We start from the raw sequence: 72,089 nt of genomic DNA, 5'->3' as shown, positions 1-72,089 counted from the left end.
TATATTGCAAAAGCATTTAAAAGGGGAGTAATGAAACTCACGCATATAAATATTGTAAAACAGTTAATAAAGCATTTGCATGTATTCTCAGCCCAAAAACGTAAAGAGTAAAAAGGGCAAATGAAACTCACCATTCAATATTTTGTAGTAAAAATATTCATACGACGATTTTGAACAATGCATGGTTGGCCTCGGATTCACGAACCTATATTATATATATATATATATATATATATATATATATATATATATATATATATATATATATATATATATATATATATATATATATATATATATATATATATATATATATATATATTAATACATATGATTGTAATTGAACGAATTTATATTATTAGTAATATACTTGTTATTTTAATAAATAATATGTTCTATGTTTTAAATATAGTGTTATGTACTAATTGTTATTTGGTAAAATAATACTAATACTAATAATTAAAAAGTTGTAGTTTTTTTTATAATGGTAATAATAATGATATCAATAATGTCAATTCAAATAAAAATATTAATGATAGTTATAATAATAAAAATGATAATTTTTATAAAAAAATGATATGATAATCATAATAATGATAATAATCATGACAATATTAGTTTTAATCATACTACTAATAATAATAATACTAATAATAATAAATATAATAATAATAATAATAATAATAATAATAATAATAATAATAATAATAATAATAATAATAATAATAGTAATACAAATAATAAATAGGATACAACCTTTGAAGAACAAGTTTTCTAAAAAGAATGCCGTAGACCTGGCTCAAACCCGCGACCTCCGGTTCATAAACATTCGCTCTAACCAATGAACTATTTAGCCTTGTTCTGATTATAACCCAATTTAATTGTCTATAACCCTTTTTATCCTATAACTTGGCCCAAGAATCAATTACTCAATCCCATGACCAGCCTTGAATAATTAATTCTTGCTGTAAAAAAAAAAAAATGACTGCACCAAGTGGGAATCGAACTCAGGACCCCTCGTTTAACACACTACACACTCAACCATTACGCTGTTATCATTTTTCTGATTATAATCAGATACCAATTTTATTTAAACTTAAATTTCCTGTTTCCCATTTTCTTCATCTCAATTAACTTGGTATCATCCCTAACGTTACCTTTTATCACCATCATCCTCACACATCATGATAAACATCATCATCAAAGAATCATGATCACGATTAAGATCATACGCGTATCATTTCTATAACTTAATCATCATCATTATCGACCTACCATTCTAATCAATACACGATCATCATCATCAATATAACTCATCATCTACTCCTTGTTCCCCTCATCTTCTTAATCCTCCTCTCATCCTTTATAATTCGTATGCAACAGAAAAACCATAACGAGGTATACAGTAACCAAAACAGATTACACTTGCACATGTATTGGGCTTATTTATGTTGGGTCTTGACCCGATAACTCAAAATATATACGGCCCAAAAGAAAAGAATATGGTGGTCCAACAGAAACACAGAGGTCCAACATTACAATTAAGTATACGAAACAAATTAAAAGACTTGATGGAACCTTATCAGTCGAATTTTTAAATCACAGAAGGGTTTTTCCTTGTCGGCCACAAAGGAAAAGGAGAAGCAGAAACAACAAACACGTCGACTTCAACTCAGCCCGTAATCATCTCATCTTCATAGAATCGTATTCCATCATTTATAATCGTCTTCATCGCCACATAATCATTATCATCTTTACTTCCTTTGTTCACAAAAATATAAGACACGGATACTGCAGTAGCGTCAAATAGATGGGTTGCAGCTGTATAACGAAACAAGGAGAGACAGAAACTATATAGTAGCAGCAACAGGTTTATGTAGTAGCAGAAACGAGTAGAAATTTTATGGTTGTGGGTTTTGTTCGAATGAAATGAAGGTGAGTTGAAAGTGGTGATGACCGAAACAAACAGGAACAGGAAACAGAAATAGTTAGTTTCGATAGTGGGTTTGATCAAAGAATGAGTAGAAAAAATATAGGAAGATGATGATGATTTAGTTGTGATGGTGATGGAATGATGGTTCCCGGTTGTGGTTTGGTTTCAACAGAGGTGACGGATGGTGAGGTGGTGTTTGTTGTCCTTCAAACAAAAACAGAAAATAGTAACGAACAATATGAATTAAGTAGGGTTTGGTGATGGGTTTTCCATTCGTACAAAACAGAAAACAAAAATAGTAAAATGGGATTCGATGGTGTTCATTGTGATGATGTTTGGTTGATCTCGATTAGACAAATAGAAGCGGTAAGCAAACGGTTTTTGGTTTGTTTTATGTTGTCGTGGAGATTCATGATGGTGGATCGAAGTTGTTTTGGAGAAGGAGGTGGTAGGTTGTTCAAGTTATAAGAATATTTATATACTCTATAATATGAATAGATGAAGATATATATAAAGATGATAAAGATACATAATAGGTTTAGATATGTAGCAAGTGATGAAGTTTGTTTGTTGTCTTCGTCCACAACAGAGTAAGGGCAAGTTGTTAGTTGCATGGATTCACAAACAAGGAAGCAGAAGAAAGAAGTTTGTGGAAAGAAATTGTTTTCCACTCTCAAAACCATTGTATCCATATGTAATTAGAAGAATAAGTTAGTGGAAGAATAAAACAAGGAAAAATAGTAATTAAGATGGATTGATTGGAACATAAAGTGATATCAATATCACGGATGAATTGATGAATTTACAAGTAGGTTCCTCAATCATGTATTATCTCTCTAATAGTATATATATTTAAAACCATGCAATTGATAATTTATAGAGAAAAGAAACTAACACTCAATCAAGTACAGTGGGTTAATAGAATAGCCATCATTCTTTTTAAATTTTGTACCGACAGTTTTACACAAAGTGTTACATCGTTTTCCGTTGATAATCAGTGGCGGATAAAAGGTTTCGGAAAAAAAAATTCCCAAATTTTAATATTAACTATAATTATTTATTCTAATACTTATGGTATATTATCAGTCATTAGTTATTTAAAATTTATTAAATAAAAATTACATCAATTGTTCCTCTCAATTTTTGGGTAAAATATAAAAAGTGTTAAAATTTAATAACTAGATCCTAAATACATTTTTAGTAAGCCTAAAATTTATAGAACTCATTTTCGGATCACCATTTATTTTAAAATCATATACGTTCAAATTAAACTTGTTTAATATCCGTCGAATGGTAATTGAGTGTTACTGTCGTTTACTAAATAGCTTCAGAATCATAAAATATATATTTAATATACTTCATTTATATATAAGATTTGTTTTAAATAATAATTATCATAATATCATATTTTTATTTTATTTTACATAAATAAATTTTAATAGAAACAACATATAATATTTCACATTATATTTACAATTACCATTTATATATAAATACACACATAGCTATTTAAAATTAATTGTTCGTGAATCGTCAAGAGGAGTCGATGGTCAGTTGAATATATGAACATAGTTTCAAAATTTTCGAGACTCAACATTACAGACTTTGCTTAACATGTCGGAAACATATAAGGATTAAGTTTAAATTTGGTCGGAAATTTCTGGGTCACTACAGTACCTACCCGTTAAAGAAATTTCGTCCCGAAATTTGATAGAGGTCGTCATGGCTAACAGGTAGAATGTTATTATGACGAATATAAGCTAATACATAGAGTTTTATCATGATTAAGAGATACGGATAAAATAATTCGATTTCTCGAAGCGTATGAGTGAAGCTATCGTAAAGAGCGAAATGAGTAAATGTAGAATCGTTTTAACTGTTGACGTAGTTATGATTGATTTTTCGGAATTTAAGGGATTTAGAGAAAATCTTCATAATAAGATTTGGTTCTTCGGCGATTAAGAAAATCAAGATCTCCTTTGATTTAATGTGATAATCTGTTTCGAGTGTTATGTCGGATATTTCATTATAAATCCACCCCCGTTCGTTTCCTTACAACTCACACTTTCTATTCTTTCCCCCTCAATTCATATTTTAAAACATTCGTCAATATGCTCCATCCCATCCTGATCCTTGATATACTTCTAACTTTCATATCTGTCATTCTTCTCTTTCATCTGCCGCCAGAAGAATCTATTCACTTCTATTATTTCCTTGGGATTATGATGTTTTTAATTCTCCCGTGTCTTTACGTTGCAATACGTATTGATATACACGGTTTTTAATTTCTGGGTTGTTGTCGAGTTTTATATTTTCTTTTGTATTCAAGGATTCCATACTTTTGTCTCCTCTTCCCGACTTCAAATCAAACGAATAATGGTACGGAATTCATAGGTATGAATTTTGAAATGAACATAGTTAATGTTCTAAGGAGGAAATCGAAATGGCACGATCTTGATTTGGTAAATTACCATAATATCCGAAAAGATATAACTATCAAGAAGATAGGTTCTTAATATGTTTGGAGATTGAGTAGAATGTAAGACTCGTGTAAATGGCACCTGATGATGGTACTGTGAATCATCACTTTCCATTAGAAACTCAGCATGAATTACTATAATATAATCACGTTGATCAAGTGTCATTATATTATACTAACTCATGCATCAATTCCCAACATTACTTCAATAACATTCATATTTTAAGCTCAAAAGTTTACAGAATATAGAAACTAACAGTTTCTATATGATGTAATACTGATAGCACGAAGAGATTAATGATTTCAGATGAAATTTGTTATGAAAATATATTCAGAAATATCGAAGATATTTATAATGAAAGATACGATAATATCTCGGAATATCTAAGATCAGAGGATGATGGAAACTATTGTCCCCAAGGGTTTAGAGTAAAGTGCAAGATATTCACTAAAGACTTTAGCAGGCATTGAATCATTTGGATTCTTTGAAGTCAAACTTATTCTTTGTGATTTGTCCACGACTTCCTTCATAGTTTCGCATAATCTGCTTTTCGGTACTAAATTTTCTATTGAATGTTTCCAATATAATGATACACAGGAAGCACGAAGAGGTATATAATTTTGGACGAGAATATTTATGAAAATATCCTCAGAAATATCGAAGATATTGATGATGATATTTTGGAATTTCTAAGTTCGATGGTTGATGGAGAAAGATTTTCCGCAAGATTTTAACATGACTTCGGAGCAAGATATTCTCTAAAGATTTCAACGGATCCAGAATTACCTGAATTCTTTGAATATAGGGTTTGGTCCTTGTATTTGTTCTTGGTCTCCTTCATGGGTAGCTCAATCTATTTTTCAATACCCAATTTTCTATCGAGTGTTCCTAACACCCCTATCTTTATCATCAAACTCTTGATCGTTTAGACCATCAACCATTTTTCTGTTTCCTCTGCATTTAATGCTATGATATCTGAATCATCAGTTATTAATCCGAGGTGGTTTCAGGAAAATTGTGTTTTTAGATGATTAAACGCTGATGGTAATATGGTGGAATATGAAAGGTTCCCTGGTAACAATAAAAGAGCACGCGTATATATCAACGTTATAATAAAGTTGTTTTCGTACGAAAAGTCGAAGTTGTCTTGCTGGAGCTGTGACAAAATTTGCTACTTTGAAAGGAATTACCAAGTTATTTTGGGTAATAATAACACTAAAGGAATTTGTACAGCTACGCGTTAAACGTTTACTTATTTTCCGAGAGTTTTTCAGGTGCAATTCTATATGCATAAATCTTTCCTTCCGTAGATGAAGTGCGGTTGGTTCATCTTCTCGATTGAGGTATTTTCAAGAATCATGAAAGGTTTGAACGCGGATTGTAATCGTCAAAATACAAATGAGGTTTAAGATGAAATCAAGTGGCAAACTTGAGGAAATACTTAATTGTAGTAGATGTAATTTATTTACGATCTTTTAAGTCAAAATGTGTTGTATTTACTATTTCCTACTCTTTTAATACTTTTTAATTGTCCATGATAGTAGTCCAATAGTTCAATAGTTCCACCAAAGCTAGTATATTTTAAGGAAATAGTCATATAGAAACAGTTAGCTAGGAACAGTTAGCTAGGATTTGGTTAATATAGTTTTAAAGTTTTACGTAGTTAATTAATTGGTTACTAATCAATTTTATTTTGTTCATTATTTTCTTCATTATGCCACTTGTCAAATCTTGACTCGGATTCTGATCGGTCAAAATCCGAATATGAAATTGAACTTGGATGAAAATAGTTGTTCTTTGATGAACGGATGCGTATATGTGTGAATTTGAGCAGTATTGTTAATGACTGTTGAATCTGAATTGAAGAATGTACGGTGTAACTTATTAATGTGACAACTAAATATTCCTCGGGTATTACCTACCCGTTAAAATATTTTAACCATTAACAGTTTGTACAAAGGAATTTTTAATCATAATCTTTATGAAAATATATATACATATATATTTTCTTCAGATGTTATTATGGATTTAATGAGTCAATATATTATAAGACTCATTTGATTTTCGGTTTGAGCTAGAATAAGTAATCTCTAAAACTATTGGGATTCACTTATTCTTCGCAGAATATTAATGAAGTTATGGATCAATATTTCATTGTTAATTATTAGGATCCACATATTCTTCACAGAATATTAATGAAGTTATGGTTCAATACTTCATTGTTAATTGCTGTTGGTACTCCTTGGTATTCATGGTGCGTATGATATTGATGTTCGTGGAACAGATTGTGATGCTGAGGTGTGGGATGCGGATGTTACTGTTGGTGATGGTGGTACTGTTGATGTTGATGTTGCTGAAGCTGGTACATTTTGCACCATATTTTTCAAGACTACACTCGGGTGCGAAGCTCGTTGACTTATTACTCCGGGATGATTATCGGTAGGAACGAGCGGATGAATATGGTTCAGAATTGTGGATAGAATATAATCTTGTCGAGTTACCCTGGAAATGAGACTGAAAATGGTGTCTCGAACAGGTTCGTCGGTAAACGCTTCAGGTTCATTGTCAAGAGGTGAATTCGGTTGGTGGAAGGGATTGCCTTCTGCGCGTTTCCATTAATTAAGTCGACTACGAACCCATCAGATGAATTGATAATGGTTGATTGGTTGATTCATGCCGATGACGCTGTTTTCGGAGCTTAGGTGAACATCTATGTCGGAATAGCTGTCGGAATAACTATCGGAATAGCTATCGGAATCTGAGGGACTCGAACTGGTTGCAGGATTCATCTCGTACGATCAGATGAAGGATTTTCGATAAGAAATAGATTATAGGATGTAGATTAGTACCCTGCAATACTTAATTTACATATGCATATATAATACTAAAATCCCATAAGTTACGGAGGAATCTACGGAAGTTGTCAGGCAAAGTTACAGTAACAGATACGCTAAGATATAAAGTAGTAGATACGCTAAGATAAGAATTTTGTCTATACAATATTCATGCAGTCAATGCAGTAAAACGTGTCTAGACTAAGAATGATAAGCAAGTGATTCCCTAAGAATGATAAGCAGGAAATTTTCGACACGAAATGATAAGCAAAACTTTTGACATGCAGACACGGTCGGAGTCCAGACTCACTAATGCATCCTAACGACTTATCAGTTAGACACACTAATGCAGACCTGGTTCGCTAAGACCACCGCTCTGATACCAACTGTGAGGACCCGTCCTAATCCATCCGGACGAAGTCCATATCGATTACAAACGATTCACAACAGTTGATTACATCGCGAGGTAATTGACCTCTATATGATAAATTTTACAAACATTGCATTCGTTTTTAAAAGACAAACTTTCGTTACATCGACAGTTGACAGGCATGTAAAGCATTTCATAATATATCCAAATATAATTGACTTAATAATACTCTTGATGAACTCAACGACTCGAATGCAACATCTTTTGAAATATGTCATGAATGACTCCAAGTAATATCTCTAATATGAGCAAATGCACAGCGGAAGATTTCTTTCGTACCTGAGAATAAACATGCTTTAAAGTGTCAACCAAAAGGTTGGTGAGTTTATTAGTTTAACATAAATAATCATTTCATAATTTTAATAGACCACAAGATTTCATATTTCCATTTCTCATAAACATACGTCCCATGCATAGAGACAAAAATATCATTCATATGGATTGAACACCTGGTAACCGACATTCATAATATGCATATAAGAATATCCCCATCATTCCGGGATCCTCCTTCGGACATGATATAAATTTCGAAGTACTAAAGCATCCGGTACTTTGGATGGGGCTTGTTGGGCCCGATAGATCTATCTTTAGAGTTCGCGTCAATTAGGGTGTCTGTTCCCTAATTCTTAGATTACCAGACTTAATAAAAAGGGGCATATTCGGTTTAATAATTCAACCATAGAATGTAGTTTCAAGTACTTGTGTCTATTTCGTAAAACAGTTATAAAAGCAGCGCATGTATTCTCAGTCCCAAAAATATATATTGCAAAAGCATTTAAAAAGGAAGTAATGAAACTCACGCATATAAATATTGTAAAACAGTTAATAAAGCATTTGCATGTATTCTCAGCCCAAAAACGTAAAGAGTAAAAAGGGCAAATGAAACTCACCATTCAATATTTTGTAGTAAAAATATTCATACGACGATTTTGAACAATGCATGGTTGGCCTCGGATTCACGAACCTATATTATATATATATATATATATATATATATATATATATATATATATATATATATATATATATATATATATATATATATATATATATATATATATATATATATATATATATATATATATATATATATTAATACATATGATTGTAATTGAACGAATTTATATTATTAGTAATATACTTGTTATTTTAATAAATAATATGTTCTATGTTTTAAATATAGTGTTATGTACTAATTGTTATTTGGTAAAATAATACTAATACTAATAATTAAAAAGTTGTAGTTTTTTTTATAATGGTAATAATAATGATATCAATAATGTCAATTCAAATAAAAATATTAATGATAGTTATAATAATAAAAATGATAATTTTTATAAAAAAAATGATATGATAATCATAATAATGATAATAATCATGACAATATTAGTTTTAATCATACTACTAATAATAATAATACTAATAATAATAAATATAATAATAATAACAATAATAATAATAATAATAATAATAATAATAATAATAATAATAATAATAATAATAATAATAATAATAATAATAATAATAATAATAATAATAATAATAATAATACAAATAATAAATAGGATACAACCTTTGAAGAACAAGTTTTCTAAAAAGAATGTCGTAGACCTGGCTCAAACCCGCGACCTCCGGTTCACAAACATTCGCTCTAACCAATGAACTATTTAGCCTTGTTCTGATTATAACCCAATTTAATTGTCTATAACCCTTTTTATCCTATAACTTGGCCCAAGAATCAATTACTCAATCCCATGACCAGCCTTGAATAATTAATTCTTGCTGTAAAAAAAATAATGACTGCACCAAGTAGGAATCGAACTCAGGACCCCTCGTTTAACACACTACACACTCAACCATTACGCTGTTATCATTTTTCTGATTATAATCAGATACCAATTTTATTTAAACTGAAATTTCCTGTTTCCCATTTTCTTCATCTCAATTAACTTGGTATCATCCCTAACGTTACCTTTTATCACCATCATCCTCACACATCATGATAAACATCATCATCAAAGAATCATGATCACGATTAAGATCATACGCGTATCATTTCTATAACTTAATCATCATCATTATCGACCTACCATTCTAGTCAATACATGATCATCATCATCAATATAACTCATCATCTACTCCTTGTTCCCATCATCTTCTTAATCCTCCTCTCATCCTTTATAATTCGTATGCAACAGAAAAACCATAACGAGGTATACAGTAACCGAAACAGATTACACTTGCACATGTATTGGGCTTATTTATGTTGGGTCTTGACCCGATAACTCAAAATATATACGGCCCAAAAGAAAAGAATATGGTGGTCCAACAGAAACACAGAGGTCCAACATTACAATTAAGTATATGAAACAAATTAAAAGACTTGATGGAACCTTATCTGTCGAATTTTTAAATCACAGAAGGGTATTTCCTTGTCGGCCACAAAGGAAAAGGAGAAGCAGAAACAACAAACACGTCGACTTCAACTCAGCCCGTAATCATCTCATCTTCATAGAATCGTATTCCATCATTTATAATCGTCTTCATCGCCACATAATCATTATCATCTTTACTTCCTTTGTTCACAAAAATATAAGACACAGATACTGCAGTAGCGTCAAACAGATGGGTTGCAGCTGTATAACGAAACAAGGAGAGACAGAAACTATATAGTAGCAACAACATGTTTATGTAGTAGCAGAAACGAGTAGAAATTTTATGGTTGTGGGTTTTGTTCGAATGAAATGAAGGTGAGTTGAAAGTGGTGATGACCGAAACAAACAGGAACAGGAAACAGAAATAGTTAGTTTCGATAGTGGGTTTGATCAAAGAATGAGTAGAAAAAATATAGGAAGATGATGATGATTTAGTTGTGATGGTGATGGAATGATGGTTCCCGGTTGTGGTTTGGTTTCAACAGAGGTGACGGATGGTGAGGTGGTGTTTGTTGTCCTTCAAACAGAAACAGAAAATAGTAACGAATAATATGAATCAAGTAGGGTTTGGTGATGGGTTTTCCATTCGTACAAAACAGAAAACAAAAATAGTAAAATGGGATTCGATGGTGTTCATTGTGATGATGTTCGGTTGATCTCGATTAGACAAATAGAAGCGGTAAGCAAACGGTTTTTGGTTTGTTTTATGTTGTCGTGGAGATTCATGATGGTGGATCGAAGTTGTTTTGGAGAAGGAGGTGGTAGGTTGTTCAAGTTATAAGAATATTTATATACTCTATAATATGAATAGATGAAGATATATATAAAGATGATAAAGATACATAATAGGTTTAGATATTTAGCAAGTGATGAAGTTTGTTTGTTGTCTTCGTCCACAACAGAGTAAGGGCAAGTTGTTAGTTGCATGGATTCACAAACAAGGAAGCAGAAGAAAGAAGTTTGTGGAAAGAAATTGTTGTCCACTCTCAAAACCATTGTATCCATATGTAATTAGAAGAATAAGTTAGTGGAAGAATAAAACAAGGAAAAACAGTAATTAAGATGGATTGATTGGAACATAAAGTGATATCAATATCACGGATGAATTGATGAATTTACAAGTGGGTTCCTCAATCATGTATTATCTCTCTAATAGTATATATATTTAAAACCATGCAATTGATAATTTATAGAGAAAGGAAACTAACACTCAATCAAGTACAGTGGGTTAATAGAATAGCCATCATTCTTTTTAAATTTTGTACCGACAGTTTTACACAAAGTGTTACATCGTTTTCCGTTGATAATCAGTGGCGGATAAAAGGTTTCGAAAAAAAAAATTCCCAAATTTTAATATTAACTATAATTATTTATTCTAATACTTATGGTATATTATCAGTCATTAGTTATTTAAAATTTATTAAATAAAAATTACATCAATTGTTCCTCTCAATTTTTGGGTAAAATATAAAAAGTGTTAAAATTTAATAACTAGATCCTAAATACATTTTTAGTAAGCCTAAAATTTATAGAACTCATTTTCGGATCACCATTTATTTTAAAATCATATACGTTCAAATTAAACTTGTTTAATATCCGTCGAATGGTAATTGAGTGTTACGGTCGTTTACTAAATAGCTTCAGAATCATAAAATATATATTTAATATACTTCATTTATATATAAGATTTGTTTTAAATAATAATTATCATAATATCATATTTTTATTTTATTTTACATAAATAAATTTTAATAGAAACAACATATAATATTTCACATTATATTTACAATTACCATTTATATATAAATACACACATAGCTATTTAAAATTAATTGTTCGTGAATCGTCGAGAGGAGTCGATGGTCAGTTGAATATATGAACATAGTTTCAAAATTTTCGAGACTCAACATTACAGACTTTGCTTAACATGTCGGAAACATATAAGGATTAAGTTTAAATTTGGTCGGAAATTTCTGGGTCACTACAAACCTTACTTTCTAAATTCAACAGTGAATACGTCAAAAGTTAAAGCAACCTTGACTTTCCTCATCTCACCCTTTTGTGTTAACTTCATTCGTGCTCTTCGAATAATCGAATTATTTTGTATGTATTATTCAATAATGATAAAACTCTATTTATCAGCTCATATTCGTCAGGAAAACATTTTTATGGTTAACCATGACCACCTCACTCAAATTTCAGGACGAAATTTCTTTAACGGGTAGGTACTGTGACGACCCGGCAATTTTCGACCAAATTTAAACTTTATTCTTATATGATTCCGACACGATAAGCAAAGTCTGTAATGTTGAGTCTCAAAAACTTTGAACTGTTTTGTATATACAATTGACCTTCGACCATTCTCGACGATTCATGAACAACTATATATAAATAGATACATATACATTAATTTGAAAATATTATTATTTGAAATAATATAGGATTTTATTGTTGAAAATAATTATGAAAATTAATATGTGATGTAATGAAAACTATTATTATAAATATATAGATATATATTTATATATTTATATATAAATATGTATATAAATATTACTTGTAAATATATAAATTATATTAAATTCAATGGTTTAAAGATATATAATATAGTTATTTAGTAGTTAAACTTGCTATTTAAAACTCTTTATATATAGAAAGAGAATATATTAAAAATAAATGATTTCGAGTCTAATTAGTAAACGTCAGTAGCACTCGGTTGACGATTTGTTAGTTTTAATATAGATATTGTACATGTCCATGAAGGATTGAAATAAAAGTTGAACTGTAAATTGATTACTAAGATTTTAGATTTGTCAAAAATATTTTTACTCTTGTAAGATTAAATATTAGTACTCCGTACATATAAATTGGTACAGAAAATAAATAATTATCGAACCTTTTTTATCAGATTTCAAACAGGTAATGAGTGAAATAATTAAATATATTTAATCTAAAAGTTTGGGATTTTTAGTAACACTTTTATCCGAAACTGTTTAGCAATAGACACGATATAAATGGATGTAATACTCCAAATCTCCGGCTGCTAAACTATTTAGCTTGTGACCCTCAACTACTGTACACTTTAAGACTTTTAAATTCATATAATATTTATATTTATATTTATTATTATTATTATTATTATTATTATTAATTATTATTATTATTAAAATTATATATATTATGTACAGATAGTGAGATGAAGAGAGTTAGATATATTTACAACTTTATATATATGTAGTACACACATGTGCAGCCGATCACACAACACCTTAACAACTTCTTAATCGTGACAACCATCCCACAGCGCCACCATGAACCACCGTCTGCCACCACTCCCTACCACCGCAAAAAACCACCTCTAATTACTCTCTCTCTCTCTCTCCTAATCATGATTTCCATGGACACTACACATAAACCTACACCATCACCTCACCATACTCCGCCACCACTATTGCAAACCACCGGTCACCACCGGCACTTCCTAACACCACCGACCACCGTTCTTTATTTCTCTCTCTCTCTCCTCATCGTTAAACTATTAAAACGAAGATAAAAAAAACTGATAATGATGATGATCATGTTGGAACAGAGACGATGATGATGGTTTGATTATGATGTTGATATGATAAAATAATGATAATAATGATAGAAGATGACGAAGATGATGATAACTATGATGATGATGGTGACGGACGATGGTAATGGAAATGAATCGTGAAACTATGATGGTACACGATGATGGTATTACAACGATGAGGATTAAAGTCGATGATGGTGATGGCAAGGTTATGAAGATGATATGGTAACGATGACAATGAGGTGATGACGATGATGATCATGAAGTTATGGTGATGGCAAGGTTACGAAGATGATATGGTAACGATGACGATGAGGTGATGACGATGATGATCATGAAGTTATGGTGATGATGATACTGTATATTGTAGATGATGATGATGATGATGATGATGATGATGATGATGATGATGATGATGATGATGATGATGATGGTTGCATAATGATGATCACGATGGTATATTTTTATTATTATTATTATTATTATTATTATTATTATTATTAATTATTATTATTATTATTATTATTATTATTATTATTATTATTATGTTTACTATATTTTTTACAGTTAATGTAATTAATATTATTATTATCATCATCATTATTATTAATATTAGCATTATCCTTAACAATATTAAAAGAATTACTAAAGAATTTTAATTACAATTATAAGTGATAAACCGCTTTTGACATATTAAATAAATAAAAGTACTAGTTAAAACAAGAAAGTAATTAATGGTTCCTTGGTTTAGTAGTGGGTTTGATGGACAGAAGGTCCTGGGTTCAAACCCAGGCAACCACAATGTATTTTTTTTATTTATCAGAAGAAGATGAACTGTGTTAAAAAGTTGGACTGGAAACATGCTGTTGGGCCGAGTCCCTTTCCTCGTGTTGGGCCGTATTAATTATGGGTGGGCTATGTTTATTCGTTGGCCCAAGAAGCCATCATATGTGGTGTACGAAGACTAATACTATGATGAAGATATATATAAATGTTGTATTTTAATGACAGTAGAAATATAGGTTAAATAATTTAGGATACAAGTTAGCACAGAAAAGTACCATTAGAGGGATGGTTGGGTGTGTTTGGATGGAACGAGAGGTCGTGGGTTCGAGCCCTGCTTGTGACATAATTGTTATCCTTTTTAAGGTAGTATTGTTTACTATTGGTAATTATTATATTTATTACTATTATCATTATTATCATTATTATTATTACTATTATTATTATTATTATTATTATTATTATTAATATAAGTAAATAACATATAACATTTTTATTTATTAGTATTATCATTATAAGTAGTATAAGTATTTTCATTTTTATTAACAATATTATTATATTTTTTAGTAGTATTATTAATATATCAAATAGAGATTTTCTATATAAAAAATATATTTATGACATACAACATAACTATATTAATAATTGATAATAAATATTAATTTTCTATTTAATGTATATAAAAATAAATATATCTAATTAACTTAATAATGAAACATATAAATTATTAAAATAACGATTAAATCACTAATAATATATAAGTTGTTCGACTACTATTATAGTGTATTAATATATATACACAAATGATATAGGTTCGTGAATCCGAGGCCAACCCTGCATTGTTCAGTTGTTCAAAGTTGTTATATGTATTTTTACTACAAAATACAGTATGGTGAGTTCATTTGCTCTCTTTTTACTCATTAGATTTTTGGGCTGAGAATACATGCAAATGCTTTATTAACTGTTTTACAATATTTATATGCGTGAGTTTCATTTACCTTTTTACCCTTTATATTTTTGGGCTGAGAATACATGCGCAATTTTTATAAATGTTTTACGAAATAGACACAAGTAATCGAAACTACATTATATGGTTGAATTATCGAAATTGAATATGCCCCTTTTTATATAGTCTGGTAATCTAAGAATTAGGGAACAGATACCCTAATTGACGCGAACTCTAAAGATAGATCTATCGGGCCCAACAAGCCCCATCCAAAGTACCGGATGCTTTAGTACTTCGAAATTTATATCATGTTCGAAGGAGGATCCCGGAATGATGGGGATATTCTTATATGCATATTGTGAATGTCGGTTACCAGGTGTTCAATCCATATGAATGATAATTTTGTCTCTATGCATGGGACGTATGTTTATGAGAAATGGAAATATGAAATCTTGTGGTCTATTAAAATGATGGAAATGGTTATTTATGTTAAACTAATGAATTCACCAACCTTTTGGTTGACACTTGAAAGCATGTTTATTCTCAGGTACGAAAGAAATCTTCCGCTGTGCATTTGCTCATTTTAGAGATATTACTTGAAGTCATTTATGACATGTTTCAAAAGACGTTGCATTCGAGTCATTGGGTTCATCAAGATTATTATTAAGTCAATTATAGTTGGATATATTCTGAAATGGTATGCATGCCTTCAATGTTCGTTGTAAAGAAAGTTTGTCTTTTAAAATGGAATGCAATGTTTGTAAAATGTATCATATAGAGGTCAAATACCTCGCGATGTAATCAACTGTTGTGAATTGTTTATAATCGATATGAACTTCGTCCGGATGGATTAGGACGGGTCTTCACACCTGTCATAAGACATGTCACTGGGTACTGCGTTAGGCTTGAAGATTCTGAATAGACAGCAACGTCCCTTACCCCCGACGCCCGTGCAGTCTGACTACAGGCATACACGTTCAGACGGCTCATCCAATTGAGCGACTCGGTTGGGTGACGTATTAACATTCCAAAATGGTCTAAACTTTCTTAAGCATAATAGAATACATGGTTTACCATATCTGAGAGACGTGATGCGTTTCAATGCTTTCGTTAATGATTGGTAAAAGATAGTTAGGCCCTTAAAAAGAGTTCAACCTTAAAGAACACCATGGCCAAGTCAAGATGACTTCCATGAACACGTTCGGTTATCCTAACGGTCCAATCCTTTATGTGTCTAAACAAACAGTTCCTTAATTAACTAAGAATCCCTCAAGCGGGGTGCAATGCTTGAGACCGCGTTATGGTGCAGTGTACTGGTCAACACTAACCGTGTTCCATGGCCTTACTTAGCAGAGGTACAGCTTACAACAACCGCTGTGCTTCACGGTGCACGTACGAAGTTTATATGCTTGGTGACTACACTAGCATGGTCTGGGACCGACAATGTACTAGGGGTCTAGTCAGATGTTTCACTACGAAAGAGTCCTCAGTTGGAATCCAAAGCTTGATAGACTTACTACAACCGGTGTGCCTCATTCGATCTTACGTTGTATCCGATAGACTTCTCTTACCAAGGAGTAACACAGATTTTGTACTCTGAATCGGGGTTCATGACTTCCCAATAACAGAGCCTATAACTACGTTCTATTAGTTGGAAAAACGATTGAGTTTAAAGCATAATCGGAAAGCATTTCGACAGCATACACAAACCATAATATTATTTCGGCATTATAACTGCTTAAATCATAGCATACACTAAAGATAACTACTCGCTAATCATGGCAACAATATAATAAAACATTATATAAGATAAAGGATAGAAGTACCAGTAGATTAAACGAGTTTCGAATACAAAAGTGACAACTTCAAGACTCCAGACCGCTCCTAATACAATCTTCAGCGTTCTTCTCCGGGTACTAGGTTTCCCGCACGGAGTCGAAGGCCTTGAGAGTATGACTAATATTGTACAAGAGAGAGAAAGAAGTGAATTGAAGTGTGTGTTGGAATGAATGACAAAGACCCTTTAAATAGACTTGAAAATTGCCAAAATACGCCTGGCAGGCCGCATGGCAGGCCGTATGGTGGGGCGTATTTGGCAGGCCGTATTGCTGGCACACCGCATGGTGGGCCGTGTGTTGGCACGTATTTGGCAGGCCCTATCCATACTGGCAGGCCGTATGGCAGGCCGTATGGAAAGCCGTATGGTCTGCTGGTCAGCCTTGATTCCGTGGATCGTAACTTGATTTCTTGTCTTTCACCGTTTTCGCTCTAGAATCTTCGTTTTAGCTCCGATTTCCTTGATTCTTTTTGCACCGCCTTCGTAATTACTTGTTCTTCAATTCTAACCGACGAAGTGGGTATTTTGCCGATAAAGTTCGAATCTTTCTTGTTTTTGGGCCTTAATACCGGGGTGAAAACGAGACTTTTTAGCCGATATCAGGCGACGCCGCGACGGTTTTTAGTAAACAGGAGATATTATACAAAATTTATACCATTAGGTGCGTGAAATTGTAACAGAAAAATTAGTTGTACTAGTGTGCACGATTACGGCAGTCGGAGGCCATAATCACCGGTTCAAAGGTTGCGGTTGGTTGAATGTTGAAGAGAGAGGAACGGTGTTTATTAGATCTGTTGAATTTTTTTTGTTTAAATTTAATAAATTTAATTTGTAAATGGGACGGTTATGATGGACACGTGTATTATTTAGGTAATTAAGCGAATTTAATTGTAATTAACAGAGCTAATTACACGTGGATGGAAATAATTAGAGTGAATATCGAGGTGACATGTCAGCATTTAATCACCTGCTTTATGTGATTTAGAGATATTTAGGTAGCAAGCTCAAGTTTTGGTTTTATGTAAAGTTGGGCTCGGATGTTTCAATGTTTTATACGTTTAGGGGCTTCATTATTTTAATGAAGTTTCACTTTTAGTTATTATTTAATCAGAAAAAGGGAAAACCCAAAATTGTACAAAGCAAGGGAGATGATGAACCGGAGACGGTTGGTAAATGTGTGGGTGTAGAATAATGTTGTATATAGTTATCAAATTTAGGTTAGATAATGGTGTATTTGGATGCCGTTTTACAGTAATTAAACGACTAAAAAACGAGGTAACAAATAGTATATAAGGGTAATTATTGTTTTCTCGTTAAAAAATAAAAATAAAAAATGGTTTCGAAGTCAATTGTTTTCCGCCCTTTAAAACGCACAAAGTAACAAATCATGTCTATAGATTATAAGTTTTCTTTTGTAGACTGGCTCAGTTTCAGACGATTCATTTGCACCAGTTTCAGACTATTAAGGTAATCTATATTTTTTTGCGTCTGTAGGTGTGGAATTCTACGAACAGAGGACCGATTTTGAAAGTTTAGTTTGTAGCGGATGACGTCATTTGATCAAACATATTTTCGTCAACCAGTTAATAGAGTGAGTTGTCGCTAATAGTCTGAGTGCAAAGATAACTTGGGTGAAGTTTGGGGTGACTAGATGTTCGCTCTCCGGTCCGGATACCGTGAATAACCTAGTTGGAGATGAAATTCTCTAAGGGGTGGCAGACAGCTAGCCTAGGTATAAGCGTACTCGACTCCGTTTGGACCGAGTGCTGAGTTAATAAGCGAGTAATGAGAGGATACTTCTAAAGAGAGAAAGTATCCCGACTCATATTTAGTAATGTGACTTGACTTGTTTCAACTTCTTCTTTTGGGAAATATCAGTAGCATATTTATAGACAAACATTAGGGTTTATGCTGTTCTTTGGTCTTGTTATGCTGACGTGTCATTTTTTTTGGGCTTTGACTAACATTGAGAGTTGGGCCCAAGCTTTATTGTTTGTGTTGAGCTTACGTGGAACATTTGTGTCTTCTATACGCCTGTCATGTAGCTATATCCGTACGTGCCAGTGTCCTTTTACCGGAATGTCCTTGCACTGACACGTGGAACATGGAGTTAGCTTGTATACAATCGCTGGTAGTGCTTTCTAGATGCAATTTCACAGCATTCAGTCACCCAAACACACGAACATATATTACAAAAAAGTCATTCAGTTCAGTCAAGTTTATTTGCTTCCCAATGTGAGAGTAGAAGGATAGTCGCACCTACTAGAAAAAACAAGACGACTACCCCAGCAAGCCACTAAACATCGTTATTCAATGCTTTAGTTTTATTAAGAGGAAATAGTAAGAACCATCTATATGTCATACACAACCAAGCATACTAATTATCTGATACTGATTTAATCGTATTTAAGAGTACAAATATGTTTATGTTAAATCTTTGATAGAAAGACTAACACGTTCCCATGCAAACAACCAAAATTATAATATGAAAACACACACATATATATTTCAACTAACATATCAAAAACTTAATTTCATCACTGTGATGAACAAAACATAATCAGGAATAATTTTGGGAGAAAATCACCACGAAAAACTTCTAGGGGATATTAAATTATCAGGAACAACATTTGAGAATTCTAAAGGATTATCTCAAACATAGAAATACAAATAAACTGATTTGAGAATCATAGATACGGGCTTAAACCTAGAAGTTAAAAGTTTCTAGAAGCTCCAAAAAAATACCATCCAAACATACCCCGAATATACGTGATATCTAGAAATTAGACACGAGCTAATTCTTTGTGTATTTCTTCACTGCTAGTTTAGTATTTTTAGTTTCTTTCTAGTAGTGGTTTTGACGTTTGTTTAGTACTCTCTTCGTCCTAATTTAATAGTCCTGCTTTATTTTTTTTTCACTTTGACTTTAATAACTTTTTTTTGTTATATAGGAGTATAATACTTGATAAATATAAATGAATTAAATTTTATACGTGTCCTCATTTAGTATACTTTTAATCAAATAGTATACATAGCATAACATAAAAAAGTTATTTAAATTAAAGAAAAGTCAAACTATTAAATTGAAACATATATAAACACTAATTATTTTAGTGGTTTTAGTTTCTGAGTAAAATCCTTCATAAAAAGGATATATATATATATATATATATATATATATATATATATATATATATATTCACCATTCACGTATAGTATTTTACCAAATTTAGATCATCTTTTACTTTCCACGGAGATATACACGTATATATATAGAATCAAAACTGAATTTAAAATCCTCCTGTATTACACAAGTGATTGTTGAATTAAATATATTTTGTACATTTTTGCAAATTATTTATTGTAGATTTGTAAAATTCTAACGTTCTTTATAAGATAGAATTTTAAAAGATATATTATTTTATTACTTTAAAATATTTAGATTTAGATAGTATGTATATTAAGTATGCAAACATATTTTTTATTTAAAACATTTAAAATTAAGGGCACAAATGTAGATCTAAAGCATCGACGCTTTGATGAAGTGGATTATATATAAAGCTACTCCGTATTTTACATTATTCTACTTAAATGATTTTTTAAACAATTTTCATATAAATGTTTTTATAATATACTAGATATACAATAATAATTTTATTAAATTTGATTGTTATCCTTTTAAAAAGTTATTGTAATTTGTTGTTGTAATCGTTGTACTCCATATGTCCAAATTTTAAATTAATCCATCCATCCATATCCATCCATAGTTTCTATTAAATTTCTATAATAATAACATCATAAAAAAGCAATTTTCTTTGTAAAAAGAAATTAAAAATAAAAAAGAAAAAATCTAAGAAATCTACATGATGTCATAAAAACATTAATTTTTTTAAATCAATAAAAAAAAGAAATCCCACGCCTCTTTTCAAATTAGGGTTCACAAATTATCATTCAAACACCCAAACACAGTGCATTCTTTCTCTCTGATCAATATCACGCGTGCTTCTTCTTTATCTCTAATCAATATCACGCTTCATTCTATTTCTTTGTTTTTCATATGTGATTAAATGGGCATCTTAATTTCGCCGGATTCATGCTTAATCAAGGTTGGTATTTATCGTGGAGGAAAAGTTATCATATTCACACCTCACCGGAGCATCAAACATCATCGTTTCAGTATGAGCAATCAACCGGAATCCTCATCATCGGAACCGTAAGTCAACTGTCAACTAAAATCCACTCAATTCTTTATAACCTAACTTGATGTTAATTTCCACAAGACTTCTCGACAGCTATCTTAGAGCGTAAGAAATTGCCAAACAGGCTTATGATTGATGAAGCAGTGAATGATGATAACTCGGTTGTTGCAATGCATCCTAATACTATGGATAAATTACAGCTATTTCGCGGTGATACAATCCTACTTAAGGTTTTTTATTTATTCACAAGTTTATTCTTTAGTTTTATAATAAAGTTAAAAGTTAATAAAGTTATTAATCGCACCTTCTTAATCTGATACGATTTTTAGCCAAACGCTATAAATAAGAAACTGAATAAAATTTCATGTATAGGTTCTTCAAGATGGTTATGATTATATTATAACAAAGAAATGTAGACTAACAGGTATCATCACCATTTTGGGTCTTAAGAGGATATCTTCTATCTGATACGACACAGCTAAGGTGAGTTGTAGATATTATAATATTTAGATTGATGTTATAAGTACATGACGAGCTGAAATTACTTTTATGATATTTTTGTTTCAGGAAATGAGCAAGAAGAAGTCAATGAGAAAGGATTGCTTAAGACAATTTAAAGGTTACACGTTTTTGAATACGTAAGTTTAAGGTTTGTTTACAGCAACCTTCACTAAATATGTGCACCCTAAGTTCATAACTCACTTTGAATATCATCATTAACCGGTGCAGCCTTGCGAGTTTCTCGATGAAAAATGGTGCAAGTTTCTCGATGACCAATAGATAACTGTTGATGTTGATACCTTTTATCTAAAACAAACATAATCTGAGGTATGGAATACAAAGTTTTCATTTTTATGTCTTATTTGATATTTGATGCATATTTTATTGTATAAACATGTAGACTTATTTGGCAAGATTGAATTTGTAATATTTTACTGATCTATACTACATCATTTCACTTGCTGCATTATCTAATAATATGATAAAACTATTGAATTATATGTTTTTGTTTGTATATTTTTTATTTGATATTAGTGGGTTTGATAGAATATGCTTTTCTGATAACTAGGGATTTGACTGATATGTTGGTGATTGGTGAATGTTAATGCGGTTTCAAGTGTTTTGGCAGTGACGTTTAGTTGTTTGTTGTTAAGTTGTAACAATGGATAGAGCTTGGAACAATGTTGATGCGTGTAGGTTGATACGAGTAAGTCTGATAAAGGGTCAAACACATTGAGTTAGATGAACCCATATCAAAGGGATGCTTCCTGTAAAGAATGTTTCTGAATCATGAGATTTTTATGTTGATGATCCAACTGCGGTTTTGCAGGTACACTCATATCCGCGGTTTGTGTGGAAGATCATTTCAGTAACTTTTGTCCTTTTCGTGATAGAATTTGATTGTTAGTTGCTCGCTATAATTTGAAATGCTTATACGTTATTTGCTTTTGTTAAAGGTAATGAAGATTTAAAGTCAGTTGCTATGTAAAGGGATGAACAAGATGAAGGTATTTTAATATTTTTGGCCAACTGATTTTTAACTGTTTTTAAATATCACATGCCACAACTATGGTTTTGGCGAATGGTGGATGAACTTCCATGGTTTCATATATGCTTATATTTTTGAATTTCCTTTGCAGGCTTCTTATATAATTAACTTTCTTTCCTTTGGAAGGAGACATGGAGCATATGTATCTGTATATGGTGAAGCAAAATCTATGGTTAAAGATGTACTCCGAACCCTTCACACCATAGTTTAAGAACAAGCATGTTGAACTTTTCATCACTACAATTGTTTCAAACTTGACAAATTGTTTAAATAAGGTTAGTATGTCAAGTTTTTATTTTTCATCTTTTTTTCTATAAATTTGTATTTGGGGTGGATTTTCTTTTATAGTTTTTAGAGGTACACCTTCAATAGTTTAAATAAGGTTAGATGCCTGCAACAAGCATTTATAATGGTTCTAAAGGTACACCTTTAAATTTTTTGATTTTGTTAAGGATCTCTAAATTCTTTCCAACAAGGTAAGTATGTATTAAAACTGTCATTTTCTTTAAAAACTTGAAAGCCTAATTTGAAGGCATAGCATATGATAATCTCAGTTTTCAGGATCCTTTCAAAACCTGGAACAATTAAATATTAAGGCTACCAAAAAAACCTGGAACATTCACGCCTTCTCCATTGTCCAATACAAATCAGTCATCTCTGATATAATTAATTTTTTTTTGAAAGGCATCATCTCTGATATAAATAAGCTCTTTTATATACCCACAACTGTTTTATATACATATATACACCAACAGAAAGCACAAATCAAACTCCAAGTCTATCAACCTTTGAAAGGTGTTGTCTTTGTTTACATTCTGGATTTGTATACATATAGAGATCATAATTGAGTTGAGTTATGATTATTAAATTCGCATTTTTGCAGGGTTGTTTGTGTTTGTTTACACTGTAACCTTCTAATAGACATATTGATTGTTCCATGTACGGTGTTTTAACTTGAACCCATCATGTATGTAATTCACTTTGAGAGCTAAATGCTATGATATCCAAACAAATATTATTGTGTGTTTTTATTAATTCTTTATCCCAATTTGATAACCCCTTTTTTTCTTTAAATCTTTTTATTTTCATCATCCATATTCCTAAAATAATGATCATTATATTTTCAATCATCACTTATGGTTCAATCAAGTTGCCTTCGTTAGTTGTTTTGAGTCTCTTGAAATGTGTCCAGTACATAATTTTGATTTGTTGATTGCTAGCAGTAATTAAAGTGGCCATTTGGTGATATATATATGTAGCTTTACTGCTCTTTCTACGGAATACGGAGTATATATATCAAGAAAAAAGTGTTGCCTTTCACAAAACAAATTATAGGATGATATTTTATTATTTATAATTATATAATTATTCTTTAATTTTTAATCAGTGTTTTTTAGTAAACCCGTGTTTTCACATCAAAAACTCAAAAAAATCAAAATATGTTAAAACTTCCCTCAACGCCGCCTTCTCAGTAACGGAATGAAACCCCTCACTCTCCAATTTACTCACCGTAGCCTTTTTTTTCTTAGTCGCAATTCGTAGTTCTAAGGGTTATTAAACTAAATGAACTTTAACATTTACATTAACTTAATACTTAAAACATGTCATTAAATTGTTTCGTTGAAACAAACCCGTGATTTCACGGGTCATTTCACTAGTTCGTTATCATTCAAGTGTTTCGTATTTTAAATTTATATTTCTATTCTATTAGGTATTAAATCAAATAAATAATATTATATTAAAAATTAAAAATTAATTAATTATTAAAAATTGATTCGTCAATTGAGACTCAGTTTTAAATTTAATAGTTAATCAAATTTCTTTATAGAACAAAAGATATTATATTTATCTAATTTTTATTTTTAAGTTTTTTTTAAGTTCCATTTCAGTTAATAGACATATAAACATAATGAAAATATGATAAAATATTTACCTAACATATCTTAAATCTAAAATCTAATATAATTTAAAGATACTCTTTATCTTAATATTGTTTGAACGGATTAGTATATATCGAAAATCTAAGTTTAATATTTCGTAAGGCTTGGATACGGACAATTACAGCTTTAGTAAAAAACGAACTTCCAAAATTAATTAGTTATAATTACTCCGTAAAATCGTCTATTATATTATAATATGAGTATAAATTAATGGTTGCATGTGTTCTCAAATATATATATACGGAGTATTTTTTTAACTTGTATTTAACATCAAGTTTCCGGCCATACATTAAACAAATCTTCGCCTCTTTATAAAAAACGTGTGGGATGCACAATTCAATAATCGTAAACCTTTTTGTATACACTCGATCCCATGGCGAAACTCCATCCAACCAATATTAATGATTTTCCACTTGATACAATATTCTTATTCGATATAGTACCGAAACTACCAATCCATTATTTACCTCGTTTGAAGTGTGTTTGTAAACAATGGAATACTGTAACACCGTACTTTTTACATAGTTTTTTTTTTTTTTTTTAAAGACACTCACAGCGGAAGACTTTAAAGTTTACACATCATATATGAATTACGTAATTATATGATTACACGATTCACTGGTGTTACGTTATTAATACAGACCGTTTCAAATATATATTATTTATTACAAAACATCAGAGTTATACACTGTGTCAAACATCTTGATTTGCCTTGCAAAACCCACCTAAAGCTGCTAATACACACCTGCAGGGCAAAACACTGTGGGGGAATTAGCATAACGCTAAGTGAATGAAAATATCTAGATGGACATCACTACAAGCATCAAGCACAGCTTAAAGGCACTGGTCACTATTCACTTAAAGCCATACACAAGAGGACCGGCAACCCATAGCTGATCAAGCTGGAATATACCGATAGTCCTCATTACTGAATCACTGGTATAGTCTTCCAGACGTGACGTACTCGTCATTCACACTATACCACCAATCAGTAACGTCTGGACCCAATACTACTACCCGACACCAAAGTAAATAGCATTGACCTCTTACGTCGCACAAAACACCTCGACGCACGTCGCACAAAACACCTCGACGTTTACTGGGTGCGCACATAATCACATATAGTCACTGCACTGGTCAAAAACTCATTACACAGTATAATCATAAGTAAGGCACAAATCACTATACTTGTCACTGTATAATCACATCCATAAAGATAATCCCACTCACCTGGAAACACGAGCACTCAGTTGTCTTATATCACTGAGCCTTCACCTTTTCATTTATCACCTGAGAATCACCACAAAATATCTCAAGTTAGTATAGTGTTCGAGTGTTGAATCACACTTCATATTTAACAAAAAATATTCACAAAACATGTTCTGTGTCCAAATCAAAGCACAAGAAATCACACCAAACATATGTACGCATATTCCTTTCCCAAAATCACTAAGATCTAATACTTATACACTAGATTTAGGATCAAAGTACCAAAATCCCCAATTTATAATAACATGAACCCTAAAAATTAAATCACCACTTATACAAATTTAACATAAATCAAGTATATCACAATCATGTATATATCATAACTAAGCTCTAACCATAATCAATTTTAACGTATAATCATCATTCAGCAAGATTTAAGCTTTACTCCTATTTTGTACAAGACTTACAAAACCTAACTTGATCAATATAATTGATAAGAAATCATGTTCATGTTTACCTGATTAAATCTTGTTTGTTTAATCGCATGAATTCATATCCAAAATTGGTCTTCAATAATATCAACGAATGATAGATCAGAGTATAAATAAAGTGTGAGTTGTATGCGTGTATATGTGTGCTTTGTTTGACTAAATGAAAATAGAAAGTAATCATATAATATGGCATGATATGGATGGGATAAAAAAACACATACACCACACGTGTACATACATAACTTATAGCAATTATTATTTTAACAGGTATTATATCCGTGATCTGAAACACAACGCGCCTCAATAAGCAGCCCTAACGAAGTCCAAATTACAAAAACATATATTTTCTGTAACCATCGTCACAAGCACATTAATTTAGTCACATAATAAATTATCAACTCATAATTTATTATTTCACTCCTTATAATTATTTTCTACAAATAACTCACCATTTAAATATCATATAGTTAAATTATAACAAAAATAACACAATATACCTATTTTATCTAGGCCCATAACTAGGATGTCACAAATCTACCCCCCTTAAGAAGATTCCGTCCTCGGAATCTGATCACGGTTAAACAGATGAGGGTATTTAGAGGTCATCAACTCCTCGGTCTCCCATGTCAGATTGGTGCCTAAACTATGCTTCCATTCCACGCGCACCATAGGAATCTGCTTTTTACGTAACTCAGTCACTTTTCTGTCGACGATCCTCACTGGTTCTTCCACCAATTTCTTACTTGAATCTACTTTCAGATCTTGGAGTGGAAGAATTTGATTTTCATCGTCCACTTTACACTTACGAATATAGCAGATGTTGAACGTGTCATGAATACCAGCTAACTCTGGAGGAAGATCTAACACCACGGTTTGATCGTTTAGCACTTGACGAATTCTAAAAGGACCAATGTATCTCGGAGCTAATTTTCCTCGTTTACCGAATCGAATTACACCTTTCCACGGTGACACTTTTAAATACACACGTTCACCCACAGTAAACGTCATTGGTCGTCGACGAGGATCTGCATACATCTTTTGTCGATCTCTAGCAGCTTTCAGCTTTTCACGTGCGATAGCCACTTTTTCCGCAGTCTGCTGCACAATTTCTGGACCTGCAAACTGTTTCTCACCTGCCTCCAACCAACACGATGGAGTTCGACACTTTCTACCATACAACATTTCATACGGCGGCATGCCAATGCTTGAATGATAGGAGTTGTTGTAAGCAAATTCGATCAATGGCAGATGATAATCCCACGATCCACCATACTCTAAAACACAAGCCCTTAACATATCCTCTAAGGTCTGAATAGTTCGTTCACTTTGACCGTCAGTCTGAGGATGATAAGCTGTACTTAGGTTGACACGAGTACCCAAATTTTCTTGTAGACTGTTCCAGAAACTAGACACAAATCGGGAATCTCTATCTGACACAATAGACAACGGTATCCCATGTCGCGATACTATTTCATTCAGATACAACTGAGCTAATTTCGTCAACGAAGCTGTTTCACTGGTAGCTAGAAAATGCGCACTTTTGGTTAAACGATCCACTATTACCCAAATCATGTCATTTCCTTTCTGGGTTCTAGGTAGTTTTGTCACAAAATCCATGGTGATATGTTCCCATTTCCACTCTGGAATCTCTAATTGACGCAAAGACCCATATGGTTTCTGGTGTTCCGCTTTCACTTGGGCGCAAATATGACACTTTTCCACGTATTGCGCGATGCCTGCTTTCATAGTTGGCCACCAATATAACACTTTCAGATCATGGTACATTATTGTAATACCGGGATGCACAGATAATCTCGATTTATGTGCTTCATTTAAGATTAAATCCCTCAATCCTCCAAGTAACGGCACCCAAACTCGTTCACGATAAGTTTTTAATCCTCGCGAGTCATTCATCAATTCTACTCTTCTTTTCACCATTAGCTCAGATTTCAAATGTTCATCTTGTAATGCTTCAAGTTGAGTTATCTTTAGTCGATCAACTAAATCGGACACAATCTCAATTCGCATAAACTTTACACTGTCAGCGGATTTCTTACGACTTAACGCATCAGCCACAACGTTTGCTTTGCCAGGATGATATCTGATCTCACAGTCGTAATCCTTGATTAGTTCTTGCCACCGTCTCTGGCGCATGTTCATCTCTTTTTGCGAAAAGATATACTGTAAACTTTTATGATCAGTGCAGATAACACAGTGCGTACCATAAAGATAATGTCTCCACAACTTTAACGCAAACACTACTGCAGCCATTTCTAAGTCGTGTGCTGGGTAATTCTTTTCACTTGGTTTTAACTGTCGAGACGCATACGCAATTACACGATCTCTTTGCATTAATACACAACCCAAACCGGATAAGGATGCATCGCAGTACACAACGAAGTCGTCGGATCCCTCAGGTAAAGCTAACACTGGTGCTTGACACAATAAACTTTTCAAGGTCTGAAACGCAGTTTCCTGTTCATTACCCCACTGAAAAGACACATCCTTTCTAGTTAACTTCGTCAAAGAACTTGCAATCTTTGAAAAATCTTTAATAAACCGTCGGTAGTAACCGGCCAATCCTAGAAAACTCTTGATTTCTGTCGGATTCTTTGGTGAATTCCAATTCATCACAGCTTCAATTTTAGACGGATCCACTTTTATACCTTCTGCACAGATAATATGACCCAAAAATTGAACTTCACGTAACCAGAACTCACACTTTGAAAACTTTGCATACAATTGTTCACGTTTCAAAAGTTCCAACACTTTTCTTAAATGCTCAGCATGCTCGGACTCGGTTTTGGAATACACTAAGATGTCATCAATGAACACGATAACAAACTTATCCAAAAACGGTTTACACACTCTATTCATAAGATCCATAAAAATTGCTGGAGCGTTGGTTAACCCAAACGGCATCACTAAGAACTCATAATGACCATAACGAGTACGAAATGCAGTCTTAGGAATGTCAGATTCAGCAACACGAACCTGGTGATATCCCGAACGTAGATCTATTTTCGAAAAGACCGAAGCTCCTTGAAGCTGATCGAATAAGTCATCTATCCTAGGAAGCGGATACTTATTCTTCACTGTTCTTTTATTTAATTCACGATAATCTATACACATTCGAAGCGTACCATCTTTCTTTTTCACAAATAACACTGGTGCACCCCACGGCGAAGAACTCGGACGAATGAACCCGCGGTCTAACAGTTCTTGAATTTGAGACATCATTTCACGAATTTCTGAAGGAGCTAATCTGTATGGAGCTTTAGCAACCGGCGTAGCCCCTGGCACTAACTCGATCTTATATTCAACTTCCCTGATCGGCGGTAAGCCTGGCAATTCATCTGGGAACACTTCTGGATACTCAGACACCACCGGAATATCGGACACTACTTTCTTTTCCTTCTTTACATCGATCACATAGGCTAAGAAAGAATCACACCCCTTGGCCAAAGATTTCTGAGCTTTCATCATCGACAATAATGGACAACGGAACCCACCGCGATCACCACGAGCCACTACTCGTTTCCCACCAGCCACCGGAAAAGAGATAACTTTCCTATCGCACTTAATACTGGCCTTATGGTCACTAAGCCAATTCATGCCTAACACTACATCAAAGCTTGGTATAGGCATCACTAAACAAGTCACAGGGAAAAGACTACCCTCTATGTCAATAGTAATTCCAGACACTAACTTCGTGACTGGAACTGTCCTACCGTCACCCACTTCGACACTTAATGGTTCATTTATTACACTAACAGGCACATTTAACTTAGCACAAAATGTAGTTGACACAAACGAGCAATTTGCTCCACAATCAAATAGTACACGAGCCGGCAAAGAATTAACTAAGAACATACCGGTGATTGCATCGTCAGTAGCAGTGGCAGCGTCTACTGACATCTGAAAGGCTCTAGCTTCAGGTTGTGGAGGATTCTTGCGCTTCTGCCCCACAAAGGAAGCAGATGATCCCCCAGCTGACACATCACGTACCCCTGACCCGGACCCCACCCCGGAATAACTCTTTCTTACAGCTGGACACTCTGCAGATCTGTGACCCTCTTTTTGACAATTCCAACACACATTATTCTTAAATGAACAATCTTGAGGCTCATGTCCCACGGTACCACAACGCAAACAACGTTTCGTCAAGGTTGTACACTGCCCACTATGCGAAGACTTACACATTCTACACCATGTCTTCTGACTGCTTGACACTGATCCACCCTGGCTAGATTGCCCTTTTGGCTTAAACCGACTTGATTTCTTTAATTGCTGGCTAGACTGACTTGCCGCTGGTTTCACTTGCGACACACTTTCAGTTTTCACACTTTTGGCCGACTTAATGTCACTTTCAGTTACCTTTGCTAACATATGCGCTTGTGACAAAGTAGTAGCAAGTCTTGCAATTGTGCGATACTCAGGTCGCAAAATTTCTACAAACCTTTGCACTCTGGACTGTTCGTCAGGTATCCACTGATGCACAAACCTTAACTTGTCCATAAACTGCTCAAACGCTTCATCGACTGTCATTTCTTCAGTCATCGTCATTTGCATGAACTCTTGCTTCAATCGATTGATATCAAATGCGGTGCAGTACTGCTCCTGGACCTTTGCAGAAAATTGTTCCCACGTGACCTGATTGAGTTGCTCTTCGGTCAACGGAGCAGTAATTGTATCCCACCAAACCATAGCTCGATTCTTTAACAGTCGGCTGGCATAAGTTACCCGCAATTCTGGTTCACATTGACAGGCTTTCAATGCCCGTTCAACTTCCCTTAGCCAATTCATTGTCACAATCGGATCGCGATGACCCGAATACTCAGAGGGCTTGCAGTCCATAAACTGTTTGAACGTACACTTTTTCTTCTCCTTTACCACTTGCTGAAACATAGGAGTTTGAAATGGATTCGTTGTCGCATACTGATATTGAAGAGGGTACTGGTATTGTTGAGAAGATTGATATGGCACTTGAGGTATAATTTGAGGTTGAGACTGGAATGGTTGAGAAGCACTACCCGATGGGTCAGATGTATACTGAGTACCAGTAAACCCTGGAGGTATCGGTGGATCACTTGCTTCAGACACCACAGTTGAATGCCTAATATGGGCTTCCAATTCCTTTACCTTTTCTCGAGTTTCCTGTAGCTGGCTTTCTAACTGTAAAACATACTCATCTGGATCACGTTCCGGACTATGCTCTACTGACGGCGCTCTAAATATTCCGGGTCCGGGAGTCAAAGGGGCATCGTTATTTCTGGTCTGATTAGCCATACCTGTCTGCAAACACATCATCTCACAAAAGCTTAGTTGATAACCCGTTAGCACCTATCACTAAGCACAATCACCTAGGCACATATCCCTACATTCACCTATTCCCCACTCGGATGTTTGACACAACACATTCATAAGTTTGGGAGTAGGTCACGTACACAGTGCACATACTGCCAAACCTACGCTCTGATACCAAATTGTAACACCGTACTTTTTACATAGTTTTTTTTTTTTTTTTTAAAGACACTCACAGCGGAAGACTTTAAAGTTTACACATCATATATGAATTACGTAATTATATGATTACACGATTCACTGGTGTTACGTTATTAATACAGACCGTTTCAAATATATATTATTTATTACAAAACATCAGAGTTATACACTGTGTCAAACATCTTGATTTGCCTTGCAAAACCCACCTAAAGCTGCTAATACACACCTGCAGGGCAAAACACTGTGGGGGAATTAGCATAACGCTAAGTGAATGAAAATATCTAGATGGACATCACTACAAGCATCAAGCACAGCTTAAAGGCACTGGTCACTATTCACTTAAAGCCATACACAAGAGGACCGGCAACCCATAGCTGATCAAGCTGGAATATACCGATAGTCCTCATTACTGAATCACTGGTATAGTCTTCCAGACGTGACGTACTCGTCATTCACACTATACCACCAATCAGTAACGTCTGGACCCAATACTACTACCCGACACCAAAGTAAATAGCATTGACCTCTTACGTCGCACAAAACACCTCGACGCACGTCGCACAAAACACCTCGACGTTTACTGGGTGCGCACATAATCACATATAGTCACTGCACTGGTCAAAAACTCATTACACAGTATAATCATAAGTAAGGCACAAATCACTATACTTGTCACTGTATAATCACATCCATAAAGATAATCCCACTCACCTGGAAACACGAGCACTCAGTTGTCTTATATCACTGAGCCTTCACCTTTTCATTTATCACCTGAGAATCACCACAAAATATCTCAAGTTAGTATAGTGTTCGAGTGTTGAATCACACTTCATATTTAACAAAAAATATTCACAAAACATGTTCTGTGTCCAAATCAAAGCACAAGAAATCACACCAAACATATGTACGCATATTCCTTTCCCAAAATCACTAAGATCTAATACTTATACACTAGATTTAGGATCAAAGTACCAAAATCCCCAATTTATAATAACATGAACCCTAAAAATTAAATCACCACTTATACAAATTTAACATAAATCAAGTATATCACAATCATGTATATATCATAACTAAGCTCTAACCACAATCAATTTTAACGTATAATCATCATTCAGCAAGATTTAAGCTTTACTCCTATTTTGTACAAGACTTACAAAACCTAACTTGATCAATATAATTAATAAGAAATCATGTTCATGTTTATCTGATTAAATCTTGTTTGTTTAATCGCATGAATTCATATCCAAAATTGGTCTTCAATAATATCAACGAATGATAGATCAGAGTATAAATAAAGTGTGAGTTGTATGCGTGTATATGTGTGCTTTGTTTGACTAAATGAAAATAGAAAGTAATCATATAATATGGCATGACATGGATGGGATAAAAAAACACATACACCACACGTGTACATACATAACTTATAGCAATTATTATTTTAACAGGTATTATATCCGTGATCTGAAACACAACGCGCCTCAATAAGCAGCCCTAACGAAGTTCAAATTACAAAAACATATATTTTCTGTAACCATCGTCACAAGCACATTAATTTAGTCACATAATAAATTATCAACTCATAATTTATTATTTCACTCCTTATAATTATTTTCTACAAATAACTCACCATTTAAATATCATATAGTTAAATTATAACAAAAATAACACAATATACCTATTTTATCTAGGCCCATAACTAGGATGTCACAAATACGTTGCTTTCGTCACGTGAGTTTACAACATTCTTGTTCCGCATAAACCATATAACACCCGACCCTAAACTTATGGTTGTTGAATCTCCACCATGGACTGTTTTTAATTCGTTTGGTTCTGAAGCCAAGGGAAGTGGAAGAAACAAGTTTATCAATTACTATAATTTACATAAGCTTAATCATCATGGTGTTGATTACGATGATATGTCCCTTTTAGCAAGCTTGGATGGATTGGTATGTGTAGCAATGAATCACAATGGCGACTTAGGGTTATGGAATCCGTTAACTAATATCCACAAAAAATTGCCAAAACCCAAACCTAAGGGTTTTAATGGTTATAGAGATGCTATCGGTTTATATAAAGACGACTCTGTTGATCTCGATTACAAAATTTTACATGTAAATTCATTACGTGGTTATAATATATACTCCCGGAGATTAGATTCATGGAGAAATAATTTTCAACTTCAGGACCGTCGAATAATTTCGACTTGTCACAAGTGGTCCCCAGGTACTTTCTTCCGCGAAAGTCTCTATTTCACGGTTAAAGATAAATGCTTGATTATCAGTTTTGACGTGAAGGCGGAAATATTTCGGGAAATACAATATCCACATGATCCACCCGTTCCTGGTTATGGGAATTTAGTAGTTGTGAAAGGCTGGCTTCACTTATGTGTTGGGGACACAAACAAAATCGATATGTTGCGGATCGTAATTGATGATGATAAATGCGAATGGATAAAGGTGGTTTCGTATTCAGGCAAACATCAACAAATGCCATTTAGATGGAGCTTAAGATATCTAGATAAGAATGGGAAGTTTGTTGTAACTTGGGAGCATACGAAGAAGAAGAAGTCGGCTGATTCGGATGATGAAGGCGAATTCACGCAGGACGAGTTGTGTTTGTATTCGGGGAAGTTACAAGGAGTGTTTTATGTAGAGTCTCGTGTCGCCGAATCCCAATTTCAAAACGAAGAAAAACGATCCTTGTTTACACACCACATCAAATTCGCTCTTCGATAGGTTCCGAAAAATTCTGACTTTAGCGGATTCATCCAACAACTAAAGATAAGAAATTTAGCCGGAATCGCCACAATGATCATACTATTTAGATTTTTAAGTTTTTTCTAATGTTTAAGTTTTAGCCTTAAGATTTGGTTTCAAAGTAGATTAATTATTACTTTATCGGATATAAACTAGGTGGTCGTCGTAATAACAAATTTCATAGATGATAATGATAACTTCGTCATATCTTCTTGTAATTCCTATTCTTATTGTTATCGTTTATAGGAGAGGATTTATGTTTCCTTTTTTCTTTTTAATCATATAACCAATACGGCAATTACCGCTTTACTTTTTCTTTTTTACCATCAAATATGATTTTATTTCTAAACCTTCTTTAATAAGGCGCTAGAAAAGGGGAAAAAATATAAAGGATTACAACGGCTTTTACAAAGCCAATTAAAAGAATTATTACGAATGAAATCGTATAAACAATCTCTCTTCAACGTGCGAAACCCAAATAGGGAGTTGTTGGTCTCATGTGTGTTTGTAAACAACGGCATTCCCCTTTTTCTTAAGGGTCAAACTTTTATTAATCAAAAAACAACGGCATTACCTTTTTTTCTTTGTTGATCAATCGTATTAACAAAAGCTAGGTTCGGGTTAATTGGTTTTCCAAATGTGCATTTAATTAGTATTTATTTATCTTATTTGTTAGTTTTAGATAAATAGTTTGAATTGGGTTATCTTGACCTAATTGTTAGGAGATTAATGTGTTCTAGATTAATCTAGATATATGTTCACGATTAACAAAATATATTCTGTAAATGCATTTATCCAACAACAAATGTACAAAAAAACCATGACCTTATAGGTATATTAAAACCTTCACAACAAACATCAAAATACCAAATTACCTTAAGAAATAAATTAATTATTAGTAATATATATACCAATCATTCAAACCCAGATTTAAAAATCGGCATCATATCAATTTAAAGTTATCAGAGTCGGCTCAAATGATTATAATTTTAAATCTTACCTTGAAACCACTGATATTGTCATGTCATTGCACTTGGGACACTACAACATACCACCTTTCATCTACAGATGACTTCACGTTGTCATCAAGATCAACCAAAGAGACTTCTTCACAACCTTCTATCCTCCTCCAAATACACAATATTTAAAATGAAAGAGTCAATTCAGCCATACAAGTATGTTTTTAAGAAAAGGCAATTTAAAATAGGTGACATATACATACACAAACTTAAAAGATACAGTTATTCATCAACATCCAATTACTAATTTGACTAAAAAAAGTCAACACACTTTATTATATGTTAATTAATCAACAGACACCCTTTTCCAACCTATTACATTCACAAGTTTGATTAAGAAATCTAAATTATAAAATTAGTTACCTAATTTTGAATATTTGGCTAAAAGCCAATCCGTAATAAAAAAACATAATAAAGCATTGAAACATAATAACTCTAAGAACCATATATAACAACAAACACCACATAGATGGATAATAAAAAAATTAAACTTAAACATATCAAATCAAATCAAACAAAGCACTCAAACTAATAAATCAAACATAAGTTTCTTTAAAACTACTCATTAATATATTGAAGGCGATTCGTGAAGAAACATACAAAATCAGAAACCATTTCGAAGCTTTGGAAATCAAGAAATACTTGATTGGGTTTAAAAGCAATTGCAATTATAGGTGGTAATAGATACTGATCAGGCCTAATTTCCAGTACAACATGCCAAATACATTTGTTCCAATACAATTTTGCAACTACACAAGTAATTTAATCACGATAGCATACATATGTGTTTACATTCACAATGCATATACATGTCACATGCATACGTATTTATGTTCACCATACATATTATCTAAGTCACGGCTTCCTTTCGACATTTAAATATTGCTGGCAATTACAACCCACGTCATGTTTCACTTGACATTTATGATCAAAATTTTAATAAGGTAACCCAACTTACATGAGTTTAACAATGAACGAATGCAGAAGCTATTCATAATTTCGGACAATGATACAATCTGAAGCTTTTGTATAATCGGACCATTCATGACACTACATGTTCATCATCAACAGTAATACAAAACAGTAGAAAAAGATGGTTAAAATTAGTTTTTACCTTTGCTTTTGTTAGCTTAGATTGCATCGGCCTTTCAACATCTACACATCAACACCATCTCGAAAAAATCAGAAACAACCAAATATAATTTCATAAATTTTAAAATGACATTAAAATAGTAAAGAAGAGGTTAAGAGATAAACCGTTAGGTTTATAGATAAAGCGATATAACCACCAAACACTACTATTGAATGACGCCATAGCCTAACAACAGATCGAGTGGCTTGTAGTCAATGAAACCCTGAAACTTGAAGTCTGCGCAATATATATCTGCTCATGTCAACCTATTAACTATCTGTTGCACAACCATTATGGGTGCAGCAGCAGTACCAATTTCACCACCTGAATAGACCTCTCATAAATCAGGGCATATAGCTTATTCAAAAATCATATTTAATTAATAACGATCGCAAGTATATACTTAAACCTCAAAAATAGTATCATCATCATCACATTATATAATACAGACTAAAAAGTGATTAAATCGATTTGGGGAAAAAAGTTTACAACTGCTATAAACGATTAAAAAGAACTCAAACAATCAACTAATAAACCCTAAATAAGTACAGTAACTGTCACTTATGTTAAAACTACATATATGCAAATGCAAAATGACTTACACATTAAAGGTGCCGGAAACGGTATCGTTTGCAGATTTAACAGCAGATTCAATGTCGAATGAACCAACGAGACTACTAGAACTTACATCCGATGCTTGAGCTGAAGCATATGAATTCCAGTCTGATAATAGGGACGACGTCGTTTTCGGAAGTGAAGTTTGGTTGTTATCGCCACCACCGCCACCGGAAAACCAATTTTGCATTTTTATTATTTTTGTTTACTTTCTTTCGGGTTCGGATCCAAATAGTTTGTTTGATTCGAATTTGCAAGAAAACCTTCTTCGATTTGTTAGTACAGTAACAGTAGCATGTTCTGATGTTGGATGAAACGACACTGTATTGCTGTATTGGGTAAAATAACGGCCCCTACGCCGTCGTCGATTATGACAGTTTACGACTTGAATTTCTTTGGAGCTAAGCTAAAAATATACAATTGTAATTTAATTTAATTTAATTTAATTTAATGAATTAATTTTATCATAATACATAAATTAAAATTAACTAGAATGAGGTCAAGAGCGCTTCGCTGCTTTTTTCATACATATATTGAATGAATTGCAAGATGTCCATATGGGTGGTTAAACTACAATACTACATCATATATTTACCATAGATAAGAAAAGATAGTCTGGGTTACAGCATTACATGATATACTGCATAGTGGGTTAAAAAAATAATAGTTTGTTTGGCTGAGATTTTACTACAATTGATTCATGACAGAGGTTAAACTACAATACTAAAATAAAAATAAAAAAAAGTTATGCTGGATGTTAGGTTGCAAAATATGAGTGGATGTACTGCTGCTTCAGGTTATAGAGAACAAAGTGAGTTTCATGTCATAAGTTCCCATTTGAACCAAAATATACCCAAAACTCATTTTCAATATACCAAAACTTCTAAAGTCACTTAACTCGACATATGGGACATCTCCACATTGACCGTTACCTATTTTGACACTTATTGGCCGAAACGGGTCGAGTGTCCAAATAGTCAGAACCAAAAACTTTCATTATTTTGGCTGTAATTTTTACTATCAATTCACTTCCCAAACTCTAACAAATCAACAAAACACACATATAACTGAACATACTCAATTAAATACAGGAATCTAAAAAGAAAGTAAACAGAAAATCACAAGTAAATAACAAATAAGTAAAACAATCAGCAAAAGGTAAAACAAACACTAACAAATGCACTCCCCATAAAGAGCAGATTGATCACCGCCCCAACTGACAGATTAGAACCAACTTCGTTAGACGCAGTCTAATAAATCAAACCAGTAGACAAACATCCTCATGCACATCTATATCCAACCCAAAAAATATAAATAAAAATCAGTATCACAAACACCAAGTGACTCAAGTGATATACAGCTAGGAATATCAAGGAATGGTTCCAACAATCCAAAATACTACGGAGTTATTACCTACGCAATTTACATTTTAATTTTGTAAATTTATTTTTGAGTTTTCTGAATGCAATAAATATCGTCATTTACATCAGTTGCTTGTATCATTTAGTATTTATTACTAATAATAATAATAATAATAATAATAGAACAAACAATAGTGCTGGAATATCAAGAAATGGTTTCAACAGTCCAAAATACAAAATACCTAAGGACTGTACATTATGATTTTGTAAAATCAATTTTTAATGTTTTCTGAATGCAATAAGTATCATTCATTTCCTTTCAGTTGCTTGTATTATTTACCATTAATGACTAATACAGAGTAATATAGAATACTGAATCACAATTGTGGTTCACTTAAACCTTCCTAAACATATATAAATACACTCACACAGTCATACATATAAATGGAAGATTAAGCCTAAAACAGCACTAAAAACAAATGAACAAAAACTAACTTCAAAAATCAAAAGTACATTTAAAAGATTAAATTAAAATTAAGGATTGCAGTAAATTGAGAAGCATACCTCAACCATTTTAACATTATCAGCAGCTTCAAACAAAGTAGCAAGTGCAACACTATCAACACTAATCAACAAATTACCACCACCTTCAAATAAAGATACCAAGACAACATATGAACAACAACAACAACAACAACAACAACAACAACAACAACAACAACAACAACAACAACAACAATACCCAATTCCACTAAAGTGGAGTATGGGGAGGTTAGATGTAGACAGTATTTCCTCTACCCTAGAGTAAAAGGGAAGTCATTCCTCCCCCCACGGATACCTATCGGTCCGCGGGTAGAGGAAGTCGTCCCTCCCTATACTATAGGGCAGAGAGGCTGCTTCCCAAGGACCTCCGGCCAGAAGAACCATGAAATCCGTTAAGTGAAGTAACTAAAAAGCAAGTAAAGTAGATAAAAAAGAAACCTTAGCATGGAAAATGTAAAGATAAATATGACATGTAACAAAGTAAAGTAAAAGAACATATAAGTGAAAAATGTAAGTGTCAAATATGCAAGTATAACAAGTCGTGTAAGTATAATATGTGTATGTAAGCATGTAGGTATAAAGCATGTAGTTATAATATGCAGTATAAAACATATAAGTAAACTATGTAAGCATAAAGACATGTAGCATGTAAATACGTGTAATTTAATGCGATATAATGTAATGCAACATGTAACGGTATAGTGCAATAACACATGTAAATAAGTATAATGTAATGCACACAACAAATTGCGAAAATGCTACAATAAGTATAAGTATAGTATGTGAAAAGAAAAAAAAACATGGAAATACAAAGCATATATGAAGCACAAAAGCAAGTAGGCAAAAAGGCATACGATAAAAATATATAAAACTAATTAGAAAATTAAAAATAGGGAAATAAAATAAAATAAAATAAATATACAACCTAGTCATCAATCCTAATTCTACTCCTCCACAAATTTCTATCAGAAGTCATGTCCTCGGTCAATAAAAGCTCCTTCATGTCAAGCTTCAGTCTATCCTCCAACCTACGTGTAGGTCTACCTCTTCTCCTTACGCCGCCAACCGTGAGGGCTTCCACTCTCCTGACCGGTGCTGTGGGTGGCCGCCTCCTTACATGGCCAAACCATCTAAGCCGTCCTTCTCTCATCTTGTTGACGATATTCCCAACTTTTAAGTTCTTTCTGAAAATTCCATTAGGTATCATGTCTAGCATGGTCTTACCACACGTCCACCTAAGCATCCTCATTTCTGCCACCTCCATCCTCCTCTCTTGGGCCTTCGTCATTGGCCAACACTCCGATCCGTACAACATGGCCGGTCTAATCGCTACCTTGAAGAATTTCCCCTTCAATTTAAGGGGTATCTTCTTATCGCACAAAACCCCTTTCGCAGCTCTCCACTTCAACCATCCTACTCTTATACGGTGAGACACATCCTCATCTATCCTTCCCGATTTGTGTAGCATTGATCCTAAGTATCTAAAGGAATCCTGTGGATGTAAGACCTGATCCCCAATACGAATATCCACAGTATCATTGTGATCTTCGATCCTCCCGTAGTCGCATCTAAGATACTCCGATTTAAGTCTACTAATCCGCAGTCCATTTTGTTCCAGGGCATTCCTCCATTGCTCCAGCCTTCTGTTTAGCTCATCCTGGGATTCCGATACTACAACAATATCATCGGCAAAAATCAAGCACCAAGGGATACTCCCTTGTATCCTTTGAGACAGGTCGTCTAAGACTAAAGCGAAAAGAAAAGGGCTAAGAGCAGATCCTTGATGTAAACCTACTTCTACTGGGAAATACTCTGTGTATCCTACTGTCGTCCGAACGCGAGTTTTCGCCCCCTGGTACATGTCCATAATAGCTCTTATATACCTACTTGGGATACCTCTACTATTAAGGATCTTCCAAATCAACTCTCGTGGGACACTATCATAAGCTTTTTCCAAGTCTAAGAAAGCCATGTGTAGGTTCTTTTGTTTCTCTCTATACTTCTCCATAAGACTTCTAATAATGTGAATTGCCTCCATCGAGGAGCGTCCTGGCATGAACCCAAATTGATTCTCTGACACCTTTGTCTCGCGTCTAAGCCTATTCTCAATCACTCTCTCCCATAGTTTCATGGTATGGCTAAGTAACTTTATACCTCTATAGTTACTACACGTCTGCGCATCCCCTTTGTTCTTGTAAATGGGAATAACCTCGCTCAGTCTCCACTCCATTGGCATTTTTGCGCTTCTAAACGTCGTGTTGAAAAGGTTTGTCAACCACCTAACCCCATCATCGCCTAAGCACCGCCACGCCTCTATGGGGATTTGGTCCGGTCCTACTGCTTTGTTTCTCCCCCATCTTGCGTAGGGCCACTCTAACTTCCCCATGGTTGATCCTCGTGCAGAAACAGTTGTTTTGGTATTGTGGGGCCATATCATAGCCATGTGGTTCTCCATTCCTAGTCCTTCCCCCATCGAAAAGGGATGAGAAATATTCTTCCCATCGTTTCCTAATTTTGTCTTCCTTCACTATGCTTTGACCTGCTTCATCCTTGATATATTTGATATTAACCAGATCTCTTCACCGACGTTCCCTAGCTTTGGCTATCCTGTAGATTTCGTTTGCCCCTTCTTTAGAGTCTAGTCTCTTATATAAGTCTTCGTAAGCTTTATCTTTTGCACGTGTAACGGCGATCTTTGCTTCTCTCTTGGCTTCTTTATAGCTATTTTCTATGCTAGTTCTGTCTGCTAGTGTACCCCCTCTAAAGGAGGTGAGCTCCCGAAACCTCGCTTGTTTAAGCGCGACTTTAGTTTGGACCTCGTCGTTAAGCCACCATGATTCTCTACAACCATTTTGGGCTCTCGACGTCCCAACTGCCACTCCCAAGGATTCTTTTGCCACCCCTCTAATAGTGGACGCTAGGTTGTTCCACATCTGATCTGCATCAATAAAGGCTGCATTTTCCATTTCAGCACCCATTCTTTCAACAACATTAGCTCTAAAAGTCTCCGCCTTCTCTCCATTTAAGTTCTTCCAGAGGATTCTGGGTTGTTGTACCTCTCTCACCCTCCTGTTTACCCGTCCCTGGGTACCTAACTCCATGACCAACAGTCTATGCTGGGATGAACAAGTCCAGGTTGGGAGGACCTTACAGTCCTTACAGTTCCTAAGGTCACCCCTGCGAAGAAGGAAAAAGTCAATTTGGGTACTATGACCCCCACTATGGAAGGTGGCTAGCTGAGCATCCCTCTTCTTGAAGAAAGAGTTTGCAACAACCAGATCATGGGCAATGGCGAACTCAAGAATTGAGCGCCCTTCTTCATTTCTAACCCCATACCCAAAGCCCCCATGGGCTCCCCTATATCCCTCTACCTCCGCTCCTATATGACCATTAAGATCGCCCCCTATAATCAAACGATGGTCCGCTAGACATCCCCTTACAACCTCATCTAACAATTCCCAAAAACTCTTCTTCTCCGCTTCTCCTAAACCTACGTGGGGTGCGTAAGCGCTAATGACCGTGAACATCTCCTCATTAATTATAAATGTAACCGACATAATCCTATCGCTAAACCTACCCACATCAACAACATGATCCTTGTGTGTTGGACCTAAAAGGATTCCTACTCCATTTCGAGCTGTCCTAGAGCCCGAGTACCACAACCTGTAGTTATTAATGTCCACCGCCTCCTGTCCCTTCCATCTAGTCTCTTGAACGCACACTATTTCCACCTTACACTTAAGAAAGATATCCACAAGCTCAATCATCTTGCCCGTTAAAGTTCCTACGTTCCAACTTCCCACTCTAATCTTACCTGGGGTTGCTACTCTACTCCCTCCTCCAACCCCTCTAAAGCTACCCGCCCGTAAACTAGGAGGACATGACCTCACGTGGCCATACGAAAGTGTGGTGTCTATATTATCCGGTAGGCTACAACGTAACAAAAAAAGCAAGAAAAGCAAGAAAAAAGGAATTTATGTAACTAATTAATAGATAAATATATAAATATAAATATATAGGTATATATATAGCCAATAATAATTATATATCTTTAATATTTACTAATTAATAGATAAATATAAAAAATACACCGTATATGTTGATGTTATGATAACAATTGTAGTATGGATACAAATAGGTATCAAAACAGTAGCAAATAGATACAGTATATATTATTATGGGTATATATAAAAATTTAGTTTTAATATTTAATATTAGATAAATATAATAAGTACTAATATAAGTAGAACGCATAAAAAATATAGAGAGCAAGAAACGGGAAGCAATTAACAAAAGATCAAGGTGAATAAGTAACCGGCCGGAAAAATTTCCGGTAGCAGTCGGCGGATTGACGGCGGACAGTGTAGCCGGCGAGCAAAGGTGGTTTTTTTCCTATGCGAAAAAGAAACGTTCCTGTGCTAGAGGTGTAATCAGTAAGAGCTTACCCGCCTGGAATTGACCGGAAAACTCACCTCCGGCTGTTGCACCTGTGGCGCGTGACAGCTCCGACGCCGGCAAGACCGGTCTTGTTAGGTTCGTACAGTAAAATCGCGTTAGATTAATGTGGCGGTGTCTTCTATTAATCAGCTATTGTGCTGTTATTTACAGGAAAAGAAAAAAATATTGTTGGGAGTTTAGGGATTTTGAACGTTGGGAGAGAAGAAAACAGTAGGAGAGAGAAAGTGTGAAAAACTGTAAGTTACAACTAACATATGAACAAAATCCAAACAATTAGTAAAGAAATACAGAAAACCCAATTAGATTCAAAATTCAGAAAACATAAAAATGAATACATACCAGCTAATGCACCTACCGCCACCAGCAAAACCAAATCCCGATCATCATCTACATCGTTCTAAAAGAAGACAAAACCCTGAATTGAGAAAAGGCAAAAGTGTAGATCAAAGCCCAAAATTAATTTCAGATATACCAGGTAATCGAAGCATACACCCTAGCCTGAGATCGTTGAAATGTCCCGTTCTTATTGATTAAAAACGTTCCATATTAATTGATTTCGTTGCGAGGTTTTGACCTCTATATGAGACGTTTTTCAAAGACTGCATTCATTTTTAAAACAAACCATAACCTTTATTTCATAGATAAAGGTTTTAAAAAGCTATACGTAGATTATCAAATAATGATAATCTAAAATATCCTGTTTACACACGACCATTACATAATGGTTTACAATACAAATATGTTACAACAAAATAAGTTTCTTGAATGCAGTTTTTACACAATATCATACAAGCATGGACTCCAAATCTCGTCCTTATTTAAGTATGTGACAGCGGAAGCTCTTAATAATCACCTGAGAATAAACATGCTTAAAACGTCAACAAAAATGTTGGTGAGTTATAGGTTTAACCTATATATATCAAATCATAATAATAGACCACAAGATTTCATATTTCAATACACATCCCATACATAGAGATAAAAATCATTCATATGGTGAACACCTGGTAACCGAGATTAACAAGATGCATATATAAGAATATCCCCATCATTCCGGGACACCCTTCGGATATGATATAAATTTCGAAGTACTAAAGCATCTGGTACTTTGGATGGGGTTTGTTAGGCCCAATAGATCTATCTTTAGGATTCGCGTCAATTAGGGTGTCTGTTCCCTAATTCTTAGATTACCAGACTTAATAAAAAGGGGCATATTCGATTTCGATAATTCAACCATAGAATGTAGTTTCACGTACTTGTGTCTATTTTGTAAATCATTTATAAAACCTGCATGTATTCTCATCCCAAAAATATTAGATTTTAAAAGTGGGACTATAACTCACATTCACAGATATTTCCTTCCTCGGAAATAAGACTTGGCCACGGATCGATTCACGAACCTATACAAATATGTACATATATATCAAAGTATGTTCAAAATATATTTACAACACTTTTAATATATTTTGATGTTTTAAGTTTATTAAGTCAGCTGTCCTCGTTAGTAACCTACAACTAGTTGTCCACAGTTAGATGTACAGAAATAAATCGATAAATATTATCTTGAATCAATCCACGACCCAGTGTATACGTATCTCAGTATTGATCACAACTCAAACTATATATATTTTGGAATCAACCTCAACCCTGTATAGCTAACTCCAACATTCACATATATAGTGTCTATGGTTGTTCCGAAATATATATAGATGTGTCGACATGATAGGTCGAAACATTGTATACGTGTCTATGGTATCTCAAGATTACATAATATACAATACAATTTGATTAAGTTATGATTGGAATAGATTTATTACCAATTTTCACGTAGCTAAAATGAGAAAAATTATCCAATCTTGTTTTACCCATAACTTCTTCATTTTAAATCCGTTTTGAGTGAATCAAATTGCTATGGTTTCATATTGAACTCTATTTTATGAATCTAAACAGAAAAAGTATAGGTTTATAGTCAGAAAAATAAGTTACAAGTCGTTTTTGTAAAGGTAGTCATTTCAGTCGAAAGAACGACGTCTAGATGACCATTTTAGAAAACATACTTCCACTTTGAGTTTAACCATAATTTTTGGATATAGTTTCATGTTCATAATAAAAATCATTTTCCCAGAATAACAACTTTTAAATCAAAGTTTATCATAGTTTTTAATTAACTAACCCAAAACAGCCCGCGGTGTTACTACGACGGCGTAAATCCGGTTTTACGGTGTTTTTCGTGTTTCCAGGTTTTAAATCATTAAGTTAGCATATTATATAGATATAGAACATGTGTTTAGTTGATTTTAAAAGTCAAGTTAGAAGGATTAACTTTTATTTGCGAACAAGTTTAGAATTAACTAAACTATGTTCTAGTGATTACAAGTTTAAACCTTCGAATAAGATAGCTTTATATGTATGAATAGAATGATGTTATGAACATCATTACTACCTCAAGTTCCTTGGATAAACTTACTGAAAATGAGAAAAATAGATCTAGCTTCAAAGGATCCTTGGATGGCTTGAAAGTTCTTGAAGCAGAATCATGACACGAAAACAATTTCAAGTAAGATTTCCACTCGAAATAAGATTGTTATAGTTATAGAAATTGAACCAAAGTTTGAATATGATTATTACCTTGTATTAGAATGATAACCTACTGTAAGAAACAAAGATTTCTTGAGGTTGGATGATCACCTTACAAGATTGGAAGTGAGCTAGCAAACTTGAAAGTATTCTTGATTTTATGTAACTAGAACTTGTAGAATTTATGAAGAACACTTAGAACTTGAAGATAGAACTTGAGAGAGATCAATTAGATGAAGAAAATTGAAGAATGGAAGTGTTTGTAGGTGTTTTTGGTCGTTGGTGTATGGATTAGATATAAAGGATATGTAATTTTGTTTTCATGTAAATAAGTCATGAATGATTACTCATATTTTTGTAATTTTATGAGATATTTCATGCTAGTTGCCAAATGATGGTTCCCACATGTGTTAGGTGACTCACATGGGCTGCTAAGAGCTGATCATTGGAGTGTATATACCAATAGTACATACATCTAAAAGCTGTGTATTGTACGAGTACGAATACGGGTGTATACGAGTAGAATTGTTGATGAAACTGAACGAGGATGTAATTGTAAGCATTTTTGTTAAGTAGAAGTATTTTGATAAGTGTATTGAAGTCTTTCAAAAGTGTATAAATACATATTAAAACACTACATGTATATACATTTTAACTGAGTCGTTAAGTCATCGTTAGTCGTTACATGTAAGTGTTGTTTTGAAACCTTTAGGTTAACTATCTTGTTAAATGTTGTTAACCCAATATTTATAATATCAAATGAGATTTTAAATTATTATATTATCATGATATTATCATGTATGAATATCTCTTAATATGATATATATACATTAAATGTCTTTACAACGATAATCGTTACATATATGTCTCGTTTAAAAATCTTAAATTAGTAGTCTTGTTTTTACATATGTAGTTCATTGTTAATATACTTAATGATATATTTACTTATCATAGTATCATGTTAACTATATATATATATCCATATATATGTCATCATATAGTTTTTACAAGTTTTAACGTTCGTGAATCACCGGTCAACTTGGGTGGTCAATTGTCTATATGCAACATATTTCAATTAATCAAGTCTTAACAAGTTTGATTGCTTAACATGTTGGAAACATTTAATCATGTAAATATCAATCTCAATTAATATATATAAACATGGAAAAGTTCGGGTCACTACAGTACCTACCCGTTAAATAAATTTTGTCCCGAAATTTTAAGCTGTTGAAGGTGTTGACGAATCTTCTGGAAATAGATGCGGGTATTTCTTCTTCATCTGATCTTCACGCTCCCAGGTGAACTCGGGTCCTCTATGAGCATTCCATCGAACCTTAACAATTGGTATCTTGTTTTGCTTAAGTCTTTTAACCTCACGATCCATTATTTCGACGGGTTCTTCGATGAATTAAAGTTTTTCGTTGATTTGGATTTCATCTAACGGAATAGTGAGATCTTCTTTAGCAAAACATTTCTTCAAATTCGAGACGTGGAAAGTTTTATGTACAGCTGCGAGTTGTTGAGGTAACTCAAGTCGGTAAGCTACCGGTCCGACACGATCAATAATCTTGAATGGTCCAATATACCTTGGATTTAATTTCCCTCGTTTACCAAATCGAACAACGCCTTTCCAAGGTGCAACTTTAAGCATGACCACCTCTCCAATTTCAAATTCTATATCTTTTCTTTTAATGTCAGCGTAGCTCTTTTGTCGACTTTGGGCGGTTTTCAACCGTTGTTGAATTTGGATGATCTTCTCGGTAGTTTCTTGTATTATCTCTGGACCCGTAATCTGTCTATCCCCCACTTCACTCCAACAAATCGGAGACCTGCACTTTTTACCATAAAGTGCTTCAAACGGCGCCATCTCAGTGCTTGAATGGTAGCTGTTGTTGTAGGAAAATTCTGCTAACGGTAGATGTCGATCCCAACTGTTTCCGAAATTAATAACACATGCTCGTAGCATGTCTTCAAGCGTTTGTATCGTCCTTTCGCTCTGCCCATCAGTTTGTGGATGATAGGCAGTACTCATGTCTAGACGAGTTCCTAATGCTTGCTGTAATGTCTGCCAGAATCTTGAAATAAATCTGCCATCCCTATCAGAGATAATAGAGATTGGTATTCCATGTCTGGAGACGACTTCCTTCAAATACAGTCGTGCTAACTTCTCCATCTTGTCATCTTCTCTTATTGGCAGGATGTGTGCTGATTTGGTGAGACGATCAACTATTACCCAAATAGTATCAAAACCACTTGCAGTCCTTGGCAATTTAGTGATGAAATCCATGGTAATGTTTTCCCATTTCCATTCCGGGATTTCGGGTTGTTGAAGTAGACCTGATGGTTTCTGATGCTCAGCTTTGACCTTAGAACACGTCACACATTCTCCTACGTATTTAGCAACATCGGCTTTCATACCCGGCCACCAAAAATGTTTCTTGAGATCCTTGTACATCTTCCCCGTTCCAGGATGTATTGAGTATCTGGTTTTATGAGCTTCTCTAAGTACCATTTCTCTCATATCTCCAAATTTTGGTACCCAAATCCTTTCAGCCCTATACCGGGTTCTGTCTTCCCGAATATTAAGATGCTTCTCCGATCCTTTGGGTATTTCATCCTTTAAATTTCCCTCTTTTAAAACTCCTTGTTGCGCCTCCTTTATTTGAGTAGTAAGGTTATTATGAATCATTATATTCATAGATTTTACTCGAATGGGTTCTCTGTCCTTCCTACTCAAGGCATCGGCTACCACATTTGCCTTCCCCGGGTGGTAACGAATCTCAAAGTCGTAATCATTCAATAATTCAATCCACCTACGCTGCCTCATATTCAGTTGTTTCTGATTAAATATGTGTTGAAGACTTTTGTGGTCGGTATATATAATACTTTTGACCCCATATAAGTAGTGCCTCCAAGTCTTTAATGCAAAAACAACCGCGCCTAATTCCAAATCATGCGTCGTATAATTTTGTTCGTGAATCTTCAATTGTCTAGACGCATAAGCAATCACCTTCGTTCGTTGCATTAATACACAACCGAGACCTTGCTTTGATGCGTCACAATAAATCACAAAATCATCATTCCCTTCAGGCAATGACAATATAGGTGCCGTAGTTAGCTTTTTCTTCAATAACTGAAACGCTTTCTCTTGTTCATCATTCCATTCAAATTTCTTCCCTTTATGCGTTAATGCAGTCAAGGGTTTTGCTATTCTGGAAAAGTCTTGGATGAACCTTCTGTAGTAACCAGCTAGTCCTAAAAACTGGCGTATGTGTTTCGGAGTTTTCGGGGTTTCCCACTTTTCAACAGTTTCTATCTTTACCGGATCCACCTTAATACCTTCTTTGTTCACTATGTGACCGAGAAATTGAACTTCTTCCAACCAAAATGCACACTTTGAAAACTTAGCGTACAATTTTTCCTTCCTCAATATTTCTAACACCTTTCTCAAATGTTCACCGTGTTCTTGGTCATTCTTTGAGTAAATAAGTATGTCATCAATGAAAACAATGACAAACTTGTCAAGGTATGGTCCACACACTCGGTTCATAAGGTCCATGAACACAGCTGGTGCATTAGTTAAACCAAACGGCATGACCATAAACTCGTAATGACTGTAACGTGTTCTAAAAGCAGTCTTTGGAATATCATCTTCTTTCACCCGCATTTGATGATACCCAGAATGTAAGTCAATCTTTGATAAACAGACGAGCCTTGTAGTTGATCAAATAAGTCGTTGATTCTCGGTAGTGGGTAGCGGTTCTTGATGGTAAGTTTGTTCAACTCTCGGTAGTCGATACACAACCTGAATGTACCATCTTTCTTCTTGACAAACAAAACAGGAGCTCCCCACGGTGATGTGCTTGGTCGAATGAAACCACGCTCTAAAAGTTCTTGTAATTGGCTTTGCAGTTCTTTCATCTCGCTGGGTGCGAGTCTGTAAGGAGCACGAGCTATTGGTGCAGCTCCTGGTACAAGATCTATTTGAAATTCAACGGATCGATGTGGGGGTAATCCCGGTAATTCTTTCGGAAATACATCGGGAAATTCTTTTGCAATGGGAACATCATTGATGCTCTTTTCTTCAGTTTGTACTTTCTCGACGTGTGCTAGAACAGCATAGCAACCTTTTCTTATTAGTTTTTGTGCCTTCAAATTACTAATAAGATGTAGCTTCGTGTTGCCCTTTTCTCCGTACACCATTAAGGGTTTTCCTTTTTCTCGTATAATGCGAATTGCATTTTTGTAACAAACGATATCTGCTTTCACTTCTTTCAACCAGTCCATACCGAATATCACATCAAAACTCCCTAACTCTACTGGTATCAAATCAATCTTAAATGTTTCGCTAACCAGTTTAATTTCTCGATTCCGACATATATTATCTGCTGAAATTAATTTACCATTTGCTAATTCGAGTAAAAATTTACTATCCAAAGGTGTCAATGGACAACTTAATTTAGTACAAAAATCTCTACTCATATAGCTTCTATCCGCACCCGAATCAAATAAAACGTAAGCAGATTTATTGTCAATAAGAAACGTACCCCTAACAAGCTCCGGGTCTTCTTGTGCCTCTGCCGCATTAATATTGAAAACTCTTCCGCGGCCTTGTCCATTTGTGTTCTCCTGGTTCGGGAAATTTCTAATAATGTGGCCCGGTTTTCCACATTTATAACAAACTACATTGGCATAACTTGCTCTGACACTACTTGCTCCGCCATTACTCGTTCCGACACCATTTGTTCCTTTCGTTCTGTTAACCCCTGGTCCGTAGACCTCACACTTCGTCGTGCTATGACCATTTCTTTTACACTTGTTGCAAAATTTGGTGCAGAACCCTGAGTGATACTTTTCACACTTTTAGCATAGCTGCTTCTGATTGTTGTTGTTGTTGCGGTTATTATTGTTGTTGGGATGATTGTTGTAGTTGCTATTGTTGTTGTTGTTGTTGTTGTTGTTGTTGTTGTTAGGCCGTTTGTTGTAGTTGCGATTGATGTTGCGATTGCTAGGATAATTGTTGCGATTATTGTTGTAATTGCTGTTGTTGTTGTATTGGTGATTCTTATCACCGTTTTCCTCCCACTTTCTTTTGACTTGCTTCACATTGGCCTCTTCAGCACTCTGTTCTTTAATTATTTCTTCAATCTGGTTCACTAGTTTGTGAGCCATTCTACATGCCTGTTGTATGGAGGCGGGCTCGTGTGAACTTATATCTTCTTGGATTCTTTCTGGTAATCCTTTCACAAAAGCGTCGATCTTCTCTTCCTCATCTTCGAATGCTCCCGGACACAATAGGCACAATTCTGTGAATCGTCTTTCGTACGTGGTAATATCAAATCCTTGGGTTCGTAACCCTCTAAGTTCTGTCTTGAGCTTATTGACCTCGGTTCTGGGACGGTACTTCTCGTTCATCAAGTGCTTGAATGCTGACCACGGTAGTGCGTACGCATCGTCTTGTCCCACTTGCTCTAGATAGGTATTCCACCATGTTAACGCAGAACCTGTGAAGGTATGCGTAGCGTACTTCACTTTGTCCTCTTCAGTACACTTACTTATGGCAAACACCGATTCGACCTTCTCGGTCCACCGTTTCAATCCGATCGGTCCTTCGGTTCCATCAAATTCCAAAGGTTTACAGGCAGTGAATTCTTTGTAGGTGCATCCTACACGATTTCCTGTACTGCTAGATCCAAGGTTATTGTTGGTATGTAGCGCAGCCTGTACTGCGGCTATGTTTGAAGCTAGAAAAGTACGGAATTCCTCTTCATTCATATTCACGGTGTGTCGAGTAGTCGGTGCCATTTCCTTCAAAATAGTCAAATGGAACAAGTTAATCATACAGAATATTAAGAGTAGTTAATAGTATTTCATAGCATAATATGAACTCATTTATAAAAGCTTTTTCTTCATATTAGCGTTTTATAAGTTTAAATTCGGGTAGTACCTACCCGTTAAGTTCATACTTAGTAGCTAATATACAATTCAACTACTACAATTCTATATGAAAAACTGATTATAATAATATTTCGCCTTCAAACTTTTACACAATATTTTACAAACTTACAATACCGCTTATTTTACATATAGCATGAAATATAGCACACAATAAATTTGATACAAGATGGTTGTGAAGATAATTCTAGCTAGTACACAAGTCGTTCAGCAAAGGCAATAAAGACACGTAATTCATACGTCCAGAAACAAGTCATGCATTCTGGTTTTACTAGGATTACTTCCCATCCTTGGTCTTGTGGAACATAACCGTTATGGCCGTTGATAAGACAGCGTGTTGTAACGTCGTCAAAGGGACGAGGGTTACGTAATGTCCAACAGTCCCGTAACAATCTAAAAACCTCATTTTTTACCCCAATTACCGACTCCGTCACTTGTGGGAACATTTTTTTAATAGTTGTAGCCCGATGTTCTTGTTCTCACTTTAGTGAGAAGCGAACATTACTAATCCGTAAGCATAACATGCTTCTTTATGTTGCATGTTAGCCGCTTTTTCTAAATCACGAAGTCCAATATTTGGATATATTGAGTCAAAATAATTTCTTAACCCATTGCATAAAATAGAATTTGGGTTCCCCGTAATATATGCGTCAAAGTAAACACATCGTAACTTATGGGTTTCCCAATGTGATATCCCCCATCTTTCAAACGAAAGTCTCTTATAAACCAAGACATTCTTGGAACGTTCTTCGAATGTCTTACAAACTGATCTCGCCTTAAATAGTTGTGCCGAGGAATTCTGACCGACTCTAGACAAGATTTCATCAATCATGTCTCCGGGTAGGTCTCTTAAAATATTGGGTTGTCTATCCATTTTGTGTTTTTAAACTGTAAAATAGACAAGAGTTAGATTCATACAAAAAAATACTTATTAATACAAGCAATTTTTACATATATCATAAAGCATAAGCACACAATATTACATATATTACACCACACGAATACAACTATCTTATTCCGACTCGCTCGTTTCTTCTTCTTCGGTTTTGGTTCGTTTTGCCAAGTTTCTAGGGATATATGATGTTCCCCTAATACTAGCTGTCGTTTTCCACAACGGTTTAGAAAAACCTGGTGGTTTAGAGGTTCTCGGGTCATTGTTACTACTTAAGGACTTCGGGGGTTGACGATACATATAAAGTTCATCGGGGTTGGAATTAGATTTCTCTATTTTTATGCCCTTTCCCTTATTATTTTCTTTTGCTTTTTTAAATTCAGTTGGGGTAATTTCTATAACATCATCGGAATTCTCGTCGGAATCCGATTCATCGGAGAATTGGTAATCCTCCCAATATTTTGCTTCCTTGGCGGAAACACCATTGACCATAATTAACCTTGGTCGGTTGGTTGTGGATTTTCTTTTACTTAACCGTTTTAATATTTCCCCCACCGGTTCTATTTCTTCATCCGGTTCCGATTCTTCTTCCGGTTCCGACTCTTCTTCCGGTTCCTCTTCGGGAACTTGTGAATCATTCCATGAATCATTCCAATTTACATTTGACTCTTCATTATTATTAGGTGAGTCAATGGGACTTGTTCTAGAGGTAGACATCTATCACATAATATCAAACGCGTTAAGAGATTAATATATCACATAATATTCACATGTTAAAAATATATAGTTTCCAACAAAATTTGTTAAGCAATCATTTTTCAAGTAAACACGGTCGAAGTCCAGACTCACTAATGCATCCTAACAAACTCGATAAGACACACTAATGCAAAATTCTGGTTCTCTAAGACCAACGCTCGGATACCAACTGAAATGTCCCGTTCTTATTGATTAAAAACGTTCCATATTAATTGATTTCGTTGCGAGGTTTTGACCTCTATATGAGACGTTTTTCAAAGACTGCATTCATTTTTAAAACAAACCATAACCTTTATTTCATAGATAAAGGTTTTAAAAAGCTATACGTAGATTATCAAATAATGATAATCTAAAATATCCTGTTTACACACGACCATTACATAATGGTTTACAATACAAATATGTTACAACAAAATAAGTTTCTTGAATGCAGTTTTTACACAATATCATACAAGCATGGACTCCAAATCTCGTCCTTATTTAAGTATGCGACAGCGGAAGCTCTTAATAATCACCTGAGAATAAACATGCTTAAAACGTCAACAAAAATGTTGGTGAGTTATAGGTTTAACCTATATATATCAAATCATAATAATAGACCACAAGATTTCATATTTCAATACACATCCCATACATAGAGATAAAAATCATTCATATGGTGAACACCTGGTAACCGACATTAACAAGATGCATATATAAGAATATCCCCATCATTCCGGGACACCCTTCGGATATGATATAAATTTCGAAGTACTAAAGCATCCAGTACTTTGGATGGGGTTTGTTAGGCCCAATAGATCTATCTTTAGGATTCGCGTCAATTAGGGTGTCTGTTCCCTAATTCTTAGATTACCAGACTTAATAAAAAGGGGCATATTCGATTTCGATAATTCAACCATAGAATGTAGTTTCACGTACGTGTGTCTATTTTGTAAATCATTTATAAAACCTGCATGTATTCTCATCCCAAAAATATTAGATTTTAAAAGTGGGACTATAACTCACATTCACAGATATTTCCTTCCTCGGAAATAAGACTTGGCCACGGATCGATTCACGAACCTATACAAATATGTACATATATATCAAAGTATGTTCAAAATATATTTACAACACTTTTAATATATTTTGATGTTTTAAGTTTATTAAGTCAGCTGTCCTCGTTAGTAACCTACAACTAGTTGTCCACAGTTAGATGTACATAAATAAATCGATAAATATTATCTTGAATCAATCCACGACCCAGTGTATACGTATCTCAGTATTGATCACAACTCAAACTATATATATTTTGGAATCAACCTCAACCCTGTATAGCTAACTCCAACATTCACATATAGAGTGTCTATGGTTGTTCCGAAATATATATAGATGTGTCGACATGATAGGTCGAAACATTGTATACGTGTCTATGGTATCTCAAGATTACATAATATACAATACAATTTGATTAAGTTATGATTGGAATAGATTTGTTACCAATTTTCACGTAGCTAAAATGAGAAAAATTATCCAATCTTGTTTTACCCATAACTTCTTCATTTTAAATCCGTTTTGAGTGAATCAAATTGCTATGGTTTCATATTGAACTCTATTTTATGAATCTAAATAGAAAAAGTATAGGTTTATAGTCAGAAAAATAAGTTACAAGTCGTTTTTGTAAAGGTAGTCATTTCAGTCGAAAGAACGACGTCTAGATGACCATTTTAGAAAACATACTTCCACTTTGAGTTTAACCATAATTTTTGGATATAGTTTCATGTTCATAATAAAAATCATTTTCCCAGAATAACAACTTTTAAATCAAAGTTTATCATAGTTTTTAATTAACTAACCCAAAACAGCCCGCGGTGTTACTACGACGGCGTAAATCCGGTTTTACGGTGTTTTTCGTGTTTCCAGGTTTTAAATCATTAAGTTAGCATATTATATAGATATAGAACATGTGTTTAGTTGATTTTAAAAGTCAAGTTAGAAGGATTAACTTTTATTTGCGAACAAGTTTAGAATTAACTAAACTATGTTCTAGTGATTACAAGTTTAAACCTTCGAATAAGATAGCTTTATATGTATGAATAGAATGATGTTATGAACATCATTACTACCTCAAGTTCCTTGGATACTCTTACTGAAAATGAGAAAAATAGATCCAGCTTCAAAGGATCCTTGGATGGCTTGAAAGTTCTTGAAGCAGAATCATGACACGAAAACAATTTCAAGTAAGATTTCCACTCGAAATAAGATTGTTATAGTTATAGAAATTGAACCAAAGTTTGAATATGAGTATTACCTTGTATTAGAATTATAACCTACTGTAAGAAATAAAGATTTCTTGAGGTTGGATGATCACCTTACAAGATTGGAAGTGAGCTAGCAAACTTGAAAGTATTCTTGATTTTATGTAACTAGAACTTGTAGAATTTATGAAGAACACTTAGAACTTGAAGATAGAACTTGAGAGAGATCAATTAGATGAAGAAAATTGAAGAATGAAAGTGTTTGTAGGTGTTTTTGGTCGTTGGTGTATGGATTAGATATAAAGGATATGTAATTTTGTTTTCATGTAAATAAGTCATGAATGATTACTCATATTTTTGTAATTTTATGAGATATTTCATGCTAGTTGCCAAATGATGGTTCCCACATGTGTTAGGTGACTCACATGGGCTGCTAAGAGCTGATCATTAGAGTGTATATACCAATAGTACATACATCTAAAAGCTGTGTATTGTACGAGTACGAATACGGGTGCATACGAGTAGAATTGTTGATGAAACTGAACGAGGATGTAATTGTAAGCATTTTTGTTAAGTAGAAGTATTTTGATAAGTTTATTGAAGTCTTTCAAAAGTGTATAAATACATATTAAAACACTACATGTATATACATTTTAACTGAGTCGTTAAGTCATCGTTAGTCGTTACATGTAAGTGTTGTTTTGAAACCTTTAGGTTAACTATCTTGTTAAATGTTGTTAACCCAATATTTATAATATCAAATGAGATTTTAAATTATTATATTATCATGATATTATCATGTATGAATATCTCTTAATATGATATATATACATTAAATGTCTTTACAACGATAATCGTTACATATATGTCTCGTTTAAAAATCTTAAATTAGTAGTCTTGTTTTTACATATGTAGTTCATTGTTAATATACTTAATGATATGTTTACTTATCATAGTATCATGTTAACTATATATATATATCCATATATATGTCATCATATAGTTTTTACAAGTTTTAACGTTCGTGAATCACCGGTCAACTTGGGTGGTCAATTGTCTATATGCAACATATTTCAATTAATCAAGTCTTAACAAGTTTGATTGCTTAACATGTTGGAAACATTTAATCATGTAAATATCAATCTCAATTAATATATATAAACATGGAAAAGTTCGGGTCACTACAATCGTGGCGATGTAAATCGAGGAAGGCCTATTTTTTTCTCCAATCGAAGCAGCCAAAAAGGGTTTGGGGTTTTCCATTTTGAAGACACAGAGAGACGGATGCTTCTCGAATGGTGATGGGGTAAGGAGTCTTCTGGACTAGATAGTTTGTGGATAGGGTTTTAAGTTTGAAATAGTATAACAGTGAACCTAAACAGTGTAACAGTGTTTTGAGGAAGGTTTAGCTAATAGGATTAGAGGATAATTTAGTATAGAGTAAAATGTCCAAATGCACATAGATAGGGCGAAAAGTCGGTAATATTGTCAGCTGCCGTCTATAACACAAAGAAAATGTCTAATAATTAGAATCCATGATAAAAGTAGCGAACTTCACTTGAACATCTTAAGACGATAACCATTTAAAGGACAAAACATTAGTGAGTATGAGAACGCTGTTGGTGATTTTAGTGTCATCCAACGTGCATTTTAGTTAGTTGCGATTTACTTGAATGCAGGTGTTAGCTAGATATAGTTAACAACGGGTTCGAAGAGTGTGTAGTATACGCCCGTAAGAGTTGGCTACTAACTGTCGCGCAAAATGAGACGACCCGTCCTAATCCATAAGGACGAATACAATAACATATGTTTACATTGCGAGGTATTTGACCTCTATATGAAACATTTTACAAACATTGCATTCATTTTAAAAGACAAACTTTCATTTCATCGAAAGTTGATAGGCATGCATACCATTTCATAATATCCAAATATAAATGACCTAATCTGTCATTTGCTTAATCATAATCTTTAATGAACTCAACGACTTGAATGCAACGTCTTTTGAAATATGCCATGAATGACTCCAAGTAATATATTTAAAATGGGCAAATGCACAGCGAAATATTTCTTTCAATCCTGAGAATAAACATGCTTTAAAGTGTCAACCAAAAGGTTGGTGAGTTCATTAGTTTATCATCAATATTCATTTCCATCATTTTTAATAGACCACAAGATTTCATATTTCCATTTCTCATAAACATCATGCATGCATATAGCCATCTGCATAAAAATCATTCATATGGATTGAACACCTGGTAACCGACATTAACCATAATGTATAGAATATCCCCACAGACATCGATGTCTGTATGATAATAATCTCGAAGTACTAAAGCCATCCATAAACATGAATGAGGCTTGTTAGGCTCAATAGATCTATCTGTAGGATTCGCGTCAATTAGGGGCCATTTCCCTAATTCTTAGGTTACCAGACTTGAAAAGCGATATTCAGTTTAATAATCCAACCATATAATGTAGTTTTAAGTACTTGTGTCTATTTCGTCAAACATTTATAAAATCAGCGCATGTATTCTCAGTCCCAAAAATATATATTGCAAAAGTATTTAAAAAGAGAGCAAATGAAACTCACGATACAATATTTTGTAGTAAAAATATTCATATGACGAAACTGAACAATGCAGGGTTGGCCTTGGATTCACGAACCTATATCATTTGTATATATATTAACACACATATTTGTATTCGAACTATATATATATATATATATATATATATATATATATATATATATATATATATATATATATATATATATATATATATATATATATATATAATATTTGTTGTTAACAATATGCTTGTTATATCATGTTATTTAGATAAATTTGATATATTTAATTTATATGTTTTATATTATTTTTCATCATTAATAATAAAACTGTATATTAAAGTTCATATAAAAATATCTATTTATATATAAATTGATATCTCTTATATATAGCTTAATTAATATATATATTTTTTAAAAATAAGGATATTAATAATAATAATAATATTGTTAATAATAATAATCAGGTTTATCATAAACTTTTAATTTCTAAACTTATAACTATAGTTCCTGTAACTCAATTTCATAACCATTTTCTAAAATTTCTCCATATCAATTGTTATTATTAATTTCATAATATAAATGTTATTAACATGTTCATAATCATGTTAATAATAACAATATTAATAATACTAATAAATATAATATCGGTAATGATAATACTAATAATTCTTGAATGATGATACTAGTAATAATAATGATAATGAAAATAATAATTTTGATAATACTACTTAATACTTAATAATAATAATAATAATAATAATAATAATAATAATAATAATAATAATAATAATAATAATAATAATAATAATAATAACAACAACAATCTTATTACTAATGATAATATTAATAATAATACTACTTAATAATAATACTATTAATGATAACAATATTTGTAATAACAACAATAATAATACTAATCATAACTGTAATGTTAATAATAATAAATGATAACTAATACTTATGTTAGTAATAATAATAATAATAATAATTATAATAGAAGTAATACTATCAATAATTAATAATAATAATAATGACAATAATAATAATAACAATAAGATATCTACCTCACAAAAAGAGAGAGTTTCACAAAAAAAAAAAAAAAAAAACTGCCATTGCCTGGGCTCGAACACGAGACCTCCCGCTCACCCGTCAACCCCCTTAACCAATGATCCGTTTCTGCTTTTTTTGATTTTATTTACAACCTAATTTTATTTAACCAAACTATCTATCTGTTACATCTCCTTCTCCAATAATGTAAATCATTCAGAATCCCATCAATCATAACAACTAATACGTAATTGGTTTATAACTTGAATTAGTCTGTTGTGATTGTTCTGGGATCAACAGAACAAGGAAATTACAATAAAACGAGCAGCAGAAACAGCATAAACGAAGAACTCATGAACTCCAACATCAAATTTGAAATTAAGAGCGTTATAGATCATGAATCCTACATGAAATAGATTCTAACTCACTCCCAGAAACTTTCTACGTCATCAATTGAACTTAAATCTTAACAGAAAACTCGAATTCGATTGAAGAACAAATGTTGACTTTTAAAAACCAAAACTTTGACTTTGAAATTTGAATTCGTTAGGAAGAATTGGAACTTGAGATTTTATAGGAAGTTTAAATGAAGGATTTCTAACAAAACTACATTAAAGGATTTTGAAATTTGATTCGAAATAGAAATGTGGCCAAAAAGTTGTAGAACAGAGGACCGATGGTTTAGTTTTGTTTTTATGTTAAATTTATTCGAGTAGCAGTGATGGGTATATATCATTGATAATGCTAAAAACGAACATATATTTCATAGCATTATTCCTCAAGAAAGACAAGCTTTTAGTTGCAATTGTTCTATTTACAAGTGATATTCGTTTAAATAATAAAAGGTGAAGACAAAAGACAGATTCGACGAATTGAAGACGCAAACGACCAAAAAGCTCAAAAGTACAAAAGACAGTCAAAGAGGTTCCAATTATTGATAAGAAACGTCTCGAAATTACAAGAGTACAAGATTCAAAACGCAAAGTACAAGATATTAAATTGTACGCAAGGACGTTCAAAAATCCGGAACCGGGACCAGAGTCAACTCTCAACGCTCGACGCAACGGACTAAAAATTACAAGTCAACTATGCACATAAATATAATATAATATTTAAATAATTCTTATAATTATTTAATATATTATATTTATTTAAAACCGTCGGTAAACAAAGAGCCAAACTCCTCTGAGCTGTAAAAGCAAACTCCGCGACTCGCGGAGTTTGAAGGCCAAAAAGGCCGCGAGTCGCGGAGCCCCAATTTCAGAAAATCCCTATAAAGCTCGCACATTCTGATCGTAATCATATATCCTTTTCTTCTCCTCATTCATACGTAAAATATATATATATATATATATATATATATATATATATATATTTATAATTTATATTTTAATTTTAATTATAATTCTAATAATAAGGGTATGTTAGCGAATGTTGTAAGGGTGTAAGTCGAAATTCTGTCCGTGTAACGCTAAGCTATTTTTAATCATTGTAAGTTATGTTCAACCTTTTTACATTAATGTCTCGTAGCTAAGTTATTATTATGCTTATTTAATCCGAAGTAATCATGATGTTGGGCTAATTACTAAAATTGGGTAATTGAGCTTTGTACCATAATTGGGGTTTGGACAAAAGAACGACACTTGTGGAAATTAGACTATGTGCTATTAATGGGTTTTATATTAACTAAACAATACCTTGTTAATTTAATATACAAACTTATAATTTGACGTATTTATATATAACCACATACGCTTGACTGGGTACGGTGGGCGGGATATCTATAAATACCAATAATTATTCATTTTACCGGATACGGAACTGGATTAATAGTTAATAAACTTGTTGAAACAGGGGTGAATTACATTCAAGGGTAATTGGTGTAATTGTTAACAAAGTAGTAAAACCTTGGTTTACACGCAGTCGATAACCTGGTGTATTCATTAAACAAAGTATTAAAACCTTGTTACAATTCGAATCCCCAATTAGTTGGAATATTTGACTTCGGGAATAAGAATAATTTGACGAAGGCTTTCGCTCTTTATATTTATGACTGATGGACTATTATGGACAAATCCGTATGGACATATTAAATAATCCAGGACAAAGGACAATTAACCCATGGGCATAAAACTAAAATCAACACGTCAAACATCATGATTACGGAAGTTTAAATAAGCATAATTCTTTTATTTCATATTTAATTTCCTTTATTTTATATTTAATTGCACTTCTAATTATCACATTTTTATTGTTATTGTATTTAATTGCACTTTCAATTATCGTACTTTTTAATTATCGCAAGTTTATTTTATCGCACTTTTATTATTCGCAATTTCATTATCGTTATTTACTTTATGCTTTAATGTAAGTCTTGTATTTATTTTTAATATTTTACATTTGGTTTTAACTGCGACTAAAGTTTTAAAATCGACAAACCGGTCATTAAACGGTAAAAATCCCCCTTTATAATAATAATATTACTTATATATATATATATATATATATATATATATATATATATATATATATATATATATATATATATATATATATATTTGTATTTTTATAAAAGTAAACTAATATAGCGTTAAGCTTTGTTTAAAAAGATTCCCTGTGGAACGAACCGGACTTACTAAAAACTACACTACTGTACGATTAGGTACACTGCCTATAAGTGTTGTAGCAAAGTTTAAGTATATCCATTCTATAAATAAATAAATATCTTGTGTAAAATTGTATCGTATTTAATAGTATTTCCTGCTAAAAATAAGCTATTTTATATACTACCCCGCTGCACATCAAGTATTTTTGGCGCCGCTGCCGGGGAGTCTCTTAAAAGCCGGAAGCGCAACGCTAATATAAAAAAAAATTATGTATTTTTAAGATTTTGTTAAATATTTAAGTTTTATAAAGTTTCTTTATTTTTATTTTATAAAAACATAAGTTTTATTTAAGTATTTTGTTTTTATTTAAAAACATATAAAAAAAATATATATAAATCTAGTTTTAAGATTTTTATTTATAAAATTATAAAGTAATTCTATTTTTATTTAAGTTTTAAATATAAGTTTTTATTATACACATATTTTTTTTATATAAACAGAAAAAATTAAAAACAGAAAATAAAAAAAAATAAATAAAGAAAAACGTGTTGAATTTAAATAACCTGTCAGTTGAAAACTGGAACCCCGCGACTCGCGGGGTTTGATGCATTAAATACCGCAACTCGCGGAGTTTCTCTAACGCCACCAACAGAACCCTAACTCTGCATTAATTACGGAGTATTTATTAATTATTATTATTATAAACCCTAATTATCTATTATTATTATAATTAAGTTTTATTTTAAAGTTTCTTTTTATTTAATTTGTTTTATTTAGTTTAATTAGTTTAATTAAATTGTAAAATTAGTAGTTTTATTAAATAAATAATATAAAAATAATATTTTTATAAAAATTGTACTTTTTACAACTTTTTGTATATTTTTATATTTTGTCCCTTTTCAATCGTTTTAGCGTAATATTTGTATTTTTAGCTCATATTTAGTTTTAAACTTAGTTTTTGCCATAGTTATTTTTACTTCTAGATTTTTAGGCTTTGCCGTAGAATTCCTTAAGTGCTTTTTCTTAGACTAAGATTTAGGTACTTTAGAATTTTGCGACGCCTTTTTAAGTTTTAGTTTCTTTTTAAGTTATTTCCATTTGGGATATAGTTTTTCCTGTAAGCTTTAATATTTTTAGACACCTTTTACCTATGTATCAATTATCATTCCAATTAGTAATATCAATATGCGATTATAATTTTAAGTTAGTTGTAGTAATAAGGTTAGGTTAGTCAAGTATTTTTAAGTTTTATAAGTTTCTTTTATTTTTCCGTCACCTTTTATTTTTCAACCATTTTTCTTTTTCGACCTTTTTCGACGAACTCTTTTTCTTTCTTATTTCTCGCTATTCTAGTTTTAGGACATAGATTTTTATTCTACTTCTTATCTTAATTTCTTAAAATTACGAGAATTTATTTTAAGTGGTTAAATTGATAGACATCAAAATTTTCTGGTTCGTAGTAATAGTTGGATTTGTACGTGGACCGGGTTATTGGAGCCAAACAGTCCTCAATTATATTGAGACCAAACGAATCCTGCCCCTCTGCTGCATCTTTTGGCTATTCGAAACGTGGGCAAAATCAGAAAAGTCTATTGATTGGATAACTTATTATAATTTTTCTTTCCTTTTAAAAACTAATAGGATATTCAGTGAATGCACCGAGCAAGACGATCACCACCTTTTGTACGTTCACCACCTGTAACTAGATCAAGACATTTAGCAAATATAACCGCCGTTGATTTTTCTTTAGAATCGTCATCCAGTCGACCAAGTACTTCAGTTCAAATTTCCGATAATCCATTTTTTGAACCCGACCCCACAATTGAGAATCCGGAGAATATTCAGGAACGGTTCGTAGATCCTGAACCACTAAACTTTCCCCCGGAACCACCAATCATTCAAACAGAGATTGTTGAGGAACGAACCATTAAATCAGAATCCTCTAGTGATTCCGATTCAACAAATTCAATTATGGAGAATCTGGAACCTTTAAGTATGGAAGACCGAATGAGAGCTAAACGCACTGGCCAAGGTCACGCAATTACTCATCCAGATATTAATGCGCCAGATTATGAAATCAAAGGACAAATTCTACACATGGTGACTAATCAATGCCAATTTAGTGGTGCGCCGAAGGAAGATCCAAATGAACATCTACGTACCTTTAATAGGATCTGGACACTATTTAAAATCCGAGAAGTTGAGGATGAACAGATATATCTCATGTTATTTCCCTGGACTTTAAAGGGAGAAGCCAAAGATTGGTTGGAATCGTTACCTGAAGGGGCGATCGATACATGGGATGTTTTAGTTGACAAATTTCTTAAACAATTCTTTCCTGCATCTAAAGCCGTAAGACTTCAAGAAGAAATTGTTACGTTCACACAGAAACCGAATGAAACTCTATATGAGGCGTGGACAAGATATGGAAAGTTATTAAGAGGATGTCCGCAACATGGTTTAGATACCTGTCAAATAGTACAAATATTCTACCAAGGATGCGACATCACTACAAGAAAAGACATAGATATAGCAGCTGGTGGTTCTATTATGAAGAAAACCGAAACTGATGCTTACAAAATTATTGATAATACTGCTTCCCACTCACATGAGTGGCACCAAGAAAAAGACATCGTTAGATCATCTAAAGCAGCTAGAGCCGATTCTAGCCATGACTTAGATTCCATTTCCGCAAAGATAGATGCTGTGGAGAGACGAATGGAAAAGATGACTAAAGATATTCACTCAATACGAATTAGTTGTGAGCAGTGTGGAGGACCACATTTGACAAAAGATTGTCACAGTATTGAATTAACAATGGAACAAAGAGAGAATATTTCATACATAAACCAAAGGCCTGGAAATAATTATCAGAATAATTATCAACCGCCAAGACCGATTTACAATCAAAACCAGAATTATAACAGAAATATTCCATACAACAACCAACAAGGTCCTAGCAATCAACAAGTATCCAATAATAATTACAATCAGCAAAGACCGAATTTTCAAAACAAACCACCACAACAAACCGATGATAAAAAGCCGAATTTAGAAGATATGATGACGAAGCTAGTTGAAACTCAAACGCAGTTTTTCACATCTCAAAAACAAACCAATGAACAAAATGCTCAAGCATTTAGAAATCAACAAGCTTCTATTCAAAATCTGGAACAAGAAGTAAGTAACCTAGCAAGGTTAATAGGTGAAAGAAAACCGGGAAGTCTACCTAGTGATACAAATGCTAACCCCCGGAATGAAACAGCTAAAGCTAATACCACAAGAAGTGGTACAACACTTAAACCACCTGAAATACCTGTAACTTCTGATGAAACTATTCCTACTCCACAAGAACCACAACCTGATCAAGATAAGGAAAAAGAACCGGTAGTTGAAAAGGTTAATGAAGATAACACAGTTAAGGATAAACCTTATGTTAAACCATACCAACCACCACTTCCTTATCCGAGTAAAATGAAGAAAGAGAAACTTGAAGCCGAGCAATCCAAATTCTTGGATATGTTTAAACAAATAAATGTAAATCTTCCTTTCATTGATGTGATTTCAGGAATGCCAAGATATGCTAAATTCTTGAAAGATCTAATTTCAAATAGAAAGAATATGGAAGAACTCTCGGCTGTTACTATGAATGCTAATTGTTCAGCAGTGCTGTTGAATAAGATACCAGAAAAACTATCTGATCCAGGAAGTTTCACAATTCCATGTTTTCTGGGTAGTCTTAGTTCAATAGAAGCATTGGCAGATTTAGGTGCAAGTATAAATTTAATGCCGTATTCACTATACGCTAAACTAGACCTTGGAGAATTGAAACCAACCAGAATAAGCACACAACTAGCCGATAGATCAATAAAATATCCTAGAGGGATAATGGAGAACATGCTAGTTAAAGTTGGTACTTTAGTATTTCCAGTAGATTTTGTTGTTTTGGACATGGAAGAAGATTCTCAAGTTCCTCTCATATTAGGAAGACCATTCTTAAACACGGCTAAAGCAATGATAGACGTGTTCGGTAAGAAATTGACCCTAAGTATAGAGGATGAGAGTGTTACCTTTTCAGTTGATAGAGCAATGCAACAACCGCAATGTGCAGATGATACATGTTATTATATTCAAACTATAGATGCACATGCAGAATTATTAGAAGAATTTCCAGAATTACAAGGAACAGGAGAATGTTCTTTAGGAGAAGGTAATGAACTAATTGATGAAGCTGAAATGTTAGCTACACTTATAGCTAATGGATATGAACCAACAACAGAAGAAATTCAAATGCTAAAAGAAGAAGACAGATATCGATATAAATCATCGATAGAAGAACTTCCGAAATTAGAGTTAAAGCCACTTCCAAACCATTTGGAATACGCTTATTTACATGGTGAATCTGAATTACCTGTAATAATATCGTCTTCTCTTACTAAAAATGAGAAATCACAACTCATTTCTGTGTTGAAAGCTCATAAACCAGCCATTGCATGGAAGATTCATGATATTAAAGGAATAAGTCCTTCGTATTGCACACATAAAATCCTTATGGAAGAAGGTCATAAAACGTATGTGCAACGCCAACGAAGACTAAATCCTAATATGCAAGATGTAGTTAAGAAAGAGATTATTAAACTGCTAGATGCAGGTTTAATTTATCCAATTTCTGATAGTCCATGGGTAAGCCCAGTTCAATGCGTGCCTAAGAAGGGTGGCATGACTGTCATTACAAATGAGAAAAATGAGTTTATTCCTACTAGGACTGTAACAGGATGGCGTGTATGTATTGATTATAGAAAATTAAATGACGCCACCAGAAAAGATCACTTTCCCTTACCTTTCATTGATCAAATGTTGGAAAGATTAGCCGGAAATAGTTACTATTGTTTTCTAGATGGATTTTCCGGATATTTTCAAATTCCAATAGCACCCGAGGACCAAGAGAAAACCACATTCACGTGCCCTTATGGTACTTTTGCTTACAAACGCATGTCATTTGGACTTTGTAACGCCCCTGCAACCTTTCAAAGGTGTATGATGGCGATTTTTCACGACATGATAGAAGAATGCATGGAAGTATTCATGGATGACTTTTCAGTCTTCGGTGATACATTTGAATCATGTCTAGTTAATCTTGAACAAATGCTAATTAGATGCAAACAATCAAATCTAGTTCTTAATTTGGAGAAATGTCATTTCATGGTTAAAGAAGGCATCGTTCTTGGTCATAAAATTTCAAAAGAAGGAATTGAAGTGGATAGAGCTAAAGTAGATGTAATTGCTAAACTTCCACATCCCACCAATGTTAGAGGAGTTAGGAGTTTTCTAGGGCATGCCGGTTTTTACCGACGTTTCATAAAAGATTTTTCTAAAATTGCCACTCCTATAAATAAACTCCTAGAAAAGGATGCTCCATTCATCTTTTCAGATGAGTGTATCAAATCTTTTAATATTCTTAAAGAAAAACTCACTAATGCGCCGATCATGATCACACCAAATTGGAATCTACCATTTGAACTAATGTGCGATGCAAGTGATTTTGCAATGGGAGCCGTTTTAGGACAAAGGATTGAAAAACGATTTCAACCTATATATTATGCTAGTAAGACGTTACAAGGAGCACAAACAAACTATACAACTACTGAAAAAGAACTCCTTGCTATTGTCTTTGCTTTTGACAAATTTCGATCATATCTCGTTCTAGCAAAAACGGTGGTCTATACCGACCATTCTGCTCTTAGATACCTATTTTCAAAACAAGATGCTAAACCAAGATTAATCCGTTGGATCTTACTCTTACAAGAGTTTGATATTGAAATCCGAGATAAAAGAGGAGCAGAAAATCTCGCCGCTGATCATCTTTCTCGTCTTGAAAATCCTGAGTTAGAAGTTCTAAATGAATCGGCCATACAAGACAACTTTCCTGATGAATATCTATTGAAGATAGATTATAATGAAATCCCATGGTTTGCAGACTATGCAAACTACTTAGTTTGTGGATTCCTTGAAAAAGGATTATCGTACCAAAGACGAAAGAAATTCTTCAGTGATATAAAACACTATTTTTGGGAAGATCCACATCTGTTTAAAAGTTGTCCCGATGGAATAATACGCCAATGTGTATTTGGGGATGAAGCTAGTAAAATTTTAAACCATTGTCACACAGGACCAACTGGAGGGCATTATGGGCCTCAACTAACAGCAAGAAAAGTTTATGATGCTGGATTCTATTGGCCTACAATTTACAAAGACGCACACCTTCTTTGCAAATCCTGTGATGCTTGTCAAAGGGCCAGAAAAATAAGTCAACGTGATGAAATGCCACAAAATGTCATCCAAGTATGTGAAGTATTTGACATTTGGGGTATTGACTTTATGGGTCCATTTCCAAAATCTCATAATAATCTATATATACTCGTAGCCATTGATTATGTATCTAAATGGGCGGAAGCACAAGCTCTCCCAACTAACGATGCACGAGTTGTAGTCAACTTTTTAAAACGTCTTTTTGCAAGGTTTGGAACACCGAAAGCTTTAATAAGTGATCGGGGTACTCATTTCTGTAATAATCAACTTGAGAAAGTTCTTAAAAGATATGGAGTAACTCATAAAATCTCCACCGCATATCATCCACAAACAAGTGGACAAGTTGAAAATACCAACCGAGCTTTAAAACGTATTCTAGAGAAAACCGTAGGATCAAATCCGAAGGAATGGTCCATTAAATTGGAGGATGCACTCTGGGCTTTTAGAACATCCTACAAAACTCCAATTGGAACCACACCTTTTAGACTTGTTTATGGAAAAGCATGTCATCTTCCAGTAGAAATTGAACACAAAGCATTTTGGGCTTTGAAGACATGTAATCTTGATTTACATGAAGCCGGACGTCTACGATTAAGTCAACTAAACGAATTAGAAGAATTAAGACATGAAGCATACGAAAATTCGTTAATCTATAAAGAAAGAACGAAGAAATGGCATGATAAAAGAATCAGAAGTTCAAAAGAATTTAAAGAAGGAGACAGAGTTCTTCTTTTCAATTCACGATTCAAGCTATTTCCTGGAAAATTGAAATCAAGATGGTCTGTACCATTCATAGTCAAAAGAGTTTTCCCATACGGAATGATAGAATTAATAAATTCAAATGGGATTGAATTTAAAGTTAATGGTCACAGAGTTAAACATTACATACATGATCCGATGGAAGTTGACAACGAAGTTAATCACAATTTCGACACCACAGCTAACTAAGTGTGGGGAGAATCAAGTCTTTAAAGGATAATATGTATTTCTGTTAGAGTTAGATTGTCTGTTTTCGTATAGTTCTCGAAAATGGAACCCGAATGGTCTTTCCCTAGCAGACCCTAAAGAACTAGTCTTCTCCCCCCATTCTGAATTTTTATTTTTTTTAGGTTTTTACAAAATGAGGACTGCCTGTGAACTAAACCATGGTCTAATGCTACACGCTTTGATCACTAAAAGAAATAATGACATACTACCGAGTGAATTAGTATCATTAATAAGAGAAAGAATGGACGGAGTTAGAAAAGAATCCAGATGCGAAGATAATAAGTTACAATTTGGTAAAGGAAAATCAAAATCCGCAGCGAAAAGAAGAGCACGACACCTAGAAAGATGTCACAAATGCGGAAAATGGTCACATGGAGGTAAATGTTCAAATAATCAAACCTATTCAAATACCGAATTTGTTACTTTATGCAGAGACGGACCGTTCATATGTTTAGAAGAAAAGACACTGAATGCTCGAGGTTACGCCTATGTAGCTATGGAAAACCAATTAAACCGACTATCTTATGAATGGGATAGATCATATAACTAAGAAATCTATTTCACAGGTATGTTTGTACAGTTTTTATTTTTTTTTATATTTAACCTTTTGATAATAAACGCTAATTTATTCGCTATAAAGTATTAAATTGGTATTGAATAAAATTAGGTTTGGCGACCGAAATTATTGATATCATTCAAAAATTTATTACATCACTGCGAAATTTAACGTTTATTCTTAAGGTATAAATATCTTTAATCAATCAACCCAAAATATTTCAAAAATTCGTCATGAGTTAAATTAGGTCTTGGAACCGAAATTACTTTACCGAAAAGAGGGGCGCATATTTTTGATAATATTTGATTGATTAAAGTGGGATAAAAAGCCAAAAAGATTTTTAATTTTATTTTTACCATGTTTTTAAAATTAATATATAAATCTTAAATTAATATTGTAAACTTTGTAAAAACAATATTTTTAAAATTTTAAATATTTGAAAAATTAATATAAATTTGATGAGAATTTATAATATGAATTTTTAAATTAAGTTTGGTGTAAATTTTAATATTAATTTTGAATTTTATATTTAAATTGTGTGAATTTAAAAACAAAAATTTACTTTATCTCATTAAGTTAAAAATATGATTTTTAAAATTCGTCGTAAGTTGAAGACTAGGTCTTTGAACCGAAATTGCTTTACCCAAGGGAGGGACGAGAACTTTTATTATCATTATTTTTAATCTTATTGAATTAAAGTATACCAAAAACATTAAAAAACCAAAAATCTTAGCTTTTAAAACAATCGCTACAAAAAGACAAATTTTAAAATTTTGTCGAGGGACAGACTAGGAAATCGATCCGAAACGACCTCGTCCTCAATAATAAGGAAAACAAAATTTTAAAAAAAAAATTATTTACTTAATTGTTTTATAAGTTAAAGATTATAAAAAAAAAAAAAAAAAATATACCAAACTCCGCGACTCGCGGAGTTTGGAGGTTTAATCCCCGCGAGTCGCGGGAGATATCGGATATCAGAAAAAAATAAAGAGCTGAAACTGATCAGTTCACACACCACAAACCAAAAAACACTACGAAAACCCTCGAAAAAACCCGAAAAATACACCCCAAAATCACAATTTTTAACCGTTAATCACCAAATTTTTTACTAAAATCATGTTGAGAAGGATGCTATCTAGGAATTACTCAAGAAAAACGGTAAATTTCTACACCTAAACACCATTTAATCCGAAATTAGTGTTCTTGAGCCATTTTTTCCCCAATTTGATTTTGATGCTTTTTAGTGTAATTAGGCTTAAATTGTTTATGTATTATGCTTTAATAACCTAGATTGATGCTGTTTAACATGATTAGAAGCCTTAAACTTCAAATTTTGAGTAATCTAGGGTTTGTGTTCTTGAGCAAATTTAGGGCTTTTTGATATAAACAGGTTATGGCCGATTTTTGTCATGAATTGTTGCTAAATTAAGTAGTGTAACATGTCTAGGTAGTTAAATGATCCAAACTTTGAGCCTAAACATGATTTTGAGAAGTAAAGTGGACTTTTTCAAGTCTAAAATTCATGAACCTGATTTTTGAGAGATAATGCCATTTGAG

At 33.3% G+C, this 72,089-nt stretch overlaps 2 protein-coding genes and 1 long non-coding RNA gene across 7 annotated transcripts; 1 reads left to right on the top strand and 2 right to left on the bottom strand.

The window, feature by feature from the left end:
• Positions 1–25,538: 25,538 nt before the first annotated feature.
• LOC139904070 (uncharacterized) lies at positions 25,539–26,785 on the bottom strand. Its single transcript, XR_011778648.1, has 3 exons — positions 26,670–26,785; positions 26,174–26,233; positions 25,539–25,703 (listed from the first exon to the last, which is right to left on the bottom strand). It is a non-coding gene; the product is annotated as an uncharacterized lncRNA (long non-coding RNA).
• A 7,150-nt stretch (positions 26,786–33,935) lies between these two features.
• Positions 33,936–34,886, top strand: LOC139843033 (putative F-box protein At4g21240). The gene has a single exon (XM_071833118.1). The coding sequence runs from the start codon at positions 33,936–33,938 to the stop codon at positions 34,884–34,886; it is 951 nt and encodes a 316-aa protein (XP_071689219.1).
• An 892-nt stretch (positions 34,887–35,778) lies between these two features.
• LOC139904069 (uncharacterized) lies at positions 35,779–57,788 on the bottom strand. Of its 5 annotated transcripts, none has more exons than XM_071886003.1 (7): positions 57,644–57,788; positions 44,508–44,543; positions 44,375–44,422; positions 39,599–39,681; positions 37,184–38,079; positions 37,041–37,081; positions 35,779–36,034 (listed from the first exon to the last, which is right to left on the bottom strand). In XM_071886003.1, exons 2-5 carry the CDS (start codon positions 44,521–44,523, stop codon positions 37,879–37,881), a joined length of 348 nt encoding a protein of 115 aa, XP_071742104.1. In that variant the 5' UTR covers positions 44,524–44,543; positions 57,644–57,788; the 3' UTR covers positions 35,779–36,034; positions 37,041–37,081; positions 37,184–37,878. The 5 variants fall into 5 exon arrangements, with proteins under 5 accessions (XP_071742104.1, XP_071742105.1, XP_071742102.1 ...); XM_071886004.1 differs by having other exon boundaries at positions 35,779–36,026; XM_071886001.1 differs by having other exon boundaries at positions 37,041–37,382; positions 37,661–38,079.
• Between the last annotated feature and the right edge of the window lie 14,301 nt (positions 57,789–72,089).

The sequence above is a fragment of the Rutidosis leptorrhynchoides genome, chromosome 4 (assembly GCF_046630445.1).
Source record: "Rutidosis leptorrhynchoides isolate AG116_Rl617_1_P2 chromosome 4, CSIRO_AGI_Rlap_v1, whole genome shotgun sequence".
NCBI lineage: Eukaryota > Viridiplantae > Streptophyta > Magnoliopsida > Asterales > Asteraceae > Rutidosis > Rutidosis leptorrhynchoides.
The sequence above is the reverse complement of the archived record's forward strand: the minus strand, read 5'-3'. Positions and strand labels throughout refer to the sequence as shown.

Excerpts from the sequence above, each read along its gene's own strand:
- LOC139843033 (XM_071833118.1), top strand. The coding sequence starts at position 33,936 with ATGGTTGTTGAATCTCCACCATGGACTGTTTTTAATTCGTTTGGTTCT.
- LOC139904069 (XM_071886000.1), bottom strand. Across the intron at positions 39,682-44,374 it reads GGCGGTAGGTGCATTAGCTG|GTGGTGGTAATTTGTTGATT; the intron begins GTATGTATTCAT and ends CTTTATTTGAAG. Across the intron at positions 38,080-39,598 it reads ATAATGTTAAAATGGTTGAG|CTTAGCTCCAAAGAAATTCA; the intron begins GTATGCTTCTCA and ends GTATATTTTTAG.